This window comes from Schistocerca gregaria, chromosome 6, assembly GCF_023897955.1.
Source record: "Schistocerca gregaria isolate iqSchGreg1 chromosome 6, iqSchGreg1.2, whole genome shotgun sequence".
Lineage (NCBI taxonomy): Eukaryota > Metazoa > Arthropoda > Insecta > Orthoptera > Acrididae > Schistocerca > Schistocerca gregaria.
In genome coordinates this window covers 104,869,147-104,941,235 of record NC_064925.1, presented here as the reverse complement: position 1 = coordinate 104,941,235, position 72,089 = coordinate 104,869,147, and the positions used below count along the sequence as shown (strand labels likewise).

The following is a 72,089-nucleotide window of genomic DNA, read 5'->3' as shown; positions in this document are numbered from 1 at the left end:
GTGCTGGCCAGGGCAGCAGTCGAACATTTTCTGTATCCTGACAGGACCGTACACGACCTGCAACATGCGGCGGTGCATTATCCTGCTGAAATGTAGAGTTTCGCAGGGATCGAATTAAGGGTAGAGCCACGGGACGTAACACATCTGAAATGTACCGTCCACTGTTCAAAGTGCCGTCAATGCGAACAAGAGGTGACCGAGACGTGTAACCAATGGCACCCCATACCATCACGCCGGGTGATACGCCAGTATGGCGATGACGAATACACGCTTCCAATGTGCGTGCGTTCACCGCGATGTCGCCATACACGGATGAGACCATCATGATGCTGTAAAAAGAACGTTTTGCCTTTCGTGCACCCAGGTTCGTTGTTAAGTACACCATCGCAGGCGCTCCTGCCTGTGATGCAGCGTCAAGGGTAACCGCAGTCATGGTGTCCGAGCTGATGCTGCAAACGTCGTCGAACTGATTGTGCAGATGGTTGTTGTCTTGCAAACGTCCCCGGCTGTTGACTCAGGAATCGAGACGTGGCTGCACGATTCGTTACAGCCATGCGAATAAGATGCCTGTCAGCTCGACTGCTAGTGATACGAGGCCGTTGGGATCCAGCACAGCGTTCCATATTACCCTCCTGAACCCACCGATTCCTTATTCTGCTAACAGTCATTGGATCTCGACCAACGCGATCAGCAGTATCGCGATACGATAAACCGCAATCGCGACAGGCTACCTTTATCAAAGTCGAAAACGTGACGGTATGCATTTCTCCTCCCTATACGAGGCATGACAACAACGTTTCACCAGGCAACGCCGGTCAACTGCTGTTTGTATATGAGAAACAGATAGGAAACTTTGCTCATGTCAGCACGTTGTAGGTGTCGCCACCGGCGCCAACCTTGTGTGAATGCTCTGAAAAGCTAATCATTTGCATATCACAGTATCTTCTTCCTGTCGGTTGAATTTCGCGTCTGTAGCACGTCATGTTCGTGGTGTAGCAATTTTAATGTCCAGTAGTGTAATAGAACCGCGCGGTGTAACCGAGCCGTCTAGGTAGCCTATCCACGGTTCGCGCGGCTCTCCCCGTCGGAAGTTCGAGTCCTCCCTTGTGTATACTTTCGTGTGTTGTCCTTAGTGTAAGTTAGGTTAAGCTAGATTACGTGGTGTGTAAGCCTAGGAACAGATGACCTCAGGAGTTTGGTCCTATAGGAACTTACCACGACCACGACACAATAGAAAGTCTGGCTACAGGCACTTATGATAAAGCACGTCAATATGATTTCTAATACTTAAAGTACTCAGATCAAACGCGAGAAAGAAAGAAATTTCACTGCTCTGATTAAGAGAGTAACAGTAAACGCGTAAAGAGCATTCTGTAATTGAATGAGATCACCAGAGTAGACTTAATTAATGAAAATGTACAGAAGGGGTACTAAAAAAAAGTCGTAGAAAACTTCACCGCCTCCATCCTTTGTTTCGCCCCTTCAGTCTTGCTACGACGGCTGTCTTGGAAGACCATGCACAATCGCCCGCATCTCGCGGTCGTGCTGTAGCGTTCTTGTTTCCCGGGCCCGCGTTCCCGGGTTCGATTCGCGGCGGGGTCAGGGATTTTCTCTGCCTCGTGATGGCTGGGTGTTGTGCGTTGTCGTTAGGTTAGTTAGGTTTAAGTAGTTCTAAGTTCTAGGGGACTGATGACCACAGGTGTTAAGTCCCAGAGCGCTCAGAGCCATTTGAACCATGCACAATCCTTATTATTGCGTTCATTGTAATGCTTGATTTCCATCCCCTCCACAGATGTAACGTGGATTGACTTTTCTTTCTCGCTTTATAGGACGATATTATCTTTGTAATCTGTAATCGAAATAACCCTGACCTAGTAGCTAGAATTGTTGCCTGTATGGTCTGTGAGGCATCGCCGTCATCGTCATCGAATTTCAGAAACGCTCCTGTTCCGGTAACAGTCATACATAAAACAGAACGAGTGTCATTATAGGGCTCTTTCTTTAAACATGGACGATTTCCACATCTTCTTCGATAATGTTCTATTCTTATTTGTGGTGTTACACTGCGATATCAAAAGGAAATAAATCCCTTATTAAAGTTTCTGTGTAATCCGTCAGAAATCATCAGCAGATGCCAAGTGTTTATTTTATGTCGTCACTCACGTTTACATGTCAACAATTAGCTATCATTAGAAAAACACAGCAAAATTCATAAATATAAAACTAGAATGAAAACTATCGTGGTGTGTTACAGAAAGGACTGATGTGTTACAGAAAGGAATCTTTACTCACGATGGGGAATTTCACATAGCACACAGAACTGTGGATATAAATATGAACTACTGCTATGGTTGAAATGGCTCTAAGCACTATAGGACTTAACATTTGAGGTCATCAGTCCCCTAGACTTAGAAGTACTTAAACCTAACTAACCTAAGGATATCACACACTTCCATGCCCGAGGTAGGATTCGAACCTGCGACCTTAGCAGTCGCCCGGTTCCCGACTGAAGCGCCTAGAACTGCTCGGCCATCGCGGCCGGCTTATTTCTTTCATTTTATCAACATGATCTCTAAGGGATTGATAACTATGAATTAATAGTATCTGCCCTGTAAAACAAATGTTGAATTTTTCCAAGCAGGTTCTCACGAGATATACGGCATCTTCGAGAATCTTCAATTTAAGGTTCTCGAACATTTCACTTAGACCCTCCCTCCCGTCAAACAAGTATGTGGTCATTCACACGGTCTTCCTTTGCGTAGTCTCGAAGTCCTCTAGTAATCAAATATGATATGGGGCAAATCTGATAAGAGTATAATGTGCACTCCCTAAAAAAAGGAAGAGAAGCATCCACAAAACACAGTCGCAGGTAAGTGTAGCGTTGTGCACGTAAACGATGGTTAGATCTTCCAATTCTCTGTGACAGAAAGGCCAGCAGAATGCATTTGTCTTGACAGAACGACCTTTTATTGTATGACTACGCAATTGCAGAACGCTTACAGTAAACAGTTACCTCCATAAAACATCTAAGATGCGTTTGGAACGATTTGAAGTGGTACGGCTACATAAAATTAATCGCGCTTAAGGCAGCTGCCTCACTGACATTAATTGGAAGAAAAGTAGTCCATCAGAGAACAAGCCAGCTTACAAAACACTCTTTCGACCAATACTTGATTATTGCTTGTCTGTCTGGAATGCGAAGCATCTAGGAACGACAGAATAAACAGAGGATATTGATGTATTACATAACTGTGCTTGTAGATTATATTTTAGACCATTGTTAAATCAATTTCTTCTTTCGTAAATTCTATGTTTAAAATTACAGAAATAGAAATGCATGATAGAAACACTCGTAACAGCCAACAGCATAAATAAAGAACTGATCACTCAAGAATTAGAGGTTGATTTAGCAAGAGCGAAAGCGTCAGGGAGACGCTCAGTTAACCCCAATGTCAGACGTTACACGTTCTCCATGACGGTATGGTTGAAGTTCCGAGAGTGTGGGTTCCCGCAATCAACTAATGCTTCCTTCTACGTATACATCGTGAAAAGACTATCAAGATAACGTTAGAGATATTCGAGTCCACTCGGAGGCTTACGAGCAGTCTTCCAGTGAAACATTCGCGACTGGAACAGGAAAGTGACGACGTGACACTGGTACACAAATTACACTCCCCTTTTCCCAGTATGTATGTACTTGTAGAAGCAGACCGTGTTTTGTGTTGTTACCACGTCTAGTTAGAAACCTAAGAGGCGTGAACAGTGTCAGAGGTTGACTGATCACTGTGAAGAATACGGAGATGCCATGTACTCGTGTTATCTGCTTCTGACAGGGTTTGAAAGAGGCATCATTATGGGTCACCATTTGGCTCGTATATCTGTTGGGCTTCGGATATCGTAGTGTCCCGATGTTGGACTGCATGGGCACTCGAGGACAGACATACACTACGTCAAGGTTCCGGTAGATCATGTCTTAGCGTCACATTGAATGATTACCCAGTTGTGCACCAAACACATCATAACCACTCCACATCTGCGCCTGCCATCCGAGAACATGTAATGCACTCACTGCAACACTCTGTCATCCCGCATCATTTATCGGAGACTAACAGGCAGTCATACTTTGGATTTACCATCCCATGCGTAGGCTACCGTTAAAATCACAACACAAACGGCTGCATTTGGAATGGTGCCGTGACTGGGAAGTAGGGGCTGCTAACGAATGGTGTCGCATTGCGGCTCTGCATTAGCACGAATGGCCATCGCTGACGAGTTTTGCAGCCACCTAGGAAGGGCCGCAGTTCTGCCAAGGTTTTTGACGGACGGCGTTATGCCTAGTGTCGTGCTGTGGTGAGCCATCGGGTACGGTTTCAGGTCATGGCTGGTAGGGATTGAGGGAACTCTGGCGGCAAAAAGGTTCGTCACGGACATCCCGCGTCCTCATATGTTACCTGTCGTACAACAGTACCGTAGTGCCGTTTTTCAACTAGACAATGCTCGTCTACACATGGCATGTGTCCCTATGAACTTTCTGCATGACGCTGAGGTACGCTTGCGGCCACCAAGGTGTCTAGATCTGTCCCCGATAGGATACGTGTGGGACGTCAGCTCCGTTCCACTCCCAGAATCCGCGATAGCAAGGACCATTTACAACAGATATGGGCCACGTTGCCACACATGTAGATGTAATGGCTTAATGGCAACCTTCCAAATGAATCAGTGTATGTATCATTTTCTTAGGCCGTGATTTGAGAAAAATTAAGGTACGTGTCCAAAAATGATTTTGTATGTGATGTCTGTTGTAGATGACTTTCAGTACGTGTCCAACAATGATTTTGCATGTCACCTATCTTTTAGATGACTTTCAGTATGCCAGTACTCTTCCAATAAATCACAACCTTTTTTGCGTAACTAATGCAGAGATTAAGTTTCACTTCATCTCTCTAGATACCCTCGAAAATGTTTTTGTATGGGTTGACTGGCTCTAATATCACTAAATAACTCTAAACACATAAAACCATTGTTTTACATGTAGTAACATTCACGTCAATACTATTACAACCGAAGATACATGCTGAGCGAGAAATATTCCTTCCTTCCTGTCGCCACATCCCTTATAATTGTCGCCATCGGTTTCTGTCTTCCATAGTTTCATCATCTTCTTCTGTTTCTCTCTTTTCCATGGTCTCATTTACCCCATCTAACCAAGCACTCTTCGGTCTCTTCTTTCCTTTATTGCCGGCGGTTGTGGCCGAGCGGTTCTAGCCGCTTCAGCTCGGAACCGCACTACTGCTACGGTCGCAGGTTCGAATCCTGCCTCGGGCAGGGATGTATGTGATGTCCTTAGGTTAGTTAGGTATAAGTAGTTCACAGTTCTAGGGGACTGATGGCCTCAGAAGTCCCATAGTGCTCAGAGCCATCTGAACCTTTTTAGAGGCTTTGCAGGCGATGTCATGCTGTTGGTAAAGGCACTCTCGTCGGTCGTCTGCTGCCATAGCCCATTAACGCCAGATTTCGCCGCGCTGTCCTAGAGGATACATTCGTCCCATAGTCATTTCTGTGGTTATTTCATTCAGTGTTGCTTGTCTATTAGCACTGACTACTCTACGCAAATACCTCTGATCTCGGTCGTTAAGTGAAGGTCGTCGGCCACACCGTTGCCCCTGGTGAGAGGTAACGCCTGAAATTTGGTTTTCTCGGCACGCTGTTGACACTGTGAGTCTCGGAATATTGTATTTCCAAACTATTTCCGAAATGGAATGTCCCATGCGCCTGATTTCTACTACCAGCCCGCGTTCAAAGTCTGTTAATTCCTGTAGTGCTGCCATAATCATGTCGAAACCCGTTTCACATCAGTCACCCGAGTAAAAAAGACAGCTCTGCCAATGCCAATGCCAATTCCAATGCCATCTGTATATGTGCATGTAACTGTCACGACTTTTGTCTACATCTACGTGATTACTCTGCTATTCACAATAAAGTGCCTGGCAGAGGGTTCAATAAACCACATTCATGCTGTCTCTCTACCGTTCCACTTTCGAACAGCACGCGTGAAGAACGAGCACTTAAGTTTTTCTGTGCGAGCCCTGATTTCTCTTATTTTATCGTGATGATCATTTCTCCCTATGTAGGTGGGTGCCAACAAAAATATTTTCGCAATCAGAGGAGAAAACTGGCGATTGAAATTTCGTAGAAGATGCCGTCGCAAATAAAAACACCTTTGTTTTTATGATTGCCACTCCAATTCACGTATCGTGTCTGTGATACTATCTCCTTTATTTCGCGATAATACAAAACGAGCTGCCCTTCTTTGTACTTTTTCGATGACATCCGTCAGTACCATCTGGTGCGGATCCCACACCGCACAGCAGTACTCCAGAATAGGGCGGACAAGATTAGTGTAAGCTTTGCTAGACCTGTTGTACCTTCTAAGTGTTCTGTCAATGAATCGCAGTCTTTGGTTTGCTCTATCCACGATATTATCTACGTGATCGTTCCAATTTAGCTTATTTGTAATTGTAATCCCTAAGTATTTTGTTGAATTTACAGTCCTCAGATTTGTGTGACTTATTGCGTAATCGAAATTTAGCTACTTTCTTTTAGTACTCATGTGAATAACTTCGCGCTTTTCTTATTATGAGTCAATTGCCACTTTTCACACCATACAGATATCTTATCTAAATCATTTAGCAAGTCGTTTTGATCATCTGATGACTTTATAAGACGGTATATGACAGCATCATCTGCAAACAATCTAAGGCGGCTACTCAGATTGTCTCCTATGTCGTTAATATAGATCAGGAACAATAGAGGGCCTATGACACTTCCTTGGGGAACGCCGCATATTACTTCTGGATTACTCGATGAATTTCTGTCTATTACTACGAAATGTGACCTTTCTGACAGGAAATCACCAATCCAGTCGCACAACTGAGGCGATACTCCGTAGGCATGCAGTTTGATTATAAGACGCTTGTGAAGAACGGTCCCGAAAGCCTTCTGGAAACCTAAAACTAATGAATCAGTTTGACATCCCCTGTCGATAGCACTTATTACTTCATGAGTATAAAGAGCTAGTTGTGTTTCAGAAGAAAGATATTTTCTGAATCTGTTTTCTTTGAGGTACTTCATAATGTTAGAATACAGCATGTGTTCTAAAACCCTACTGCAAATCGACGTTAACGATATAGGCCTGTAATTCAGCGGATTACTCCTACTTCCCTTTTTGGGTATTGGTGTGACTTGAGCAATTTTCCAGTCTTTAGGTACGTATTTTTCTGTGACCATGTCGTTGTATATAATTGCTAAATATGGGGCTATTTTATCAGCATACTCTGAGAGGAACCTGACTGGTATACAATCTGGACCGGAGGCCTTGCCTTCATTAAATGATTTAAGCTGCTTTGTTACACCGTGGATATCTACTTCTATGTTTCTCATCTTGGCACTTGTTCTTCACCTCAATATGTGTCCATACGAACTGAGCTGCCACATCTATTTGTGATGATTTCTTGAGTCTGTGGAATTTGCCCAATCACTGTTCACGCCTCGCTCAGATATTCTACATGCTCTTATGAGATAATCCAATTCTGCAATTCTCGATTTGTTTTTATTTTTTCCAGTAAGTTCCAAACACCCGCATCGATAAACTGTTTTTGGCTTTATAATACTTTTATAGAATATCATATGCAATTAATAGTGGCTTATGAGTCATAGACGTGAACAGCAACGGTCGTATTATACTTTCCTGGGGCACATGAGAAATTAGTTCACTATCAGCAGATGACTCCCTATGGAGGATAACGAGAATTTTCGGTGAGATAGTAAGCCTTTTAGATGTCGTACAGGAATGCATTTTCCTTAGCATGTCTAGCTGTGCTATAGAGACAAAGCTTTTCGAGAATGAAAAACTTCGAATCCATGGTGCTGAAGATATAATGTCTGAGGAGCGTGTGCCATGCTTCACGTGACTGACATCTTAGAAAACGATGCTGATTTCCACAGGGAACGTTATTTTCTTCCAGGCAGGTTACAGTATTTGAATTCAAAATCAATGTTAGTGGTATAGGAAAGTAGTTCTGTGGGTAAATTATTCTTCTCTTATTGTAGCTGACTGTGATTCTTGCTCATTTCTAATCACAGCGAAATACCTCTGCTCCAGGGAGTTACAGTAGAGCATGATCGAAAGTAAAGCTTATTTGCTCCAAAAAACTGTACGCACTTATTCAGGCCTTTGGTTATTATAAGAGTTCCATCAGATTAAGGTGGATTTCAGCAGTAGTAGCTCATTTACATCAACATTTACATCTATACTCGTCAAGCTACATTCCGAAATGTTGTAAAGGGTTCTTTGTGTACTACTGTTACGTGTCTTCTTCCTGTTCCAGTCACGAATGGTGCACGGGAAGACTGAGTGTCCGTAAGAACCTGTATGAGCTCGAATTTCTCTGGGCCTTTATCGCTAGATGTACTTGGAAGGAAGCAGCAAGTTGACTGACTCCCCTAGGAAGTTATGTTCTCGGACTTTTAGCTGTAAATCACATTGGTTCCTTAATTTGAGTACATCTTTCATATGAGTATATCCTATCAACCAGATCTGGTATATTATCATTTTGATGACCCATCTTTATCATTCTCTATTCTGACCAATGCTTATGAGAAGTGATGAGTGGGGTAAGTATTTTATTTAATACTGATTTTCTCTCTCTATCAGTAGCCTCTATTTTACGAACACGTCTTGGATGCAATCCATTCTGTTAGTTTGGCTGAGGGCTAAGGCGAATTTTCTTTTCTCTGCAAGCTTAAAAATGGATAGCTGAACAGTTGGCATGCACAGGACAACAGCAGCGTGGGTTGAGGGTAGGGGGAAGACAAGTTTTTTTTTGGTGCACTTATTCCAAATGACATGTTTCGGGCTCTGCCCATCATTAGAATTCCTGGTGTAAACAATATAAGATACAATTAGTTATACATTTTTTTTAAACACTAAATGTTAACAAGAAAGTGCAAAATGGAACTGAGTGTGAGAACCAATACATACCATTTCATAGCAAAAACTAGCTTTGGCTGCTTGTTCCTTACTTATACATTCACGAACCGAAAGTGTGACATATAATTTAAACTTCGAAAATGGGAATGTTGGTCGTTAGAAGAACTACGAAAAACTGCTACTTCAGTGCGCTTGCGCTTGCTAGGTAAAAATCGCAGTGCAAAAGGGCACCACCTTACGGAATTGGAGCTGTGCAAATGCCGCTATGTTTACTAACCATCAAAACAGTAGCCAATAACAACTAAAAGTACATGTTGTATGCCTGCTCATAGGCATCTCAGTAGTACAAAGTACAAAAAGTATTTTGCAAAATAGTAGAAAAAATATTTTGTATTGGAAACACATGATTTGTCGAAGATTTCAAAAGGATTTGATTAGATTTGCAATTACACTTGTTGACTGTTAGTCAAACACAAAATCTTAAGACATTTGTCCCATCCTATGGTTTATTCAGCCAAAATATTTACTGCCCGTTACAAAAGTAAAAAACAACAACAAAAATATTTCTAGTGTGTCTGCACGTAAGAAGTAGTAAAGGGAAAAGTGGTTGCCTGCCCGCAGTTAAGCACAATAAAAGAACCATTACTGTAGTACATACATTTATTTATCTTAAAACGATAACGTATCAAAATTACAAAAAAATCGATTCACTGATCACAATAGTAGATAGGGAAGGGACTGTACATTCCAACGTACAAAATTTTTCTTTTTTTGTATTAAAAAGGTTGAAAAGCGTCAAAGCTTTTCATGTTTTTAATTAAAGGAGATAATTGCTTTTAAAATCAGTCTTTGGTTTATTGCAACGTATGAAGCGTGATGGAGGTTAATTATTGTGTCATTAAGCATCGGTAACGGGCTATGATTCTTATCTTTGCAAACTTGGTACACTTTGTGCATGAGAAGAATTCTTCTGTCGCCTTCTTAGCTGGGAAGCCCGGCGAACAGGTGGATACAGGTGGTGCGCCCACGGGCAAGCGGCGGTCTCGCGCACATGTCGGCACGTTTCACAGAGGGCAGGCCCCCAGAGGATTAGCGACAGGCGAAGGAGGAGGCAGGAAATTTTGAAAGGGACCTCTTCATTGGCAGGAATCTAATGTTCGCTTTGAAAAGCAGTACGAGCTACGTAATTTGCGGAAGGGCGGAGACAAGACGCTGGAGGGGAGCGGCTCTCTCTCTCCAGGTACGAGGAACGCAGTAGTATGAGGCATTCCGAATTTTGCTTCTGAGGAGGCAGGAGTTCACTCTTGACTGCTTCCGATAAGTCGCAACGATTCTCTTATCGCCTGTCATGAGACAGTGCACTTTGCATTCGTCGCCAACAGGGTAGAGTGCAAAGTTTGTTAGATCCAAGTAGGCGAGCTTCACTCACTGCGGACTTCATCAAGAGGTTAACTCAGGAAGGATCATTTTGATTTACTACATGTCCGATGATGGAAGTACTGTTAGAAAAGTTTTGAGCTTTGTTTAATGCAGTTTCACGTAGGTTTGCACTTGCAGATTGACGTATACCGTCGTCCAGTAATGATAACTTCCAGTAGCAGGTTTCGATCACTATTTTCAGCGTAGGGCACGTTAGACGCTATCAACAACATCGCCGGTAGAGTCTTGATGCAGCCGCACGCAATCAGCCGACTCCACCGAAACTCCGACCACGCTTTGAACGTGGTAATACTGAAAACGCCCTGCTTCCTAGCTGCGAGTTCTTCTTTCGCTTTCTTCAATTTCTTTGCAATGTGTTAGATGCTCATACAGGCGCAAGGCACAGTATTCACTGTTTACCCGTTAAGAGAGTCATATGTTAAAAAAATGGTTCAAATGGCTCTGAGCATTATGGGACTTAACCTTCTGAGGTCATCAGTCCCCTAGAACTTAGAACTAATTAAACCTAACTAACCTGAGGACATCACACACATCCATGCCCGAGGCAGGATTCGAACCTGGGACCGTAGCGGTCCCGTGATTCCAGACTGTAGTGCCTAGAACCGCACGGCTACAGCGGCCGGCAGTCATATGTTCAGCTGTTTTTTTATTCCTTCCTCATTTAATACACCAGGTCAACCGGTCTTGCTCGTGCTAGTTCTGCAAGGTTCGCAGGAGAGCTTCTGTAAAGTTTGGAAGGTAGGAGACGAGGTACTGGCAGAAGTAAAGCTGTGAGTACCGGGCGTGAGTCGTGCTTCGGTAGCTCAGATGGTAGAGCACTTGCCCGCGAAAGGCAAAGGTCCCGAGTTCGAGTCTCGGTCGGGCACACAGTTTTAATGTGCCAGGAAGTTTCGTCTTGCTCATTGTAAAAGGCCAATACCAGGGCAGACACCTTATATAATTCACTTGTTGTAAGCTGTTGGTGACAATTCAATTCAATTTGTTGTTTTTTCATTTGATACTTTCTACAGTATCTGGCGACGCTATTTTTTTATTTTTATCGTTATTTGAATAATTTGTGAGTGATGTTTAATGAATTTGATAAAATTTCAATAATTATTGCATTACAGTTTAATGCAGTTTCACTGAATAAACCACTTATTTGTTGAACAACACTCCTTGCATTTCATTTATAGAAACTAAATAAAATTCACATCTCTTTCTCCCTCCAACACGTAGTATCATGCAAGGTAACATGTTATAATTACAATAGATTTGTTTCGATTTGACATTGCACTTGCTAACTGAACGACAAACGTGGAAACCGAAGACGTTTTCGTCCTGAACCATTGATGAACCTAACTAAAGGGGGATTGATTAAACACTGCAGGGCACAATAAATAGAAAAGTGAGGGGTGGTTGTCTATGTGCCCAATTTCAGAAGAGTAGTTACGAAAGCTATAGTTTTTACGTGTCTCTCACAACCAATCGTGAGAGAGACTAAAACCGCATTTCCTACTACTACTGGTTTGGTCGTTGATCAGCATTTCGGAGACACTTGACCGAATGCATGTATTTCCAGTTACTCCAAGATGTCCAGATTGTTTCCTTTCCTCTCTGTGTGCAGAATTGTCATGCTACTTTCGAATTCTTCCAGCATATGGCTTTTTCTCATGATCCGAATTTAATTTTACATACTCCTGTTTTACAAAATTTGTTTTGCTTGGGTTCCAGACTGTGTCTCAACAGGTTTCCCAAATTGTTAACCGTCTGGTATCCTACCTGAACGTTAAAGTTCTTGTACAGGTTTACAATCGTCTGTGAAATGGTCCAGAGAACGTTAATGCGACGTGTTTTACTTCTTCTCTACGTTCCGTACCTTAGCAAAAACTTTTTCACCTGGCCTCCTAATATTAGCTTCATCGTACCCATTTGAGAGACCGATCTGTACAACTGTCCCAGTTTCTTTATTTATCGAATCCTTGTCCAAATCAAACTTTGCTAATCCGTAGAACATAGATACAAGACATGACTTTTTTTTTGGTTTTCAGGGTGGCAAGAATCTATTGGGGTCATAAGATCTGATGCTGTTGGTTTCCGCAATATACCTAGTTTGAGCTTTGAATTTTACCTGGTTATTTCTACATCTGAAAAACTAAGGGTCTCTTCCTTAACTTTCTTGTTAACATTTGGTGTTTAACAAATATGCAATTAATTATGTTTTATATTGTTTACACCAGAAAATCTGATGATTGGCATAGCCCGAAACATGTCATTTGGAGTAAATGCACCAAAAAAAATTTGTATCTGTTCGTTTGCGACTACTCAGATTTTCTGAAATCCAGTCAATTATATCAATAATAATCGTCGCATACCTCTACGGACAGTTTCAGGGCGCCATACGTAAAATAACGTCTAGCTGGGCGAAACAATAGGTGAACAACTGTTATCAGACAAAAAATCCATTATGTAAAATCAAATGAAAATCTTGTCCAACAAGACGTATTTAAATAGTGAAGTGATACCGGTGGATGCAAGAATTAAGTTGCAAAATCGTTTGTGTAGTGCACAAAGTGTAGAAAATAAGGAGGAAAAGTTCTGGGTTAAAAGTGAAGTTAGGGCAGCCTACAAAGCAAAATATTTGGCCAGCCGCAAAGTAGAAAGGTTGCGTCTGCGACTGAGCAGCGATTTTCACGCAATGCTCTTCAAAAAAATTGCTAATCTTGTTCAATACTACTTAAACTGGGAACTAGATATTATACGCCGTAAACAGTGACGTAATTTGGATCGCTTACCCACAGCAGGTACCTTCAACTAACGGCAGCCGGTTCTCAAGTAAGTAAACACAAATTTGCAGATCTGGTGGTCAACTTGACTGACGGAGACTTTTCAGACGAGAAAATGAATATCTTGAGTGATAGGGTTACGAAAAAAGTTATAGCTGAAGGGCAGAATGGCTGTGAACAGGCTAAACTCCCGACAGCAGCATAAGCAAGCATTGCAGTTGGAATTGGTAACATAGTTAGTAGAATTAGCTGTAAGAAAGCACACCGAACAAAAGTGAAAATGAATGTAAAAACCCTTGATGAAAAATTGCATGACAATAAGATCTTAAGTAGTTTTTGCGCTTCCTTGTTAACGTTTGGCGTTTTAAAAAATGTATAACTAATTATGTGTTATATTGTTTATGCCAGGAAATCTGATGACGGGCAGAGCACGAAACATGTCCTTTGGAATAAATGCACCAAAATAAAAAAACTGGTACCTGTTTTTTTGCAACTACTCAGCTTTTCTTAACATCTAGTCAATTATATCTCTCTCTCGTGGCACACGTGACTTGGAGCACATAAGTGGAACGATCTTTCCCTCCGAAGTTGTGGGAGTGTGCCACCATTGGTTGCTGAACTTTTGCAGTTGAAGCTTCGAGATCTTTCGAGGGAGCCTGTCATTTAAAATAGGTAACTGAGGAATCCACAGAAGGGAGCTTTGAAGCGAGCTGATTCTACCGCCATGTTGCACCAGGAAGCTTAGACTGCGACTGGCCTGAAGGTGCGGAAAGAGATGCGTCCTCTTACGAGTGTAGAGGAGCGGCGCGTTGGAGATGCTGCTGACCGGTGGGGACACGATGTGCAGCTGTACCACCAGGCAATAATGGTGAGATGCAACGCACCTGCTTGCTAGCGCACTGTTAGTTAGGTCGCAAGTCTTCGTACCAAAGTCTTTCTGAATTGCTGATCTAAGCCACGTGTATTGTAAGCTAAAGTGATTCCCCCGCACTGTTTCAAGTTGAACAGTGTGTTCCTTCTCTTGCTTCAGTGCCTATAATAACATCAACTTTCCTCTTGTCCCGTGCAAATCTGTTAATGAAATTTGTAAGTAGGCTGTTTAGGTGATAATATTCTTCTCGGGTATGCAGCCGGATCATAACGTCTTCATGACACAATATTTCTGCGGTCCAACTGGCCGCCATCTTCAGGTGAGAGTGCTGGTGCACGATCTCGCCGGAACTGACTTCCCAGCGCAAGCGGCGGCCCCTATATAGGCCGCAGAAGACCCACAACGCGTGCGCGAGAAGGTGCCGTAACCGCCCCCTAGCGCAGTAGACACACCCCGCCGCCAGTGATGGAAAGAGGCGAAATCGAGATATCGCTGTCAAAAATTAAAAAATAAAAATAAATAAAAATTTTATTCCGACGATAGAACCACAGACCGTTGTTTTTTAATGTCAGATAACACTGGGTCCCAAGTCTTACTTAAAAGAAAACCCTTGTCTCTATTAATAAGATTGTCAGATAACCAAAACTCTATGGATTCTTTTAAAATACAGTCCCAATAGCGAGATACAGGGGCAACCATTTGTGTCTCGTCATATAGTATTCTGTGTCCCTCGGTAAGACAGTGTTCCGCCACTGCAGACTTCTCAGGTTGAAGCAGCCTTGTGTGCCGCTGATGCTCAACACATCGCTCCTGAATGGTCCGGATTGTCTGACCAATATAAGTCTTTCCACAGTGGCAAGGGATCTTGTAAACACCGGGCTTCCTCAAACCCAAGTCATCCTTAACAGAGCCAAGGAGCGCTCTAATCTTGGCTGGCGGACGAAAAATACTTTTGATGTGATATCTTTTCAGAATCCTTCCTATCTTCGAGGAAATGCTCCCAGCAAAAGGCAGAAAAGCTACCGATTTGCAGGTATCTTCTGGTGGTTCAGGCGAAGGTCCAAACTGGAAAGCACGACGGATCTGCTTATCTGTATAGCCATTCTGCTTGAACACAATCTTAAGATGGTTCAATTCTTGTGTCAAGCTTTCTCCATCTGAAATGGCATAAGCTCTTCTCGCCAACGCCCGCAGGACCCCCGTACGCTGGAACGATGGATGACAACTAGAAGCATGTAAGTAACGCACCGTGTGCGTAGGCTTTCGATAAACGCTGTGTCCCAGTGTCCCATCATCCTTTCTGTACACCAGAACATCCAGAAACGGAAGCTTTCCATCATTTTCCACCTCCATGGTAAATTTGATGCTAGGATGCAGGGAATTGAAATGATCTAGGAGGCGGTCCAGAGCTTCTCTCCCATGAGGCCACACCATAAACGTATCGTCAACGTACCTCCAAAAACAGGTTGGTTTTAAGGACGCTGTCTTCAGCGCCATGTCCTCAAAATCTTCCATAAAAAGATTGGCGACTATTGGGGACAAAGGGCTCCCCATAGCCACTCCGTCAGTCTGTTCAAAATATTTGTCATTGAATAAAAAGTACGTCGACGTTAACACGTGGCGACAAAGCCTGGTTGTTTCCTCATCCAGTTTCTCACAAATTAATTGCAAGGATTCTTCCAGAGGAACCCGGGTAAAAAGGGACACGACATCAAAGCTCACAAGCAAATCACAGGGACTAAGAGACAAGGACTTCAATCTCTCAATAAACACCATAGAATTGGAAATGTGATGTTCGCATTTACCGACGTGAGGGCCAAGAACAGATGCTAAATACTTGGCTAGATTGTAGGTAGGAGCGCCCAAATTACTCACGATCGGACGAAGCGGGACCCCTTTCTTATGAATGGAGGTGGAAAATGATGGAAAGCTTCCGTTTCTGGATGTTCTGGTGTACAGAAAGGATGATGGGACACTGGGACACAGCGTTTATCGAAAGCCTACGCACACGGACCGTTACTTACATGCTTCTAGTTGTCATCCATCATTCCAGCGTACGGGGGTCCTGCGGACGTTGGCGAGAAGAGCTTATGCCATTTCAGATGGAGAAAGCTTGACACAAGAATTGGACCATCTTAAGATTGTGTTCAAGCAGAATGGCTATACAGATAAACAGATCCGTCGTGCTTTCCAGTTTGGACCTTCGCCTGAACCACCAGAAGATACCTGCAAATCGGTAGCTTTTCTGCCTTTTGCTGGGAGCATTTCCTCGAAGATAGGAAGGATTCTGAAAAGATATCACATCAAAAGTATTTTTCGTCCGCCAGCCAAGATTAGAGCGCTCCTTGGCTCTGTTAAGGATGACTTGGGTTTGAGGAAGCCCGGTGTGTACAAGATCCCTTGCCACTGTGGAAAGACTTATATTGGTCAGACAATCCGGACCATTCAGGAGCGATGTGTTGAGCATCAGCGGCACACAAGGCTGCTTCAACCTGAGAAGTCTGCAGTGGCGGAACACTGTCTCACCAAGGGACACAGAATACTATATGACGAGACACAAATGGTTGCCCCTGCATGTCGCTATTGGGACAGTATTTTAAAAGAATCCATAGAGGTTCGGTTATCTGACAATCTTATTAATAGAAACAAGGGTTTTCTTATAAGTAAGACTTGGGACCCAGTGTTATCTGACATTAAAAAACAACGGTCTGTGGTTCTATCGTCGGAATAAAATTTTTTATATATTTTTATTTTTTAATTTTTGACAGCGATATCTCGATTTCGCCTCTTTCCATAACTGGCGGCGGGGTATGTCTACTGCGCTAGAGGGCGGTTACGGCACCTTCTCGCGCACGCGTTGTGGGTCTTCTGCGGCCTATATAGGGGCCGCCGCTTGCGCTGGGACGTCAGTTCCGGCGAGATCGTGCACCAGCACTCTCACCTGAAGATGGTGGCCAGTTAAACCGCGGAAATATTGTGTCATGAAGACGTTATGATCCGGCTGCATACCCGAGAAGAATATTATCAATTATTACGCCGGGAAAGGCTTCGTAGTCACAGGCTATTTAGGTTTTTATGTTGGTAACGCCACGTAGCGCTCTGTATGAAAATCACTGACTGTGGCTGGTTTGACTCATTGTTGGAATATTCGCTTGTGCAGTGTTGGGCAGTTGGATGTGAACAGTGCGTAGCGTTGGGCAGTTGGTGAGCACCCAGCAGTGGTGGATGTGGAGAGAGAGAGAGAGAGAGAGAGAGAGAGAGAGAGAGAGAGAGAGAGAGATGCCAAAGTTTTGAGAGGTAACTATAAGCGGACGTTCTGGACGTATGTCCACCAGAAAAAGGAAATTTGTTAAGTGGTTGTCATGAATTGATAGATACATATTATGACTTTTGAACGTTATTAAGGTAAATACATTATTTGTTCTCTATCAAAATCTTTCATTTGATAATTATGCCTATCAGTAGTAAGAATCTTTTATTTAGCTCGCAGTATTTGCGCTCGATGTATTCCAGTAGTTCGAGTAATGAAGATTTTTGTGAAGCAAGTGATTCATGAAAGGTATAGGTTATTGTTAGTCAGGGCCATTCTTTTGTAGGAATTGTTGAAAGTCAGACTGCGTTGCGCTAAAAATATTGTGTGTCAGTTTAGTGACGATCGGAATAAGTAAAGAGAAAACTGTTTGAGTAAATTGAGTTTTACTGAGCTGTTTGAAAATCAAATAACGTAGAAGTTTACCAGCACAGTCATTCATAATTATTAAAGGGGATGTTTCAAATTTTAACATTATCAGCATCACAAATTTTTGCGAATGAGTAACTGTGTGTAACACCAGCAACAGTGTTTCTGATGAAACAATAACAGGGGTTAGCAGTTAGACCTATTACCGTCACATTTTTGCCAATTTTTTATCAGAAACACAGACAAAGATCAGTAACTGACCAACAGATTACTCCGCACTACAACTATTAAAAAACACAGGCATCATCTCCAAACGCCTCTCTTTGTAGCGTCTGCCAATAGAGTCGCATGATCATCCCCATGACACTTTCGTGTTTGTGAAACAAACTCGAAACGAAAAAAAGCTGATCATTTGATCTTCCCTGTTTGCTATGCCCATTCGTAACTAATAACGGTCCCAGGCTGAACAGCAGAAAGCTAGATTGATTGAGAGAGAGTTTTGTGACTCATCTCCCCCTTAGGTCGACTACACTTACTGATGATTCGTAAAAGAAGCTCAGTCTGGCAACTGTATTTTTTTTTTTTAGTCATGTGTGATCGTTCCATTTTAAGTCGCTCAGTTCTACCAAGTATTTATTGGATGTACTGCTTCCAGTGATGGTCAAGGATTGATTTGATCAAACAATAACGTGTCTCTTCACCTATTTGCATAAAATACGTTACATTTTTTTCTGTTGATAATTAATTCTCAATTCCTGCGCCAAGCGTCGGTCCTTTGCCGGTATTCGTCAATTTTGATGCTATTTTCTAGCGTTGCGACTTCTTCTTGTACAACATCATCACATGCTAACCACGTCATGGATCTCCTGAGCCCGTTCATTAGATAATTTATGTATATTGAGAACAGTAATGGTCCTTTAGAAGTTATACTGGGATACCGCCGAAAATACTCCTTCTTTAGAACATTTTTCTCCTTTAAGAACAATATCTTGTTCTATTTTGTACGAACTCTTGAGTGCAGTCACGAAATTCATCCAATATTCTGTCCTCTCGTTTTTTGGTCACTAGACGACAGGGAAAAACTGTATTTAATGTAAAACTTCCCGGTAGATTAAAACTGTGTGCCGGACCGAGACTCGAACTCGGGGCCTTTGCCTTTCGCGGGCAAGTGCTCTACCAACTGAGCGACCCAAGCACGACTCACACTCCGTCCTCACTCCTCTACTACTGCTAGTACCTCATCTCCTACCTTCCAAACTTTGCAGAAGTTCTCCTGCGAACCTTGCAGAACTAGCTCTCCAGAAAGAAAGGATATTGCGGAGACATGGTTTAGCCACAACCTGGGGGTTGTTTCCAGAATGAGATTATCACTATGCAGCGGAGTGTGCGCTGATATGAAACTTCCTGGCAGATTAAAACTGTGCCGGACCGAGACTCGAACTCGGGACCTTTGCCTTTCGCGGGCCAGTGCTCTTGGGAGAGCCGTGCTTGGGTAGCTCAGTTGGTAGAGCCCTTGCCCGCAAAAGGCAAACGTCCTGAGTTCGAACTCAGTCCGGTACACAGTTTTAATCAGCCAGGAAGTTTCATATCAGCGCGCACTCCACTGCAGAGTGATAATCTCATTCTGTATTTAACGTGTTCGGAAATTCAAGGAAGACAGCATCAGCACTGGTGCCGGTATCTACTGTCACGAACAGAGTGAGATGGATTTCATGGAATCCGTGTTCATTCCTACAGAGGAAACTTTTAGTCTCCAGAAAGATCATAACACACGATCATGAAACAAAAAATTGAGTACTGTTTCATAATAACTTTCTTCGTATTACCGGTATGCAATGAGATACGTATTTTTCTAGAGTTTGGTAGACTACGCATCTGAACTTGAGCCAGGGTTCGTCTACGTGTTCTTCGCTTGAATCAAACTATTCTGGCTCCTGTCTAAGAAACGAAATCATATTTGCTGAACATGTACGCTTTTCGCTTACATGTTCTGGTCCTTTGTTGCCTGTTGTTGATGAAATGCATCGTTATCATCGATCCACATAGCTGTATCTCTGTGCTCAGACAGTGAGGTCGATAACCTATGGTGTCGCTGCCGAAAAATCCGTGTCCCCTGACGTCATACAGCGCGTAAAAGTGATCGCTCGGCAGCGTGCTATTCTCTACTAACTCTTTTTATCGTACTGTGCTCTGCTCCTATGATCTCGCCGACGCTGCGCTAACGTTATCTGGCAATTTACGTGCCCTTCTCTTTAGACGACCTCACGACCGCTAACACATTGCTGTTGAAGGGCCTGGTGTAATAACAGACGCTCCGGGCAATGCTCTTAGCTTGTTTGCTATAGCGCGGACAGGTTTTTGTGAACTGTCAGTATTATTTGTGTAGCAATTCTAACTATGCAATGAAGTATATCTGTTACACTGCACCAGGCGTAATAGCACCTGTGTTGCTTATGGCAAACTTCTGCTCCAGGGCTTGTTAGCTTGTACTGCTGTCACATGTGCTACATTGAGAACAGATTTTAGTACCAAGTAAAGAGATATACAGAGCGAACATTAACAAAACCGACAAACTGCAGTCTCGGATTTCTGAATGGAAGAAAGGTCCTTCGAAAATGTGTCAGGTAAAGCACCGTTGCCAGGGTAGATGGCGCTGACCAATGACAGTCGTTCTGACTACGTGCTGTGTCTTCTTTAATTGCTGCAGGCTGTGTGATTGACGCAATATACTGTAAGCAGCAGAATGGTCCGGTGTTCATGTCGGGAACAAGACGAGATGGTGTTTTGCACGGCCAGGAAGATGGAAACCGTGACAGGCAGCACGGCTATACCATAACAAGTTCCCCTCGCAGAGGCCAACTACATCACAAAACCTTTCAAGCCCTTTTCTGGGCATGTTTTCTCTCAGACGAACATGCGGGAGGCGGATGACTGTGCATACACCAGACTGGGTTCTACAGAATACTGAGACGAACGGTGGTAAAAGCTCCAGGCAAGTGGCCCACCAACATGGTGTAAGCCAAAGTATGATTATTTTTAACTTGCGTGAAAACCTCTACTATCCCTATCACCTGCCATCTCACAGAGGCCACTTTGAACATCTGTTGTGACTGGATGCGATGCAGCTCTGTATTGCGTTCCGGGACGATTACTTGCCGTTGCTCCTACGGTCGCAGGTTCGAATCCTGCCTCGGGCATGGATGTATGTGAAGTCCATAGGTTAGTCAGGTTTAAGAAGTTGTAAGTTCTAGAGAACAGATGATCTCATATGTTAAGTCCCAGTGTGCTAAGAGCCATTTGAACCATTTTTTGAACTTTTAGTTGTACATATACCGTTTATTTCCGGACAAAATTTCATGGGACCTTATTTCCTCTATTTCCAGTCAGGAATTCATACCCTGCTGCTTGTCGGCTCTATTCATATTCACACTGTACAGTAGTTAAACGCTTTTGTAAACAGTAAGACTACTTGGTACCACTTTTCTAATTAAACGGATGACTATTTTTTGACGTATTTACATTTCACTTTATAACTAATAGAACCTTGGTTCGAGTCCCGCTAAATCAGCTAGCGGTCGCTATGCAACATAAACTTTTGCATAACGCAAAATAGTCCGAGATTTTGTCAGTATGTGGGTGTTATGTTGACGAATTGCGCAACGGATTGATCTGACAAGTACCCTTTGGCTCCTGCAAGAAGCAATTTCCACCCCACACAACTACAGAAGTCAGACAGACGCTCCTAGTTGCTAGTTAGTGTAAGAAAAACATTAAGCGAACGAAAAATATTATTTAATGCAAAAATCTGAGAAAATCAAGTGAACTTATATTTATAAACTGATACACAAATTTCCAGGTTCTTTTAGGAATAGGAAGTTACCTCTTATGGATAGGAACCCTGTTAATGAAATTGAACTTGAATAATTATCCGATTGATTTTTTTCTAAGTACAGTTGAGGCTGTCGCGTGAGAAATGTAATGGAGTGACGTGAATGAAGTATGTTATTTCTAATGGAGGAAAGATGGGGCTCACCTACACTGTAGCGCACAATACCGTGAGCTGCGATGACTGCTGCCTGCGTCGATCGCCGCTGAAAAATAACAAAACTATCTCTTTCTATCTGAACTGACCTTCACCAATCGAACTCTCACTATGCCTTGATGAAGTCAAGGACTCCTATCTGCCCCTAGTCTAACTATTGGTGTGGTACACCGGTCACATAACCAGTCCACTGCGATGCCACTCAATGTTTGCTCGCAGGCGCTAACTAATACTCTGTCGGTGTTCACACCGCACATTAGGTGTCGCGGCCGACACCGTGAACAAACGCTTAATCGCGAGCGACTCAGTATAGAGTATCAATCCGATTCGCTAGCGACAGAGATGCTCTCTCAGTGCAGTGCTGAGTAGAGACTTTGTTCCTTGCTCTCTGCGCACACTTGCTCCCACTACGTGTTCTTGCTTCAAGAGTGTCACCGGAACGACACCTCTCCATGCAAAAAGGGTATATCATCCGCTGTCTTTCCCTCACTCCTCCAGCTCATTGCATCAGAAATAGTCCGCCAATCAGCGTTATTCTTACAAACGGGAGAATGGCGCTCCGTTTAAGCTGACCGATCTGGAAATAAATAGCATCTGCGTTAAGCATTTACTGCCCACCTGTGAGAACTCTGAAACTGCACACTAAGTTCGTCAAAAAAATGCATATGTTGCGGCTCTCCCAAACAATACAGCTGGTTTTGCTTTTAAGGTGAACACACAGGCCATTATCCCATTTCTCCGGCAAAAACTGTTTTGGTCCCTGGGTGGTCGACCGGTGGGTGCAGTAGCGTGCTAACTCACCCTCCTACGGAGTTTCCAGCAGGCTGGTTGACTCCACCGAACAAAACCTCCGGTGGCCATCGTGTCTTGAATGTTTGTGTACGCCAACCTACACTTTTTAATCTCGGTGCGCACTTGCGATTTATTTATTAGATTCTATCCTATCGCGTTTGGGCTCGAATGAAACGTCTTGATACGTAGAATACGATGGTGAAGTCAGAATATGTAAGAAATGAAGGTCAGGAGACTGTGCGACCTTAGTCTTTCCCATTAATACATGATCATGGTCATTCTAAATTCTTTTCATAGCAGTAACATTACCAGAACTGCTTATGTACTAGTAGCTGGTAGAGTTATACGCTGAAGTCACAAAAGTCATGGGATAGCGATGTGCAAATATACAGATGGTGGTAGTATCGCATACACAAGTTATAAAAGAGCAGTGTGTTGGTGGAGCTGTCATATGTACTCAGACGATTCATGTACAAACGCTTCCGATGTGATTATATCGTCCAACAGGAACTAACAGACTTTGAACGTGGAATAGCAGTTGGAGATAGACGCATGGGACATTTGGAAATGGAGAATAAAGTATTACGAGATCCACAGTGTCAAGTATAGGAGGAATACCACATTTCAGTCATTACCTCTTACCACGAATAACAGCTCGCTTAAAAGCCGATAGCAGCGGCGTATGTATAAAATTGTTAGTCCTAGCAGACAAGCACCACTGCATGATATAACCACCTAAATCAGTATGGCTCATATCATGAACGTATCCGTTAGGATAGTGCAGTAAAATGTGGCGTTAACTGGTATGGCAGCAGACGACCGACGCGATGCCTTTGCTAACAGCACGAAGTCACCAGAAACTCCTCTCCTGAGCTCGTGATCGCTTCGGTTGGATCCCAGATGATAGAAAAACGTTGATCTGTTTAGATGAGTGCCGAGTTTCGTAGGGGGGAGCTGATGGAAGGGTTAGAGTGTGGCGCAGCTCCACGAAAATTTGGACCAAATGGCTCAAAAATTGTTCAAATGGCTCTGAGCACTATGGGACTTAACATATGAGGTCATCAATCCACTAGAACTTAGAACTACTTGAACCTAACTAACCTAAGGACATCACACACATCCATGCCCGAGGCGGGATTCGAACTTGCAACCATAGCGGTCGCGCGGTTCCAGACTGTAGCGCCTAGAACCGCTCGGCCACACAGGCTGGCTATAACCTGGACCCAATTTGTCAATAAGACACTGTGCAAGCTGGTGGTGGCTCCATAATCGTATGGGCGGTATTTACAGGGAATGGACTGGATCATCTGGTACAACTGAGCCAATCATTGACTAGAAATGGTTATGTAGTCACTACGATTTATTAAGGCCCCCTGGACATTAGAAACAGGGTGTGTGATCACTATGGACTGTAGTGATGATCTGCTTCCACGTTGGCCACGCGGTTGGTAAGGATTTCTTGTGTTAGGCGTCCTAGTCCTAGACCAGAGCGGTTGGCGACTGCTGTATGGTCGTTGGTGCATGTGGACGTGCGTCAGTACATCTCCCCAACGTACCCGCACGTGCTCGATAGGTTTTAAATGGGGGATTGGGCAGGTCAGTCCATTCACCGAATATCCTCTCGTTCCAATCGTTCCTCAAGTTGCATAGGTCGCGCATTGTCATCTCTAAAAAAGAAGTCAGTGCCAAACGCACCCCTGATTAAGAAGGAACGAATGCAATATCAGAATGACGACGTTCTGTGACCGTACCGTGTTCAGAGATCTGGATATCAGTACTCCGATGACACATTACGCCTCCCCTCACACTAATACCTCTCTTACCGTTACGATCAATTCAGACAATGTTCCTGGGTGCATTACGTATTTCCACGTCTCGCGGTATAAGGGTAACGCTTCGAAATTGTTGGCTTGGACACTAATATATCCTTTCTGTATTCAACTCAAGAAAGCTAATGTGCACTACATAGAGTCACTACACGATGAAGCACAACTACATTGGACATTAGGAACTTTTACACATTAATTATGAAAAACGCTTACACAGAATAAGGCTTAAAATGATTACTATCTGCTTACTTTAGTATCATTTCCTTCTCTGAATTAAGTGTGGTATATATAAAAAACAAGAGATCCCTGAATCTGTTATAACCTGAATAGTTGCAGAAAGTTAACCTTTAAAGAACATAAAAGCTATTAAAATTATTGCCGCACTTTGTAAGTACTTTTACTGTAATAGGGAATGAAAAGCTGACTCGACAATTAGTATGAGAACCCACAATCTATTTTATCTGTTGGAAAAACGTAAGGTTGAACATTTTTGTCAAGACACAACATGAAAACACTTTTAAGCAAAAACTTGAAAATACATACATTATAACAAACCTGTACAGTAATTAATCGTTATCTAGGCCCTTCTGACTTACTGGCCAGTAACTACTCTGAGTGATCACTACTTTTGTTACTGGTTGCAGATTACAACAACAATGGCTTTTAAGTAAAGTAATTAGCTCTTTTGTTTGCATCTACGCTTATGTAAAACTTAAGCTCTTCACTTATACGAATTGCCCGCATCTCGTGGTCGTGCGGTAGCGTTCTCGCTTCCCACGCACGGGTTCCCGGGTTCGATTCCCGGTGGGGTCAGGGATTTTCTCTGCCTCGTGATGGCTGGGTGTTGTGTGATGTCCTTAAGTTAGTTAGGTTTAAGTAGTTCTAAGTTCTACGGGACTGATGATCATAGATGTTAAGTTCCGTAGTGCTCAGAGCCATTTGAACTTATACGAATTTACATGGAGTTTTCAGAAACGAAACTAACTGGACACGTATGGAATTTACTATTCTAGAAAAGTTAATGATCATTCTTAAAGCAATAAATATTTTTTCAGTTCAATTAAAGAGGATACTCATGTGTACTGCATCCCTAGGAAGAGGATGTTGATTAGGTACAATTACGGAAGATTAATACAAGGTTTCCCACACAAAGTTAAACGAAAATGTGTTATTCTTTTCAAATAAAGCGAGTAATTGGTCCAGCAAGACTGCATGGACTTGAGACGAAGGTGGTGGCTGCCGCAACCTTCCGTGGCAACTACAAAGGGGGCAAACGTACTCATGGCTCTCGATGTATAAAAGGCTCTAGAAATTGTCTTATTGCCACTGAATTTTTGTAATTCAGAGTCAGCTAATAAATACCACGAATAAATAACCTGTTATCAGCCGCATCCAAGGCACTATTGCTCAATGTATCTGCTTTCCATGCCTCGTTCAGCACGCTCGATGTGAACCTTTTGCAAGCCAGCTACTGACACTCTGTGCCAGAAAGGCATTTTGTGTTCTGCCGCTAAATCCACTTTCTCTATTCCCGCCATGCGGGTTCCGTAGCGGAGGGACTTCCCTCCAGTTTTTCCTTAATCACAGACATACGGGTCCTACGCCCGAATTAGTTCTACAGCTGTTATTTCAACATTTCAGTACTGTGGCAAAACATTACTTTTGAAATCACATACATACATTAAATACAGTGATTTAAATTGACATGAAATATGAACAGAACATTCACATGTAAAGAACATGGTGACACATATGTCACATTAAGCATAAGCAGACAAAGAGATTACATGATGTGTAGTCCAGGAGTGGGCAATGGTTTTGGATAGGAGGCCACTTTATAAAAGCAGAGATTTGATGAGGGTCGCACCTTTTAAAATGATTGCATTCATTAGTTAACTTTGCATTTCTGGAAGGATAAAAATTAAATAGTAAAAGTCAATAAATATAAATTAAATAAAACTGTGGCATTTAAAAAAAATTATTTATTGTGCCAGTTTCAAATCATCTGTAGCTGCAAGCACATTTAATTTTAGAATCAGTTCAATGAGAAAAACTTTTAGTTACCTCGTCTTCCAAAAATTTAACTGAAACTGTTCCAGACACGTTCTGTTTTGCTAACAAAGAGAAATGACAAAAACTGCCTTCACCTGTCGACCCTGCAAATGGAACTAGTTTTGCTTTGAATACTCTTACTTGCTTCCTGCAGTGTCACATTCAGTTCATTCAGTTTCGCAAATATATTAGGGAGAACATCATCTCATATTTCCACTCTTCACATTCTATTCTTGTAACAAAACCATGAGACCATGAGACCTTAAAAACGGACACGGTCTTGAGCTCAGAAACATTTATTTCGATGGTAGTCGGTGTCGACCAGTTCTTGACCATTCTCAGATCCTCATACCGCGGTGGTACGGAATGGCGGCGAAAGGAGCAGTTGATGTAAGTCCACGAACGTAAACGCTTTAACTTCGTGGGATGTAAATTTTTAAAGTACTTTTTGCCAGACTATTGTTATCCACTAGAAACGTTCTAAAAATGCCGAAAACCATGAGATATCTCCCTCCATTTCCAGATGATTTCATTTTGAAACTCCCAAACTCATTTTAACACTTTGTCGAAGCTAAACCACGTCACACTGTTGTGGTCAATTACGTCTTCATGTCCTGTCTCCATAAGAACAACTTTGTACAATGTATGGTGGAGTGCCCTTACTCTCTCGCATGTTACGAGGGTAGTTCAATAAGTGAAGCCCCACATGTCTTTACGAAGCAATTAATATACTTAGACAAACGTCCATGTTGGAGCTTTACATTTGATGTTTGTTCCGTGCGCCGGTGAAGTTTGGAACCGTTCTGGCAGATGGAAAAGCCGTAGTGCAGCGTCAAAATGGGGTCTACATACGACTCACGTTCCAAGCAGCTTGCTGTTATTGACTTTTTGTGTGCAGAGAAAGAAACCGTGGTGAACATACATAAACGTGTGTGTGCAGTGTATGACGATGCTGTAGTTGATAGGAGTACACTTGGGCGATGGGTAAGGAAAGTTACAGCCTCAGGAAATGCAGAAACATAGCTCCACGATCATCCACGCTCGGGACGTCCTGTCACAGCCGCTGCTCCAGACATGCTGAATCATGCAGATGCCATTATTCATGCCGACCAGCTCCTCACAACTCGACAGTTGTCTCTACAGTTGTCGGTCAGCACTGGAAGTGCGTCTGCAATGATCGAGACTCTCGGATATACAAAGAGGTGCTCAGGAAAAGAGCTTTTACCAGCAGGAATACATGCTCTTCCACAACGTTGGCGTACGTCCATGAAAAGTGATAGAGACTACGTAGAAAAATAGGACATGGACAAGACATGTCGATGTGTATTGTCACCAAATTCTGATTCTTAACAATAAATATATTCTGAGGAAAAAATGTGGTGTATTACTTACTGTACGACCCTCGTATATTCACCACAGCAAATGTAGGATCTACCAGTGCATCTTCACAAAGGCTCTTCTGATGCAAAATGCAATAAAAAAAGATAGTGTATCACAAAGCTCGTAAATGTTTTTTAAAAGTTTCAAATGCCTACTTTGCCCCCACAGAAAGTTCTGGTCCCATCTGTGTAAGGTGTCAGGCAAATCCAACACCTTCCATGAAAACCCTGACATAATAAGCAAATCTAGTAGTATGTCACATAGCTCCGAATAAATCGTGACATTAAGTTAACCAAAGTAATACGAGTAACGAGTGAGCAAATGGAATACCACAGACTAACACAAGAATGCCTAAATGCATGTCGTACCTTCCCACCGTGAGACCGACGCAGTTCCGAGGAGAGAAACGAGAACAGAAGCCGAGAGCAGAACCATGTTAAGCTAGAAGGGCCTACGGTAAGGGACGGACTGGACACCCACGTCGCCAGCCTACGTCTAAGACTACCACCCGCACGTTTTAGCGTGAGACTTTTTCGCGTCTCTGTTACGTCAAGGACCACCCCCAGCCCATGTTAAAAGCTAGAGCCCTCCAGAAGAACAGTATAGATCTTACGATAACGCTAAAAGGACCACACCAGCTGCAGGTTTTAGCGTGAGACTTTTTAGCGTCTCTGTTACGTTGCAAACTTTAAAAACATTGCTCCACCACGAAAAGTATAACGTTTCTCATTGGATGGACAGAATGTTTGTAGGCGGAGCTTAAGGTTAACATTGAGACCCTGATTGGTCAGATGAAAACACAGCCAGATAGTTTTTTTTAAACCAACTTCGGTAAATTGTAATAAGGAGAAGTTAGGAAAGAGTTGCTTCCGAGATGGCGAGGTGAGCGGAGCTGTGCTGCCCGCCGCTGCCCTGACGCTGCCTAAACACCGACAAGGTAATGAACACAGGCGATGCCGCATTTTTGAGCGCATAAGGCTTCACTCAGAACTGCAGAAGTCTCATCTGTTACACCTCCATTTTGCGTAATAGTAGTGTCGATCGTTAATTAAAACTCATGGTGTTCACATTTGACATTTGAAGTAAAAATCAGAAACGCGATGATTTTTCAGTTATATAGTTATTGAGAAGCCACATCAGCCACTGTAATTTACGACAAGTTAGGTAAGTTATTAAATATAATTGAGGGTCACTGTAGACCATTTTGATAGTTTTCTCTTTTGTGTAAATTTAAACCTAGATTATAGATGTGGTATGGCATAGGTCATCCTTCGATTCATTGAAGAACTTGGAAACCCATTCAGGGAATATTGGTTCACATTTTTGTTGAACGCAGTTGGTTTTTACCATCCTGTATTAAAACATCTCCTTTTATCAATAGTGCAATTTGTAAACAATGTTTTGTGAGTAGAATAAATTTCCAATGGTAAACTTAACTGCTTTTTCCACGTAATTTTGGCAGCTAACTAAAAATAGGAAAGCCTTGAACCCTTTCCACTAAATTTAGTTAGTATTAAGATTCTTTTACAGGGAGTGCAGTGGAGCTGACGCTGAGATCATTTAGCATTTGGTTATATCATCGCTAGTCTCACTGAACTCTTCTGAATTCTACATGTCATGTGTGGTCTGGCGTCTCCTTACCAGCAACAGGTCCCAGGTTCAAACTAGTCAATTCCCTAAAAAAACACGCTCAGAGCGTCGTTGGGCGAAAGTGGTAGGGAGACACGATATAGAACAAACAGACACCACTATGAATGTTGTAATGCATGCTATTTTGTTCCAGAACAAGCTACATTTTTTCCACACAAATCACAGCACATTCGACCAAGACCAGACCGGCGGTTCTATCCGCCACTGATTCTAGGCCAAGTAATTCCTGTGTGATGAAGAAATTCTCCGCTGATAAAGATGAGTGACTTTGCAGTGTATTCGTGGTCTGTGTCCTCCTCTATTACCAAAGGAAACCAAACGAAATTTTTATTGCGGACTTCAGCTGTTGTGTGAGTTCGTCAGTACGTCACTGCGTCAATGCGCATCAGTATAGTCCTTCTTAACAATGAAATGCTTCAAATTTACTTCTAACATCAGGGTACAACATGCTTGCACCATACAATGCTTAATAAACTATGCGCGGTGTGCTAAGCAAGTTTATGGACTACAATAGAACTTGCTTCTGTAGCGCTATTCTGAGGTATTTATTGTTTTGTAAATAATGTTTGTTGCTTCTTCCGAGCTTTTTCACACATTCCGCGGCTTTAATTTTGCCTTCATCCAGGAAAAGTCTGCGCCTAAATTTGCTATGTTTTGTTTCGTAATTAAACTTTTTAAATACGGCTGCAGTTCAAATGATTCAAATGGCTCTGAGCACTATGGGACTTCACATGTGAGGTCATCGTCCCTAGACTTAGAACTACTTAAACCTAACTAAACTAAGGACATCACACTCATCCATGTCCGAGGCAGGATTCGAACCTGCGACCGTAGCAACAGCGCGGTTCCGCACTGAAGCGCCTAGGACCGCTCGGTGACAACGGCTTGCGGCTGCGGTTCCTGACACAATGAACACACTGCTTTATCTTCGGTAGTAATATAGAAATAGGTCTGAAACGTCCCCTTTGGAAAATTATGCATTACTGCGCTGGTAAACTTCTACGTTATTTGATACAGCGACGGTTGAGTAAAACTGAAGGTACTCAGACAGTTCTCTCTTTACTTATTCTGATCATCACTAAACTGACACACAGTATTTTTTAGCGCAACGCACTTTCAATAATCCCTACACAAGGATGTCCCAGACTAACAATAACCTATACCTTTCATACCTCACAAAAATCTTCGTTACTCGAACTACTGCAATACAGCGAGCGCCAATACTGTTAACTAAATAAGAGATTCAAATTACTGAAGGGACTAACTACTGACAGGCATAGTTATCAAATGAAAAATTTTGATGGAGAACAAACAATGTATTTACCTTAATATTCAAAAGTGATTATATATACACTCCTGGAAATGGAAAAAAGAACACATTGATACCGGTTTGTCAGACCCACCATACTTGCTCCGGACACTGCGAGAGGGCTGTACAAGCAATGATCACACGCACGGCACAGCGGACACACCAGGAACCGCGGTGTTGGCCGTCGAATGGCGCTAGCTGCGCAGCATTTGTGCACCGCCGCCGTCAGTGTCAGCCAGTTTGCCGTGGCATACGGAGCTCCATCGCAGTCTTTAACACTGGTAGCATGCCGCGACAGCGTGGACGTGAACCGTATGTGCAGTTGACGGACTTTGAGCGAGGGCGTATAGTGGGCATGCGGGAGGCCGGGTGGACGTACAGCCGAATTGCTCAACACGTGGAGCGTGAGGTCTCCACAGTACATCGATGTTGTCGCCAGTGGTCGGCGGAAGGTGCACGTGCCCGTCGACCTGGGACCGGACCGCAGCGACGCACGGATGCACGCCAAGACCGTAGGATCCTACGTAGTGCCGTAGGGGACCGCACCGCCACTTCCCAGTAAATTAGGGACACTGTTGCTCCTGGGGTATCGGCGAGGACCATTCGCAACCGTCTCCATGAAGCTGGGCTACGGTCCCGCACACCGTTAGGCTGTCTTCCGCCCACGCCCCAACATCGTGCAGCCCGCCTCCAGTGGTGTCGCGACAGGCGTGAATGGAGGGGCGAATGGAGACGTGTCGTCTTCAGCGATGAGAGTCGCTTCTGCCTTGGTGCGAATGATGGTCGTATGCGTGTTTGGCGCCGTGCAGGTGAGCGCCACAATTAGGACTGCATACGACCGAGGCACACAGGGCCAACACCCGGCATCATGGTGTGGGGAGCCATCTCCTACACTGGCCGTACACCTCTGGTGATCGTCGAGGGGACACTGAATAGTGCACGGTACATCCAAACCGTCATCGAACCCATCGTTCTACCATTCCTAGACCGGCAAGGGAACTTGCTGTTCCAACAGGACAATGCACGTCCGCAATTATCCCGTGCCACTCAACGTGCTCTAGAAGGTGTAAGTCAACTACCCTGGCCAGCAAGATCTCCGGATCTGTCCCCTATTGAGCATGTTTGGGACTGGATGAAGCGTCGTCTCACGCGGTCTGCACATCGAGCACGAACGCTGGTCCAACTGAGGCGCCAGGTGGAAATGGCATGGCAAGCCGTTCCACAGGACTACATCCAGCATCTCTACGATCGTCTCCATGGGAGAATAGCAGCCTGCATTGCTGTGAAAGGTGGATATACACTGTACTAGTGCCGACATTGTGCATGCTCTGTTGCCTGTGTCTATGTGCCTGTGGTTCTGTCAGTGTGATCATGTGATGTATCTGACCCCAGGAATGTGTCAATAAAGTTTCCCCTTCCTGGGACAATGAATTCACGGTGTTCTTATTTCAATTTCCAGGAGTGTATATATATCAATTCATGACCTCCATCATTCATTTCGTGAAACTTTCTCAAATTTTTGGGATTTCGCTATATTAAAGGAAATACAACACAAGAAATTAATATATTTTAGCTTATTTATCTAAAATCTCCATTGTCCCATACTAGTAATTACATTATCAGTATTGATACACTCAGGCAATAATTTTCTTTGAGCTTTACTTTGGTCAACAAGTAGTAAGTTGTATTATTGTACAAATGGTTCAAATGGCTCTGAGCACTATGGGACTTAACATCGATGGTCATCAGTCCCCTAGAACCTAGAACTACTTAAACCTAACTAACCTAAGGACATCACACAACTCCCAGCCATCACGAGGCAGAGAAAATGCCTGACCCCGCCGGGAATCGAACCCGGGAACCCGGGCGTGGGAAGCGAGAACGCTACCGCACGACCCCGAGATGCGGGCTGCATTATTGTAACAGAGCTATGAAACCGCCCGGTCGTCGCTCCACTTACTCGCACACTCATTGTCAGAACAGTGTAGTGTTTGATGTTTTGTCAGACAAACTGCAGTAGTTTTTTCTCATATTAATGGTATTATTGCTGCAGTACTGTGAAACGCAATGCCGAAACGTGCCTGCAAGTTCAGTGACTGTTATTCCAAGGAATGGAATTTCATTAAGAAAGGTCGTTTTGATTACGAAGCAGTGTGTTCCGCATGTAACTGTTTTATTAGTATAAGTCATGGTGGACGATCCGACATAGTTGATCACATCAGGTCAAAGAAACACATTAACAGATACAGTGCACCGAGCTGCAGTAAAACTCTACAAAATTATTTTGTGAAACATTAGTCAAGTGAAGAGCAGCCGAGCTTACACTAGCCTACCACACAGTGAAACATCACCAAACTTATAGATCTAGTGAAAATTCCTGGCAGATTAAAACTGTGTACCCGACCGAGACGCGAACTCGGGACCTTTGCCTTTCGCGGGCAAGTGCTCTACCACCTGAGCTACCAAAGCACAACTCACGCCCGGTGCCCACAGCTTTACTTCTGCCAGTATCTCGTCTCCTACCTTCCAAACTTTACAGAAGCTCTCCTGCGAACCTTGCAGAACTAGCACTCCTGAAAGAAAGGATACTGCAGAGACATGGCTTAGCATGGTAGAGCATTTGCCCGCGAAAGGCATAGGTCGCGAGTTCGAGTCTCGGTCGGGCACACAGTTTTAATCTGCCAGGAAGTTTCATATCAGCGCACACTCCGCCGCAGTGAAAATCTCATTATAGATCTAGTGATTGTACTAATAAGCTTAACAGCATTATGTTTGATGATTCTTCCACTGCAAAAAAAAGTTTAGTTCAGCAAGAACTAAAGTGTCAGCCTCAGTGAAAGGAGTTATTGCTCCCCACAGTGTAAAGAAAAGCCTTGAATACATCAAAAAGCCTTCTTTCTACGGGATATCCACTGATGCCAGCAATCATAAGGCCACTAAAATATTTCCGTTTGTTGTTCAGTTTTTCGATATTAATCAGGGAATTCAGACCAAACTTTCGTCACTCATCTACCTAATGAAACATCTGACGAAATTTGAAGATTTTGTGTGAATACTACCGAAATGTTTGATCTTGAGAAAAATAAATGTGTGGCATTTTGTGGAGGCAACACCACCACAAACTTTGGTGGTTTAAAAAGACAAGGCAAATGCAACGTATTTACCAAATTAAAGGCAACATTGCATGAAAACATTGAAGGCATAGGGTGCCCTGCACATGATTTACACAATAGTGTGCAGTCATCTGCTGACAGTTTAAGCTGTGATGTTGAAACTATCGTCATGAAGATATACTCACACTTTTACATATATACTGTTAGAACAGAGAGGCTTAAGGAGTTCTGTGATTATGTGGGGACTGAATATATGAATGTAATGTGTCACTCGAAAACTCGCTGGTTATCACTGTTTCTAGCAGTTGAAAGAGTAATCCGCCTGTTTGAACCGTTAAAAGATTTTTTTCCTAAATGAAGACAAAGCCCCCAAATATTGGTTCAGTTTTTCAGTAACCCTTTAAGTGAAGCCTAATTATGGTTCATTCACAGTCAGCTTAGCACTTTGCAGCATGAGATAAAGGAAATTGGGGGAAGCACGAAAAGTGTAATAGAGGTAAATGATGTTTTGAAAAATACTCTGGAAACTGTTACTAAGAGGAGAGAACAGCAGTTCATTTCTTTTAATGTAAAAATCTGTCCCTAAAAGAGCAGAAGTATCAGAAGCAGCGGAAAGGAGTTTTAGAGAAGAAGTTAACAAATTTTATGACACTTGTGTAGAATATCTCAGCAAGTGGAACGCCTCATATTTACCCTCATCGCCGGTGTTTGACTGGATGTTACTCAAGAGAGTGCCAAAATGGGAAAGTGTTGAAGAGACAGTTTCTTATTTGAAGAGTAAAGAGATTGAAATCGATGATTCCATTCTCTTTGATCAGTTCAGCATACTGACAAATTTTGTTGAAGAAAGTCTTCACAAGTGGAATGATGAAGAAAAAACACCATTGGAATGTCATGAGAAGTGGGCGAGTTTTTTTAAAAGCTGTGACTGACTTCAGCCTTACTCTGAGTTGGTATAATTGCAAGGTATTTATTTGCAATCCCAGCCCATAATGCCAATGTGGAAAGAATATTTTCGTTCATGAATATCTAGTGGACTGATGAAAGAAACAGAATGGAGGTGGACTCTCTTGAAGCAATCCTGCAGATCCTGTACAACTACAAAATGGTTTTTGCCGAGTTTTATCACTGTGTCTCAAAGACGTGATCAGGAAGGCTGGAGGCAGTGAAAACTACCCTTTTCTCCAAGGACAGTCAATTCCATCTACAAGTGCTCAGTAATGTTAAGCTCATGTTAATGTTGTTGTTGTTGTCTTCAGTCCTGAGACTGGTTTGATGCAGCTCTCCATGCTACTCTATCCTGTGCAAGCTGCTTCATCTCCCAGTACCTACTGCAACCTACATCCTTCTGAATCTGCTTAGTGTACTCATCTCTCGGTCTCCCTCTACGATTTTTACCCTCCACGCTGCCCTCCAATGCTAAATTTGTGATCCCTTGATGCCTCAAAACATGTCCTACCAACCGATCCCTTCTTCTAGTCAAGTTGTGCCACAAACTTCTCTTCTCCCCAATCCTATTCAATACCTCCTCATTAGTTACGTGATCTATCCACCTTATCTTCAGTATTCTTCTGTAGCACCAAATTTCGAAAGCTTCTATTCTCTTCTTGTCCAAACTAGTTATCGTCCATGTTTCACTTCCATACATGGCTACACTCCAAACAAATACTTTCAGAAACGACTTCCTGATACATAAATCTATATTCGATGTTAACAAATTTCTCTTCTTCAGAAACGCTTTCCTTGCCATTGCCAGTCTACATTTTATATCCTCTCTACTTCGACCATCATCAGTTATTTTACTTCCTAAATAGCAAAACTCCTTTACTACTTTAAGTGTCTCATTTCCTAATCTAATTCCCTCAGCATCACCCGATTTAATTTGACTACATTCCATTATCCTCGTTTTGCTTTTGTTAATGTTCATCTTATATCCTCCTTTCAAGACACTGTCCATTCCGTTCAACTGCTCTTCCAAGTCCTTTGCCGTCTCTGACAGAATTACAATGTCATCGGCGAACCTCAAAGTTTTTACTTCGTCTCCATGAATTTAAATACCTACTCCAAATTTTTCTTTTGTTTCCTTTACTGCTTGCTCAATATACAGATTGAATAACATCGGGGAGAGGCTACAACCCTGTCTCACTCCTTTCCCAACCACTGCTTCCCTTTCATGCCCCTCGACTCTTATTACTGCCATCTGGTTTCTGTACAAATTATAAATAGCCTTTCGCTCCCTGTATTTTACCCCTGCCACCTTTAGAATTTGAAAAAGAGTATTCCAGTCAACATTGTCAAAAGCTTTCTCTAAGTCTACAAATGCTAGAAACGTAGGTTTGCCTTTTCTTAATCTTTCTTCTAAGATAAGTCGTAAGGTCAGTTTTGCCTCACGTGTTCCAACATTTCGACGGAATCCAAACTGATCTTCCCCGAGGACTGCATCTACCAGTTTTTCCATTCGTCTGTAAAGAATTCGCGTTAGTATTTTGCAGCCGTGGCTTATTAAACTGATAGTTCGGTAATTTTCACATCTGTCAGCACCTGCTTTCTTTGGGATTGGAATTATTACATTCTTCTTGAAGTCTGAGGGTATTTCGCCTGTCTCATACATCTTGCTCACCAGCTGGTAGAGTTTTGTCATGACTGGCTCTCCTAAGGCCGTCAGTAGTTCTAATGGAATGTTGTCTACTCCGGGGGCCTTGTTTCGACTCAGGTCTTTCAGTGCTCTGTCAAACTCTTCACGCAGTATCGTATCTCCCATTTCGTCTTCATCTACATCCTCTTCTATTTCCATAATATTGTCCTCAAGTACATCGCCCTTGTATAAACCTTCTATATACTCCTCCCACCTTTCTGCCTTCCCTTCTGTGCTTAGAACTGGGCTGCCATCTGAGCTCTTGATATTCATACACGTGGTTCTCTTCTCTCCAAAGGTCTCTTTAATTTTCCTGTAGGCAGTATCTATCTTACCCCTAGTGAGATAAGATTCTACATCCTTACATTTGTCCTCTAGCCATCCCTGTTTAGCCATTTTGCACTTCCTGTCGATCTCATTTTTGAGACCTTTGTATTCCTTTTTGCCTGCTCCATTTACTGCATTTTTATATTTTCTCCTTTCATCAATTAAATTCAATATTTCTTCTGTTACCCAAGGATTTCTAGCAGCCCTCGTCTTTGTACCTACTTTATCCTCTGCTGCCTTCACTACTACATCCCTCAGGGCTACCCATTCTTCTTCTACTGTATTTCTTTCCCCTATTCCTGTCAATTGTTCCCTTATGCTCTCTCTGAAACTCTGTACAACCCCTGGTTCTTTCAGTTTATCCAGGTCCCATCTCCTTAATTTCCCACATTTTTGCAGTTTCTTCAGTTTTAATCTACAGGTCATAACAAATAGATTGTGGTCAGAGTCCACATCTGCCCTGGAAATGTCTTACACCTTAAAACCTGGTTCCTAAATCTCTGTCTTACCATTATATAATCTATCTTATACCTTTTAGTATCTCCAGGGTTCTTCCACGTATACAACCTTCTTTCATGATTCTTAAACCAAGTGTTAGCTATGATTAAGTTGTGCTCTGTGCAAAATTCTACTAGGCGGCTTCCTCTTTCATTTCTTAGCCCCAATCCATATTCACCTACTATGTTTCCTTCTCTCCCTTTTCCTACACTCGAATTCCAGTCACCCATTACTATTAAATTTTCGTCTCCCTTCACTATCTGAATAATTTCTTTTATTTCATCGTACATTTCTTCAATTTCTTCATCATCTGCAGAGCTAGTTGGGATATAAACTTGTACTACTGTAGTAGGTGTGGGCTTCGTATCTATCTTGGCCACAATAATGCGTTCACTATGCTGTTTGTAGTAGCTTACCCGCATTCCTATTTTCCTATTCATTATTAAACCTACTCCTGCATTACCCCTATTTGATTTTGTGTTTATAACCCTGTATTCACCTGACCAGAAGTCTTGTTCCTCCTGCCACCGAACTTCACTAATTCCCACTATATCTAACTTTAACCTATCTATTTCCCTTTTTAAATTTTCTAACCTACCTGCCCGATTAAGGGATCTGACATTCCACGCTCCGATCCGTAGAACGCCAGTTTTCTTTCTCCTGATAACGACATCCTCCTGAGTAGTCCCCGCCCGGAGATCCGAATGGGGGACTATTTTACCTCCGGAATATTTTACCCAAGAGGATGCCATCATCATTTAATCATACAGTAAAGCTGCATGTCCTCGGGAAAAATTACGGCTGTAGTTTCCCCTTGCTTTCAGCCGTTCGCAGTACCAGCACAGCAAGGCCGTTTTGGTTAATGTTGCAAGGCCAGATCAGTCAATCATCCAGACTGTTGCCCCTGCAACTACTGAAAAGGCTGCTGCCCCTCTTCAGGAACCACACGTTTGTCTGGCCTCTCAACAGATACCCCTCCGTTACATTTCTTTATTATTGTATACGTTTATTAAATGTCATTAATTATACAGATAATCTAGATTATATCAATCTTTTGTATCCTCTTATTAGTTATAATAATCGGGCTAACAAAATGCATCAACAAAACATTAATATGTAAAATTAAGAAACGTGGGTACATGTGGAATGAGGTGTCCACTAGCATCCGGGTGAATGTGTCCCGGTTTTCACCGAAAATAATTTGGGCACCCTATCCTAGTGGAAATCTTCAGTCGCGTGTGGGGAGGAACTCTCGGTTCAAAGTTGATTTTTATGTCTTGGCGGCCAACAGCACAAATCCTTAGCGAATGGCACGGACCATTATTTGCCCTCCACAGGTACTGTAGACACTGTATAAAAATGTCGCAACTGACACTCCACCCGAAAATTGCTTTCGTTCTTATGTTTTGCACACAAGCGTACTTATACGAATCCGTTGCTCGATTCCTTGAATAAAGGGAAGACAGGAAAAAACACGTAATGAAGAATGAAATCTTACCGAGTCTAATGGCAATGACTTAAGTTGTCGAGGTTGATATTTTGCTCTTTCTGTAGCACCACTTTAGGAAATTCCTTAGAACAGAAACGCCTTGAGCTGGCAAATAAATAGTGATTGATGCCTTCTGTTGTGGTGCCAGTCCGATCCTGATTGATTAGGCCTATACAGCTCGATGGCACAATGCAGCCGCAACCGAACATGCCCGCGAATCCAAAGTAATAACAACAGAACGGCGCCTGCCTCAACACTTCGCGCTGCTCTCAACAGCCGAATCGGTTTTTCCCCTCCTCCTCCTCCTCCTCCCTCGACTTCCTCTCTCACGCCGTTCGATGAAAGGTTATTCTTCTTGAATAGCAATCGCTTCCGGAAAGTTCCCGTGCGGCTGTGAGAGGGATGAAGGGGGTGGATGGCGCGACGATGGCGGGGTGGCCGGGATGGGGTTGGACAGGCAGGAGGAAAAGTAAATCCCGCGAGCTGTCAGCGCGCCAGATCGATGTCAAGGCTGCCACAGCCACCGCCACCCCGCCGGGCGCGGGCGTTCCGTTTTCTTGCCCTCAAAAGATGCATACATTATGGAGAGAGGCGTTCGGAAAGGAACGCCGGCGCGGGGGCGATCGGTAAAAACCAGAGCCGGTGCGGCGCTGTGTGAGACGGCCTGGCTGGGGACGACGGCTGTGGCAGCCGCAGCCGCCTCTGCTGCTGGCACTGCTACCCCTCAGGGATGGGCGGTCCACGGTGACACTCTGGTGATTGATGCTCTCGCCACGGACAGACTCGAGTGGTTAGACGAGGAGAGCAGTGGGGGGAGGTGCTGTGCCCGCTTCACGACTCTGTGCGGCACTGCTGCACACTCCGGAAAACATTGTCAAAGGTGTGTGCTGAGATTCGATCAGGATAGAGCCAGTGAAAAATGTCGATAGTTCCCAACCGCAAGGTTGGACGGGTAGTACAGCTTCGAGTAGTAAGATCTTTGACAGCTAACAGAGCTAGGTGCACGCGGTAAAAGTTTGAGTAGTGGTGAGGAGATGCGCACAGACAGCAGACGTGTTTCGAGTCGGAGCTAGATGCCTGCAGGAGGCAGCCGGGTCGTGACAGCATCGAAGTAAGAATTGGCGCTACACACATAATAAGCTACATATTGAGCGAAACTCGGCACATACCTGGGGAAACTAGAAAGAATAATTAATAAAATAAGTTTTCTTTGGTTAAATGGGCAACGGCCTTGCCGCAGTGGATACACCGGTTCCCGTGAGATCACCGAAGTTAAGCGCTGTTGGGCGTGGTCGGCATTTGGATGGGTGACCATCCAGCCGCCATGCGCTGTTGCCATTTTTCGGGGTGCACTCAGCCTCTTGATGCCAATTGAGGAGCTACTCGACCGAATAGTAGTGGCTCCGGTCAAAGGAAACCATCATAACGACTGGGAGAGCGGTGTGCTGACCACACGCCCCTCCTATCCGCATCCTCCACTGAGGATGATACGGCGGTCGGATGGTCCCGATGGGCCACTTGTGGCCTGAAGACGGAGTGCTGTGCTCTTTGGTTAAATAATGTCTAAAAGTTAGATAGAAATCCCATTGTTGATGCAATAAGCGTTTTGTGAAACTTTCTCGTAAATCCATGCTATAGAAGTTTTTTTTAGTTTTTCACATGTGCCTTAAAAGCTTGAACAATAAATATTTTTAGATAAAATTAGAGTTTCATCTCACACCTTATGTCGTTCTCCGCATCCTGTGCTTGCATTGAACCAAAAGGTACATTAAAGTAAAGTTCCCATGAGTAAAGCTAATAATTTCATTTATCAGAGTAAAATAATGTATATGTCATTGCACAGTTGGCAAATTATTCAGATCAGGACAGAATTTTTATTAAGTAACAAACAGGGCCAAAATGAGTAAAGTTATCTAGAATGACAATTTTATGCCATTGCATTACGGCTGAGTTGAATATATGTTTTATTATCGGCTAAACGGGAAGGAGTCCACGAGCTAAGTCCACAGACGCAGTCAGATGCAGGTTGATGACGTTCATTTATTTTTACCACTAAACTTTCATGCAGTCAGATGTGTATTTTGAGTATTCATTTTCGATCAATTTATTCAGTTCAGTTAAATACGCAGTAAGATGCAAGTTTTATTAAAGACTAAAGCAATCACATGCAGTTCAGTCTAGTATAAATATAGAATTTTTATTAACAACACTTTCAATTGCTCCACTGAAGTTGCCCGTAAGACTCATTTCACTTCTGACGACTGCACTGACGGAAGTTGGAAAACCAGAAGCAATGCGAGCAATTGTGCTGCCTATAAAATATGTTATTAAATCTTTTTTCCCGTGGTCACCTCCCACTTGGCAAGAACAATATAGAGAAGAATGAAACAGTAAATTGAGGATATGTTAGCTGACGATCAGTTTGGCTTTAGGAAAGCACCGCAGGCCACCCCGTTCCTAACAACGTTACTGAACGATGCCTTACGGCTGGGCAGGGTACCTACAATATGGAAAACCTCCAAAGCAGTCATTATTAAGAAATCAACGGACAGGGACCCTCAAATCCAAAGACTTACAGGCCAATATGCCTAGCAAAGATTCAGGAGAAGCTATTGTGTAAGCACCTGCAAACACACAGAGCTCTCAGGGGTATGAGCCAACACCAGTTCGGCTTCAGATCTGGCAGATCAATAGATGATGCCATCAACCAGGCCCTGCACACAGTTAACACTACAAAACAGAAATACGCCATGGAAATAATGATTGACACTGCCGGAGCATTTGATAATCTTTTGTGGCGAGCAGTGTTTCAGAGGCTAAGACATCTGGAGGTACCGCAACCACTGTACAACAGTTTTCTAGACTACTATAAAGACCGAGTAGTCGAATGGCAGATGGACAGCCGGAAAGTAATTAAAAGAATTACCAAAGGCTGTCCTCAGGGGTCGATCTGCGGCCCCATCTTCTGGGACATAACAATCGAACCCCTCCTACAACTTCTGGATGGGGATGACAGGCCAGACGGAATTGTCGCCTACGCAGATGACCTATTAGTTGTAGTCACTGCAAACAACAGAGCCCAGTTAGAAAAGAAAGCCAGTGGAATTACTCAGTGGTGCCGGCCGGGGTGGCCGAGCGGTTCTAGGCACTACAGTATGGAAACGCGCGACCGCTACAGTCGCAGGTTCGAATCCTGCCTCGGGCATGGGTGTGTGTGATGTCCTTAGGTTACTTAGGTTTAAGAAGTTCCAAGTTCTAGGGGACTGATGACCTCAGAAAGTAAGTCCCATACTGCTCAGAGCCATCTGTACCAACTCAGGATAACCGAAAACAAAACAACATCCACTTTACTGAAAGGATCATTCCAACTGAATCCTTCGGTTAAAATTCGGGACACAAACATCAAACGAGATCGCATTACGAGCTATCTTGGGGTACACATAAATGAATTTTGAATTTCCGCGAACACATAAGGCTAACAACAGACAAAGCAGAAAAAATACTCCACAAACTGGTGAGGCTAAATTCAAAACAGTACAGACTACCTCTACCAGTCATACATACCACTGTGCGCTCTTCGAATCAGTACTCAGCTTCGCAGCTAGCACGTGGGAACATAGACTGAACGTGGTCACCAACAAAGCATCCGCCAGACGAATTCAGAGAAGTGTCCTACGTAGGCTATCTGGAGCCTTCGGTACCACCTCAGCGGATGCACTGTGTGTGGTGCTCTGACTACGCCCCATAGATATCACGATCAAACACAGAGCTGCAAGGCACTGGTTAAAGATGGGGAGACTAGATAAGGCACACACAATAACCGGTGTGCCCATAGACACGATACGTCACCTTAAAAGTTGGCCTTTGAATACGTGGCAAGGTGAGTGGGATGTACGTCATAAGGGACGTAGGCTGCACGACTTCCTCCCTGACATAAGGGAGCGGTTGAGAATGAGACATATCGATCCCAGCCGCGGTCTGGTACATTTCTTAACTGAACACGGACCTTATCCCACGCACTTCAACAGCGTGAGTCTGAGGCAAACACCTACATGCACATGCGGGGAAGAAGGTTCCCCAGAACACACTGTCTTTTTCTGCGGGCAATACGCGAACAATAGACATACACTACACTTATATTACACAGATACAGACATAGATATATACACAGAAGTAGGACCCGAAGAACAATGGGCACAATTAAACGCACTGACCAACATTATTTCAAAAACAACACATGAAGAGTATATGCGGACACGACATCACAGACATGCCTATGTGCAGCGTAACAGCAATCTCCAGAGGATGGACAGAGATACCCACAGTGACAGCGAAAATAGTGACAATGAGGAGGAAGAGGAGGAGGAAGCTGAGATGTGACAGAAAATAATCAAAAGTGCTGGCAATCTACCCAAGAAAACACCAAATGCTGTACGTGGATGGGCACCTAAAGTAGTTAATACATAGAATTAGTAATAAATAGCATAAGCAACAGTATTTCTCTACTAATAACCATGTGTGTGTGTGTGTGTGCGTGTGCGTGTGTGTGTGTGTGTGTGTGTGTGTGCGTGAGTGTGACTGGCGGTCAACGGCTCGAAGAAACCATTCCGAGGTATTCACCGTCAGTCACATTCGGTGATGGTACTAACAAATCTCTCATCTCTCCTATCTTCTTTTTATATTCTTCTTAAAAAACAACAACATTTTATTTATATTTCATCCTTAATTATTGTTATTTTAAAAAGTATCAGTATTTCTACATGTCGTAGATAAAACAAAAGGAAAGACAACTGCAAAAAGACGAGAAACGAAAATTGTAAGATGTACGACCAGTGTTAAACATCAGGTAACAGTTCAATAATTTGGCAATAAATAAATAAATAAAAGGTAAAGGTGCCAGGGAGACAATTTTGACGTTGCGGTTGATAATGGAAGAAATACTAAAGAAAAATCAAGACACGTTCATAGGATTTGTCGATCCTGGAAAAGCGTTCGATATTGTAAAACGGTATAACATGTCCGAAATTCTGAGAAACACAGGGATAAGCTATATGTACAAGAGCCAAGAGGAAATAAAAATAGTGGACGACCAAGAACGAAGTGCTCGCATAAAAAGGAGCGTAAGGCAGGGGTGCAGTCTTTCGCCCCTACTGTTCAACCTGTGTGTCCAAGAAGCAATGATGGAAGTAAAAGAAAGCTTCAGCAGTGGGATTAAAATTCAATGTGAAAGGATATCAATGATACGATTATCGATAACATTGCTATCCTGAGAGAGTGTGAAGAAGAATAACATGACCCTGCTGAATGAATTGACGGTATAATGAGTACAAAATATGGATTGAGAGTAAATCGAAGAAAAACGAAAGTAATGAAAAGTAGCAGAAATGAGAAAAATGGCAAACTTAACAACAGGCTCGATGGCCACGAAGTAGATGGAGTCAAGGAATTCTGCTACCTGGGCAGGAGAATAACCAATAACGGTCGAAGCAAGGACATCAAAAGCAGAGTAGCACTGAAACAAGGGCATTCCTCGTCAAGAGAAGTCTACTAGTATCGAACACAAGCCTTAATTCGAAAAAGAAATTTCTGAGATTGTAGGTTTGGAGCACAGCTTTGTACGATAGTGACACATGGACTGTGGTAAAACCGGAACAGTAGAGAATCGAAACATTTAAGATGTGGTGCAAAGACGAATGTTGAAAATTAGGTGGACCGATAAGGTACGGAATGAGGAGGTTCTGAGCCGAATCGGAGAGGAAAGGAATATGTGGAAAACACTGACAAGTAGAAGGAACAGCATTATAGGAAATCTGTTAAGACATGAGGGAATTACTTCCTTGGTACTAGATGAAGATATAGAGGGCCAAAACTGTAGAGAAAGACAAAGATTGGAATACATAAAGTAAATAATTGAGGACGTAGGTTGCAAGTCCTACTCTGAGATGAAGAGGTTGCCACAGGAGAGGAAGACGTGGCAGGCCGCATCAAACCAGTCAGAAGATTGATGAGACCGCACTGAGCGGAAATGATCTGCAGCAGATCGGTGCGGCACGACGTGGATCTGTTTATTATACCGCCTTTGAATTGCAGCGGCGAGAGGGTACGTAGCCTCCGTGCAAAATGGGTGAAAATGACATGGATTTGATAGTAATTTCCTTGTTATGTTTGAGGGGAAAAAACCCGTCCGAAGTGGCCTCGAAGGCTCAGTGGTTCCGACTGGCCGCCGTGTCATCCTCAGGCTTTAGGCGTCATCGGATGCGGACGGGCAAGTGGTGAGCACATCGCTCTTCCCGCCGTTGTCAGTTTTCGAGACCGGTACTCTTCAGTTGGCCTCACGAGGGCTGAGGCACACACGGACGGTGACCTATCCAAGTGCTAGCCAAGCATAACAGCGCTTAACTTCGGTGCTCTCACAGGAACCGCTGTTCCCACAGCAGCAAAGCCGTTGGCATGTTGTGAGGAAGAAGTCTATAAGTTTATATGGCTGATCACTAGGTGACTTAAAATCTGACGTCATCAGTCCCCTAGGACTTAGAACTACTTAAAGCTAACTAACCTAAGGATATCGCACACATCAATGCCCGAGGCAGGATTCGTACCTGTGACCGTAGCAGTCGCGCGGTTCCAGACTGAAGCGCCTAAAACCGCTGGGCCACACCGACCGGCCTATTTAAGTTTATATATGTTAACGCAGTTGACCTTAGAAAGAATTACATTGCGGGGATCTTTTCACGGTCAGATTTAGCAAAGGAACTGGAAACAAATACCTCGAATACACCAGGCCCAACAGAATTACCAAATAGGAGAATTCGACTGCTTCACGTCATTGTTGGAGACGGAGCTTTTGCATTAAAAACGTAATTCATGATGTACACAATTAGATGAACAATCGGAAATAGTATACCGTTACAGACATAACGGAGCCTGAGGAGATAAAAAAGCTTTTGGAATATTGCGTCCAAATTTAGGGTTTAGTATCGCAAGACCTGTCTCAGTCCGGAACTTGCAGAGAATGTGATTCTGCCCACTCGTGTCTTGCACAGATTTCTCAGATATAATACGATGTCGTTTGACAGTGAAGAGACTGAAGAGATAAGAGTAAGAGACGTTCCTCGTGTTGGAGGTAATTTCGTAAGTAATGATATCCAGGTTCAGGATAGATTCAAAGTTTTGTGTTATCAGAAGAGCCAACACCGTGTTAAGAGTGGAGGCCGAAATGCACGCGTTTTAGCTCACGCAGGCTGGCGTGAGGAGGGAAGAACTATACTGACGTGAGGTTTGGAACATGACAAGGAATGAGAATTCACAAAGCGGACGTAATTAGCTTGATACTTAACTTTAATCCATTAATGATGAACGTCGCTCTTGAGGGTACATGATTCACAATATTATCTGTTCAGAATACATTCTTGAAGATAGTAATTATAGTGACTGAATATGGAGCCTTGCTAGGTCGTAGGAAATGACGTAGCTGAAGGCCATGGTAAATTGTCGTCTCTGCAAATGAGAGCGTATGTATACAGTGAACCATCGCTAGCAAAGTCGACTGTACAACTGGGGAGAGTGATAGGGAGTCTCTCTAGACTAGACCTGCCGTGTGGCGGCGCTCGGTCTGCAATCACTGATAGTGGCGACACGCGGGTCGGACGTATACTAACGGACCGCGGCCGATTTAAAGGCTACCACCTAGCAAGTGTGGTGCCTGGCGGTGACACCATACAAAGATTATTTCAGATCAAGATAGTTTGATATGGAAAAACGAGGTGGTAAACAGGGAACATTTGAAGAGGCGTGTTGCAGTCCGAAGGTTCCGGGAAGAGTCAGAGACGGGCCAGCTGGCTCTAAGGGACTAGCTGTTGGTGACTTAAACCCATGAACCGCGAACAGATCACAAAGTACATTTCATTTATTGAGAAGTCTCTCAATATTTGCCATTAGCATTACAGTTTCCCCTAGCAAGTGTGTTTGTAAAAGGCAGACCTTAGCTAAATTTGGTTTTGCAGTGCGGTGACCACAGCCGTTACGAAACATATCTGATGAATTCGCGATTGCAAATAATGACTACAATCAGCAGTGGAATGGAATGACGACAATGAAAATTTGTGTCAGGTCGGGACTCAAACCCGAATTTCCCGCTCATCGCGAGCAGTCGCTTTACTATTTCGCTATCCGTTCATGACTCACGACCACACCCAAACTTCCTTATGTCCTCAACCATGCGTCTACGATGTATACTCGCACATCCGTTATGTGTATTCCCGTACAGATCAGACGTTTTACTCCAGACTCGCATGCCGGGTAGGTAAAATTTTCTGTTTTGAAGAGCGCGCCGCAGCGCGTAGTGTGAAGCAGTCGCCCTCCGTTTCTGGCGGTAACGCCGCTGCGGCAATGGCAGCTTTGGTGTCTCCTCTGGTGGAAAGGAGGAAAGTTTGCCGGTTCACGTGCATTTAAGGGGCGCTGAAAGCTCACGAGTGGTAGTTGGTCAGTCGGAGAGAGTCTGGTCAGTTGGTCAGCCGGGTCAGTGTGAGGCAGTCAGTGTCTGTCTGTCGTCCGGTGTGCTAGTATGTGTTAGGCCGCCAGTGTGCTCGGGTTTGCTCAGGCAATGGGCATTGGCGGTTGCATCGATCGGTTGGTCGGTCGCGCACTGGGACACGAGATGACCTGTCCGCCTTGAGCGTCGGCGCATGTGAGGTCCCCACGTCAGTCCAGAGGGCCGCGCCGTATGGCGAGGGGCAGTGGCTTCGCGGCCGACACGAGAACGACAGGAGTCAACCCACGACATCGGTCTGGTCAGTGCGAGCTGCGACGCCGTGAGACGGGAGATCGGCGAGCCTTCCTGTGTCCGTTGAAGCAGCTGGCAGCGGACGGTTTGGGAGAGCGTTTTGGGGGTGCTGCGCCAGGTCTTCTCCAGAAATCGCAGTTTATTAGAAGTTAAGTGATTAGTGATATGTTGTTTGATTTACTCTTGTTAAATTCTACTTGTTTTCTTGGTCAGTCTCTCATTCCCAGCTTGTTCGTCTGTCTCTCGTCCACATTTGTTAGGCAATTAGTGTCTGTCTGTCTGTCTGCCGATCTGCCATACGTTAGTAGCTGCCTCTGTCATGTTTGTCGGGTTCGGTGTTAACAAATTCATTGCTTAAGGTGTAAAGGCCGAATTCCTGAAATATGTTTTTATCTTGCCTATCATCTTGAGGGTCAGTATATGTGCAGTATATAGAGATGGTTGTACATTTTATGTAAGACTGCATTTCATGGGTTTTTATTTATATGGTCATTTTAGCATATAAAGTTGCCACCCTACCACCATAAGTGTTTTCTTTTAAAAACAAGTTGCACTTTCGGTGGCAAGTATTTTTTTTTTTAATGTGAGTGTTTTGTACCATTTCCATCAATCCTACGGGGTGCACAGTTTATGTGTTAAATTTTTTAGTTTAAAGCAATCTGGTGTGTTGCAGATTTGCACCAGTGTAGTCTTTCAGAGGTTGTTGTGAGCGGTCGTGGCTTCGGCAGTGTTAAAAGTGAGCGTCAAGGTTCTCAGCCAGAAAGCACATACTGTCAAAAAAAAAAAAAAAAAAAAAAGAAGCTGTTTCTGCCTGTGAATAAATTGTAACTTGATATTTAAAGGGTGCTTTCTGACAATAATTTTTAAATATATTTTTAAATAAAGAAAGTGTTTTTAGGAATAAAATTTCCATTTGTAGAAAGAAATTTGTTTTCATGAGTTACCCACTGGCAACTACTTCCACGCTCACATAGTGTTATGACATGTATTAATGTTCTTGATGAATCGTTAGTAAATAAGAGAAGATTTTGGAAGTAGATCCACGTTTCAGGTATATAAATATGATATTGCAGTGGCTTTGTTATTCTGATGACGATGCACTGCGGCGACCACAGCCATTACGAAACATATCCCATGAATTCCATATGGATGTTTGGCTCTGACCGTCAGTCGGGCACGGATGCCAAATGGTAGTCTGCTTTCTGCAGCGCTGCTGCGAGGACGTCCTGTTTACGTCCCGTCTACACGATCGCCATTGTCCGTAGTTGTTTACTACTCTGTCGCCACTACTTTAGAGTCCATCACTGCCGACATTATATGACACATTCATACAGACAAACCACCATCAAAATCAGTTTTCAACCCGATCACGCAGGCGCGCGAGCTTTTGAATTGGAACGTTTTCTACGTGACGACGTTAAAATTGATCCGTAGAACATAATTGCTATCCATCTCTGTATCACGAGCAGTATTGTCTGCGTCGAGTTAGTAAGTGACGAGGTGTGCAACAGAATAGCGCGCGCACAAGCGACGATCTTAAATTCAAACACTCTGATTGCCATATTGGGGCGGTCTCTATCGATCACGCGGGGCTTGGCCTCCGCAGGATTCGAGTCTTCAAACTTCCGTTCGAAGTACCACCGGACGTAGTCACCTCCGCTTTCCAACCTTACGGCAGAGATGTCAGCCACATGACCGAAAAATGGACCACATTTACAATGCACCAGGTTCTTAACGGGATACGTTAGATCAAAATTGAACTGACAAAACATGTACCATCCTATTTTGTCATCGACTGATGTAGGGCGATTATTATGTATGAAGGACAGCCACGCATTTGCTCCGATTGTGGTCAAGACGGACACGTCTGTTCTGATTCTCTCCGACGACGGCTTGCTCAAATCCCGACAGGCGAATCTATGACTCCTTCTACGGTGACGACCCTTCCTCTCAATTACTCCGGGGTTGCACTCGCAGCCACCCTTGCCGATGTCGACGCCCCCGATAGCGAAGCCACGACGCATTCTACAGTACCGAATCCAGCAACTACAAAGGCGCTCATTCCTGAGGACAGTCAGCTACCGCCCTTGCAAGAAAGCACGGATGCCAGGATGAACATTGGCCCCCGAATTGTGCTGACAGCCGCCTTTCTTCCAGACAGCAAAACGTCTGAAGAGATCCACCCACATTCTGATACCGAAACACACGTCCTCTAACCAGCGTTCCAAGCGGAAAAACAAGATACGGCAGCGTGCTCCATCGTAAGAGTGCTTGCAGCGAACGTCTGACATGGACTGTACACAATCCGACCGGCGGTACAGAGGCGAGCAGTAACGTCCCATCCATGGTGACGGCTTCAGTCCCTCCGACCCCACAGAACAGCAGGGTCAAATGCAGAGAACCGCTGCCGATTACCAGCCAGTAGCCCGGAAGGCGTCTACGCCGAGTGCCGCAGCAGTAATGAACAGCCGATGGTATTTACGGCGACTGGGCGGACGACGGTGAGGAAAACTCCTTTCCCATCGTGTCAGACGACAAGCGAGGGTATTCTGTCCACCAGTGCTGATCCTTTTCCACCATCAGAGACAGCGATGAAACGGACTGACGTCACATGCACACACCCTTTACAAGGGTGTTGATGGCCAACGTGGGTGCTATGGATGGACCTCAAACTTATCGTGTTGCGACTATAAACATCAACACTATTCGGGCACGCACTATGTTATCCCTACTTCAGGATATGTTGTATTCTGCACCATCGATGTACGTCGACGACTTTCCAGGCATGTAAGGTTATGACGTATCTACAGCTTCCCCCAAAGGCAGCGGCGTCGCTGTACTTTTTGGGGAAGGATCGTGGCGGACGATATCCTCTTTCTGCCTGGGGCAAGAGAAATGGCACTCACAGTACTGGGTGTCTGCCTTCTCAATATCTATGCACCTTCCGGGAAGGACAAACGTCACGAACGTTCACGATTCTTTGCTGAAGACGTCGCCCAGCACTTCCAAGACCGGCACGACCATCTGTTGTTTTGGGGTGACTACAATTGCGAGCTGGCACCTACAGACCAGCTCCCGCGACATAATCCTTGTCCGGAACTCGAGACGCTATCCGAGACCTTCAGATGGTGGACGCTTGGGGACATCTTCACGGCCACCGGCAGGGATTCACACACTTCACGAGTCTCACGTTCCTTTGCCGCTAGGATAGAGGATGCGAAACAGTGGCCTGCAGCTTTGTCGGGCCACTCAGCTTACACCTGTGCCATCACAGCGTTCTACTATCATCATGCCTAGCTCTATTCAGCTCAGACCCCTGATCCGACAGCACTGGAGGACATCTCTCAGACGACTTACGGCACCGTCATCCCGGCAATGGAAGCGACTTTGATGGAAGAAATTACGAAAAAGGACATTTGATCGATGTCATTAGAAGAGGAGCTGTAAAAAAGTCTCTGGGTCTTGAAGGCCTCCCCTTGAAATTTTACCAGACTTTTCAATATTTGTTATCCACACAATGGACGGACATCTGTCGCGAACTACTATCCTTAGAAGTGCCGCTCCCCGCGGCCGTTGTAGAAGGGATGATTATTCCTATTCAAAAACCGTCTTGTGGTTCACGGATGCAGGACTACCGCCCACTGACGCTGTTGAATTTGGCGTCGTGGATACACCAGACCTTACAACACATCAACTCACCCGATCAAACGTTGTTAGGAGGTGACAATAATATTCAGAAAGCACTCTGTGAATATCGTGACTTGGTCTCACTGGCGAGGACATGTCATCTGAAGGGTGCGCTGGCGGCAATCTATTTCTATCAAGCTTTCGACCACGTGAACCACGACTATTTGGAAGCCGTCCTCCAGCATATGTGATACCCACATCCACTTGTCACTGTCGTCATGCGACTAGTCCGTGTAGCGACATCCAAGGTGATCGACAATGGCCGACCTACGCAGCCCCTTACCATTTCTCGATCGATACGCCAAGGCTGCCTTCTGTCCACTTTACTTTATCCTGTGGTCATTGAACCACTCCTATGCGGCCTGCACCAATGACTAACGGGTATGACGTAACGAGGCCACACTTTCAGATTTAAAGCCTACACTGACGACCTGGTAACTGTCATCCACAATGGCAACCATACCGCCAGCCACTGAATTGGATAGCTACGTACAGCATGGCCACTGGTAGTCGTACCAACGTCGCAAAATCAGTGGCTATGAACATCAGTGTCGGACTGCCCTGAGGACAGCGTCACCTTCTTACAACTCAGAGATACTTTGAAATACCCCATCATTGATACCACAGACGACAGAAGACATATCAGTGCTCACAACTTTCGACGACTTTAACGAAACCTTCGGACTGGGATAGCCAACAACTACCTACTAGCAGTGGACTTCATACAACGGAACCAGTATCTCAACACACATTTAGCGTCACGCGTTTCACACGTCGCCCAGATATTACCAATACCGGTGATGTTAGCTCGCCGTATACTGGCGGCTTTTGGGTCCTTCGTGATTTCAGGAATGCTTTTCAAGATAAAATATTGGACTCTCGCCCTTCCCCCGGATCGTGGAGGGCTTGGCCTTTAACACGTTCGTGACAGAGCTGTCGCCCTGTTTGTGAGCACGTTGGTCAAACTATGGCACCACCGTCTGGGCAGGCTGACGAGTTTGTAACTAGAAGAACTAGCGCTGCCCTCCCTCTCGCCACCTGTGCCGATACACCACGTCCCCTCGTCAGTATTCTTCATCGGTGTCTTTTACCTCGAACTCAGCTACGTTCTATTTGCCTTACCAGCGATTCGACTGGCGACGGCAAGGACGGTTTAACGTGACCACCAGTGTGGACGACCCAATGACATCGTGGAGATGAAACATCCGAACGTCAAGTGGCTAGTAGTGTGGAGGACGATTCGCCTGGTAACACTGGACACTGCCGTCACGGCGATGTGGTATGTCACTGTCAACGGTAAGCAGGTGACCAGATCAAGGCTACATGCGACCCATATGGTGGACTCACCCATGTGCACCAGCTGTGGCGTTCAAGACAACGATGACCACCGTTGGCGAGTCTACGGCAGTGTGGCACTTAGTGAATCAAATGTAAGTGTACTTTCTTCGGGTGAAGCCGAATCATATCGAACCCGAGACTGTCTTATTCCCGGATGAGAAATATTACCCACGCACGAATACTAAAGCCATGACGTGGCTTCGTAGACATGCGGTGCATTATTTGTTTCAAGACGGAATTAAGGAGACTTTAGACTTTCAGAACTATTTGCAGGAACGAAATTACAAGATCCCCCGAAACCCAAAGTATCCACAATATTTTTCCAATTATTTGTGGAGTGCGTTCCACGACCCTCCACGCAGCTGGATCATCACGGGTAAGAGAAGCTAAAATTACAAGACGATGGTAGAACACTACACGGCACAACGTGGGATCTACCTTGGTCATTGCGACAAGTCATACATGGATGATAACACAGGTGGAGAGTTTCGTGACCCCTCGCACTCTGTAGCAGTATTTGCCCCCTTTCCTCTTTTTCTCCCCAGTCCAAAAGGTTCTTCGCAGTTTTTGTTTCTCATCCGGTGCAAGGCGTACTACTGGTTAATGGTGGTACGGATTCCACCATTAGGCTTTATTTAATGGCTTGCTTTGTCTCACACTTCGCTCTCTCTCTATCTATCTTTTTCCTTCTCTCTCTCTCTCTCTCTCTTTTTTTTTTTTTTTTTTTTTTTTTTTTTTTTTTTTTTTTTTTTTTTTTTTTAAGCCCCTTGCTGCAACTGTAAGTATGTTGTCAGTTATGTGCGTCCCCAATTCAACGCAACGAGTGTACTTATTAGTTTTCAGTTACTTACTGCTTAAAAAAATAATTAATTAAATAAAATAAAAAACATGTAGCCAAAGTTAAATGGAAGTAAAAAACAAAAAAAATAAACATTCAAAACAATAAAAAAAGGGAAATGAAAAAATGTTTTAAAAAGTCGGTAGAAAAGAATGGTAAGGTTACCGCTCGCGATAAGCGGGAAATCCTTGTTCGTGACCCGGTCTAGCATAAATTTTCACTGTCGACATTCAATTCTACAGCTGATGGTAGTCATTATTCGCAAATGCGAATTTATCTGATACGTTAGCTAAATTTGGTTTGTTGCCAATCTGTCGGCTTCTGACGCGTTAGGGTAGTGTGATCTAGCTATAATGGTGTCTAACATGAATGAGATTTTCACTCTGCAGCGGAGTGTGCGCTGATATGAAACTTCCTGGCAGATTAAAACTGTGTGCCCGACCAAGTCTCGGACTCGGGACCATTGCCTTTCGCGGGCAGGTGCTCTACCATCTGAGCTACCGAAGCACGACTCACGCCCCGTACTCACAGCTTTACTTCTGCCAGTATCTCGTCTCCTACCTTCCAAACTTTACTGAAGCTCCCTTGCTAAACTTGCAGAACTAGCACTCCTGAAAGAAAGGATATTGCGGAGACATGGTTTACCCACAGCCTGGGGGATGTTTCCAGAATGAGAGTTTCACTCTGCAGCGGAGTGTACGCTGATATGAAACTTCTTGGCAGATTAAAACTGTGTGCCCGACCGAGACTCGAACTCGGGACCATTGCCTTTCGCGGGCACGTGCTCTACCATCTGAGCTACCGAAGCACGACTCACGCCCGGTACTCACGGCTTTACTTCTGCCTTTACAGAAGCTCTCTTGCTAAACGTGCAGAACTAGCACTCCTGAAAGAAAGGATGTTGCGGAGACATGGCCTACCCACAGCCTGCGGGATGTTTCCAGAATGGTCCCGAGTTCGAGTCTCGGTGGAGCACACAGTTTTAATCTGCCAGGAAGTTTCGTATCAGCGCACACTCCGCTGCAGAGTGAAAATCTCATTCTGGAAACATCCCCCGGGCTGTGGCTAAGCCATGTTTTCAAAAGAGACAAAAAATTTGCTTAAATATTTCTAGGTATAATCCTTTCGTTAGCAGCTCGAGCTTTTCTGCATTTCAAGTATTGCTATAAAACAAAAGCTTGTTGAGATATGGGCCGTTTCACTTTTGCCAAGAACGGTAAACACTCACTGCTCTACGTTGTCTTCCTGTTGACGTTCATTACTCGTTGTATTCGTACCCGTACTTAGTCTTCCGATTATGATGTTATTACCCAGAACTCAATGTCTCCTACATCAGCCATTACATAAGTTTCGACGTGAGCTTTTTATTGAGTCAGAACTAGATTAATAACTATATGAAGTGAATAATGAAAATATAATTTAATCATGTATTAGTCTATGCCACAAGCAAATTATTTCATTAATTTTCTGACGTGTTTCGACCAATTTCCGCCTTCAAAAGGACATAAAATAGACTTACATAATGCATCTCGCCAATATACTCGGTGCAAATCAATGGTCTCAACTTTATCCTGAGTTTGCATTTTAATTTGTACCGACAGTATAAGTTGTATCACTATGTGACGTTTCTTGAAGATACAGATGCGCCAGGAAATCAATAAAATATTCGTGGTGAGACCATCAGGAAGATGATAACCGAACTAAGGAGCACAGTAGGAAACGAATTCTCTTGTCTATATCCTGATGTAAACTACTTGTTATTTGGCGTTCGGTGATCATACGATGTTGCGAGATTAACAGCGACACAGTTACAATAAGTCCTTCCAAAAGTGCTGTTATATTTGTTTTTTTTTCGGAGGACTTTCGCAGCATTCGTCATGTGGTGTAATATAAAAGCACGGCCGTAAGCCCAGGTCATGTCCTAACACAACTGCAGTCACGCGATGTGTAATTACTGCATGTCGCGGTCAGCGATCTGAGGCAGCTACAGCATTACTGTTGATGATCCCGGTCGCTGCGTGGTCGTAAAGTTAAGCCAATCAAGGACAGAACCGCATATGTCCTTTCTGTTAGAGAACACCTAAACGATGACTCTTCCAGGCAGATTAACACTCTCCTATCCTTAGAGCAGCGCAGTCATTTCCTCGCGTTCGTCTTGCGGTAAGTATGATATTGTGTCCAAAGTGCGACTTTACCACATATTTTTTGTTATCCTTTGTCCTTTTACTTTTGCAGTAGCTGACTTTCTAAAAACATGTCACGTAGAAATTAACTTTTTACTTCACATTCTTAGTGTGGGAACTGCATCCTAAAGGGCCATTATCCGCCTTAGATGATCTATAGTTGTCTGCCTGTGGCTCCAAATCTCGCACACTCTTTTCAACTCCTCTTTGACTGTAAAAACAGGTAATGAGCATTCCGCGACTAATTCAGCTTTCATTTATCCCAAATTATCCACTATGAGAGGTTTACATTATGCCCATCATGTTTTTTAGAATCAAGCACTGCATCGGTCCGGAAATCAGCTCCCCCTACCTTTTTTATCTTTCTTCTTCTTTCCGGAATCCCGCCACGCAAGTGGAGCTTGTGGAACCATGATGGCGGTTCAGTGGTGGTGTTAAGGCTTTTAACATTATCTCACTTCAATTTGGCATCTTCACGAATGGAAACCTATCGTACTCTACAATATGCTCTTTTAGTCAACTACCCGCGAAGCGAAGCCAGGAAATGTAGGCCCAGGATACTGTCGTTGGCACTGCCTATGCAGGGTGTTTGGAAATACTCACTAAAGACATCTGGGATTTGTAGAGGGGAGTAAGTACATAATATTTTTAACGGGAACCCATGCCCGGAAATGTAACGTGTCCGTTCTATGACGATTTCAGTTAAGATATTTAACTCATCCACTTCTGCTTGAGGAATTTAATTAGGCTTGACGCAGTACAATTGTTAATTAACAATCCGAAAGGAAACATAACGAAACATCCACCTATCACTTAGCCACATTTGTTTGTATTAAGAGTTAAACATTAAGTGGTGACATTATTCCAAAACGAAAAAGAACCCAGCATGCTGTGCTCGCAGGACAGTACTCATGCATTAACAACGGCGACTCGATGTGACGACCACCAACGTTCTTACATTGTAGCTACGAAGCATGTTCGGGTGCACACTCTCTATCCCACCAGGCGTTTCTTCAGTTTCTAGTGAAGCTGCCAGAATTCGTGCCAGCAGATCGTCCTCCTACAGGAAGCAGTCCATAAGAGTTAAATATGGCGATCGCGGCGACCACGCTGTTGGAGCATCTCGGCCTATCCATCTTTCACGTCCCCATACTTAGTATTCCGATTATGATGTTGCTACCCATAACACAATGTCAAGGCTCGGGCGTTTATGAGCTTTCAGGCATGGACTGTGCTATGAAATGGATAGGCCAGACAGATAGAATACTCGATAAACGATTTAAATACACTCCTACCCAAGTGATGAAACTCCTTTAGGCGCACATTTTACAGAAGAGAATCATATAATTGCGTACTGTGAACCTTCCCCTTAGAAGAATTATACACGACTGTGCTTAAACTGACACACAATAGTTTTTAGCGCAACGCAATCTGACTTTCAATAATCCCTACAAGAGAATGGCCCTGACTAACATTAACCTATATGTTTCACAAATCACTTACCTCACCAAAATCTTCGTTACTCGAACTACTGCAATACAGCAAGCGCCACTACTGCCTGCTAACTAAAAGATTCAAAGTACGGAAGTCACTAACTACTGATAGGTATAGTTAGCAAATGAAAGATTTTAATAGAGAACAAACAATGTATTTACCTTAGTAGTCATAATATATATATCAGTTCATGACACCAATTCTTGCAAATTTCAAAACTCCGCCATTTCTCTCCCCACGTCCAACACTGCTGGCGGCTCACCTCCAACTGCGCAACGCTACGCGCTGTTAACATCCAGCTGCCCAACGCTACAATGGCGAGTATTACAACAATGCCACCAGCCACAGACTGCACACAGCACAGCCAGTGATTTTCATACAGAGCGCTACGTGGCGTTACCAATAAGAAAAACTAAACAGCCTACTTACAACTGTTCCAGACGAGTTATTGACATCTAGACACATAGATAATTTAGAGAAAACGGGGATGTATGTTTCTACTAACAAACATAAAACCCTCATTGTAAGTGGTACAGATGTTAATTACTGCTCACGCAGAAAGTGACACACGATATAGTGACTAATACTGATTGAATGTGAAATCTTTTACTATATTGTCTGCTGAGACATCTTCGAAACGCACTTGAGAGGCCAGGTGGTGCATCATCATGCTAAAACTACATTTATTGACGGACATCCAGTGGCACATCTTCCAAGAAAGGGTCCAATGTGTTTTGCAGGAAGATCAAGTATGGAAGACAGTTAGCCTGAGTAGAAGGAGACATGGCCGAATCACATGACCGCCCAGAGTAACTGCCCACTCGTTAATACCAAACAGTTACCGGAATCCCTAAACAAGCGCTGCACGAGCGTTTTCGTCTGCCCAGACATGCCTGTGAAACAGCGGTATGTCGATGCAGCGCTGTAGTAAACACGTGCAGTAGGCAGGCGTTATGGAAAATTGACTGGACCCATAGTGAGTACCTTTTGTAAGTGGTGTAGATTGTTGCTCACGCAGAAAGTGACATACGATATTGTGACTAATATTCGTTGCACATGCAACAGTTCGAGTACTCGTTGACGGGTTCTCTTCGACGCGGTGCAGTTAGGACTTGCGGCGTGGCGGTGGAGCACCATAGCCCTACCCCCACACTCGGAGCCACCGCTTACCTTGAGCAAAAAGTTTTACGACAGCATGCTACGTTGCGGCAAACGTTCGCGATACAGCTGCCTAGCAGCTCTTCCGTTACCTCGAGGTTCGCCATACACAAGGAGCATCTGTGTGTATTCTGAAAACGTGTACTGAATCACGTTTACTGTACAGGAGACGCACAGACACTCCACAGGTCTCGCAGCAAGGCAGACTTTAAATGACATCAGTTGACCAGCTGACGTATTACACGTAGTCCTATGCACGTTACTGCATACCAGGACAAGTAACTCTGAGACGTTTCTCTTTTCCTAAGCAGACGTGGACGCGTGACACATCTTAATTGAAATCGTCTTAGAACCAAACGGTACAGACATGAGTCCCTTTCCGAAATATTATTTACTCACTCCCTTCTGCAAGTCCTATAAGTTTTCTAAACTTCATGTGTAAGGCAATACTTCAAATAAAAACTGGTATGATGAGGAAATAGTCAACTGTATACACCCCAAGAAATTTACGAAAAATAATCTCACTTTACGAACTCCGGATCCACAGAAAACAGCAAAGTTTACCGGTGTGACATATTTACGTCTGATAAAATAGAACACATGTTTTGTTTTCAGAAAAACAATTAACATGGAAACCCAAGTATGGCACCAATTTGCTTAGAAAGAGAACAAGTATGAACGCTCGGGAGTTTATGAGGTTTCAGGCACGGAGTGTGCTATGAAATGGATAGGCCAGACAGGTAGAGTACTCGATAAACGTTTTAAAAAAAACACTCTTACCCAAGCAATGAAACCGCTTTGGGCGCACATTTTACGGAAGAGAATCATAGCATTTCGTACTGTTTCAGACCAGTTAATGACATCTAGACAGACAATTTAGAAAAAATGGGGATCTACGTTTCTACTAACAAACACAAATGCAGCTAAATTTTTTCTCGTCTTTTACGTTGCTTTAGTATTGCATTGTGTATTTGAACCGGGTACCTAGAAACGACGGAGAGGCTTCGTCCCGTCGTAGGTTCACAACCCCACAACAGGCCACAGCAGTCCACTCATCCCGCCGCCGCCCCACAACGAAGCCAGGGTTATTGTTCGGCCCCAGTGGACCATTGGACACCCCCCCCCCCCCCTCCCACTCCCCGGGAACGTCTCATACCAGACGAGTGCACCCCAAATATGTGAGTGGTAGAGTAATTATGGGGTACGCGTAAGTGGAGACACTGTTTCCGTAGCAATCGCCGACATAATGTAACTGAGGCGGAATAAAGGGAACCAGCCCGCATTCGCCAAGGCAGATGAAAAACCGCCTACACACCTTCCACAGGAAGGCCGGCTCACCGGACCTCGACACTAATCCGCCTAGCAGATTCGTTCCGCGGACCGGCACACCTTCCCGCTCGGGAAGGAGCGTATTAGATAGCGCGGCTAGCTGTATCCAGGATATCCCAGACAAAGGTCGAGGGGTCGTATGGTGTGTCTTGGGGAAGAAATTGAGGATAGGAACCTTTGTCTGGAAAAACGCTACAGTGTCGAAGTTGCAGGCACTGTCACCTGTCACTACAGCACCCCTTCCGCACCAACGGACCACATGCGGAACGATTGGAAATGTTATTCGTTATTGAGTGATCGCGACTGATTGGCACTATCACGGTGGAGAAGATGGAGCTAGCTGCTGCGTAGCAGCTTGTCTCCTATGAATGCGATGCTCTGTTGCCTTGGTATACCGAAAAACTATAGAGATTTTAGAGGGTTCCAGGAGAAAAATAGATTACAGATGGAAACTGTTTTCCGACACTGTCATCCACCGAGGCAGCAGAGCGTTTCTAGGCAGCAACTAGCTCCATCCTCTTCACTGCCGTTCGTCGCAATCAATCGCGATCACTGAATAACAAACACTGAGACCCTTTCCGCCTATGGTCCGTTAGCGTACAAAATCGCGTTTGCTCCCGAAGTGGTAGCCTAGTGGCAGGCACTCTGTAGTGTCACTGAATAACGTTTCCAGATACGGGTTCCTATCCTTGAGCTGTTTCTCAAGACACCCTCTACAACCCTTCTAAACTTATAGCAACAATCTTGGGACATCCTGTATGGCATCAGCGCAATAAAATAGTTGGACGTGGAGAGATTACAGAATGGCGAAAAGCAGCTCTCGTGTGAGGATTTGCCCAAAACCTCATCGTGAGAGAAGGTGCCCGACTTTTAGGTGTATCAGTGCTGATCATACAACATGGCTTCCAGGAGTGGTGTAACACTCACAGCCGTTTAGCATAGCCTGAGAACAGTGGTCATACAAAGATCCTAACCGACAGGCGCCGGAGTCTGACGCCTTTTCGACGACAGTCGCTTTCATACCAAACAGGAATTATTACACATGGCTGTCTGTCAGCAACCGTATGTAAGTCGAAACCGGTTGGGTGTGTGATACCTATGCTCAAACAGGAATTGGAGACTTCAGACCGTAAGAGTCCATTTCCACCACATACTGAGCGAACATTGCAACGGAAACTGAGGCACATAAGGCTTCACGTCTTCAATAGTCAAAACAACACAGAAACTAGGACGCAAATGACGGGAGGCCTTTTAGTGTTGTCCAACAAGTAGTGTTGTTACCTCTTTTCAAAGGACGCTAGGCCGCTGTCACTACTCCCTGAAGTTTGTTGAAAAATCAGTTCTCACTCTCCTCAACATCTCAGGAGATACACTCCTGGAAATGGAAAAAAGAACACATTGACACCGGTGTGTCAGACCCACCATACTTGCTCCGGACACGGCGAGAGGGCTGTACAAGCAATGATCACACGCACAGCACAGCGGACACACCAGGAACCGCGGTGTTGGCCGTCGAATGGCGCTAGCTGCGCAGCATTTGTGCACCGCCGCCGTCAGTGTCAGCCAGTTTGCCGTGGCATACGGAGCTCCATCGCAGTCTTTAACACTGGTAGCATGTCGCGACAGCGTGGACGTGAACCGTATGTGCAGTTCACGGACTTTGAGAGAGGGCGTATAGTGGGCATGCGGGAGGCTGGGTGGACGTACCGCCGAATTGCTCAACACGTGGGGCGTGAGGTCTCCACAGTACATCGATGTTGTCGCCAGTGGTCGGCGGAAGGTGCACGTGTCCGTCGACCTGGGACCGGACCGCAGCGACGCACGGATGCACGCCAAGACTGTAGGATCCTACGCAGTGCCGTAGGGGACCGCACCGCCACTTCCCAGCAAATTAGGGACACTGTTGCTCCTGGGGTATCGGCGAGGACCATTCGCAACCGTCTCCATGAAGCTGGGCTACGGTCCCGCACACCGTTAGGCCGTCTTCCGCTCACACCCCAACATCGTGCAGCCCGCCTCCAGTGGTGTCGCGACAGGCGTGAATGGAGGGACGAATGGAGACGTGTCGTTTTCAGCGATGAGAGTCGCTTCTGCCTTGGTGCCAATGATGGTCGTATGCGTGTTTGGCGTCGTGCAGGTGAGCGCCACAATCAGGACTGCATACGACCGAGGCACACAGGGCCAACACCCGGCATCATGGTGTGGGGAGCGATCTCCTACACTGGCCGTACACCTCTGGTGATCGTCGAGGGGACACTGAATAGTGCACGGTACATCCAAACCGTCATCGAACCCATCGTTCTACCATTCCTAGAGCGGCAAGGGAACTTGCTGTTGCAACAGGACAATGCACGTCCGCATGTATCCCGTGCCATCCAACGTGCTCTAGAAGGTGTAAGTCAACTACCCTGGCCAGCAAGATCTCCGGATCTGTCCCCCATTGAGCATGTTTGGGACTGGATGAAGCGTGGTCTAACGCGGTCTGCACGTCCAGCACGAACGGTGGTCCAACTGAGGCGCCAGGTGGAAATGGCATGGCAAGCCGTTCCACAGGACTATGTCCAGCATCTCTACGATCGTCTCCATGGGAGAATAGCAGCCTGCATTGCTGCGAAAGGTGGATATACACTGTACTAGTGCCGACATTGTGCATGCTCTGTTGCCTGTGTCTATGTGCTTGTGGTTCTGTCAGTGTGATCATGTGATGTATCTGACCCCAGGAATGTGTCAATAAAGTTTCCCCTTCCTGGGGCAATGAATTCACGGTGTTCTTATTTCAATTTCCAGGAGTGTAGTTTACGTAGAAATGCGCCCAGTGTGCGCTGTTCGGCATCTGGGACCTCTGTCAGGACTTGTGTATTTTTATTGACTTTTCGAAGAGGATCAACGAATTCTTCGAACATTTGCTCACGCTTTATTGAGATTTTATTAAGTTTCGGTGGTCCCTAGCGATACCTGGTAGCGCTCATGCCGTCTACCTTCCAAATACAAAAAAGTTTTCAAACGCCTTAGATTCACGTGCCGCATTACAAAAAGCAGCACGTCACCTATCAGAAGTGTCTACAAGACTCATTACGGCTGTTGCAGGAAGCACAGCGGCATCAAGTGGGAGAAGCTGTCCCAGCGACACCAGTAGCCCACGTCATTCATAAATTAATGAAACCACTTATCCAAGGCTGATGCAGCCTTAAGTAAACTTTGATCTCCGCCCCCTTCAACCCACCCCAAAAAATGTTACCAAAGTGGAAATTATGAAATCGAGTGTTGGGGAAACAGACAGCATGGATAAGGTGTTCCACATTCAAACTTTGGCTATCTGCGCGAAGCAGCAAACAACATTTAATAGATTTTTCACTGATTCTTGTGTGGTAACTTACTCGACATCTTGTGACAGTCGGATATTAAGGATGGAGACAGAAGTCCTCAGACAGGCTACACGTGCCGCTAACATTCGCTCCATTAATTCCTGAATGACATGAGCTACTGGTGTCGATTGGACAGCTTCTCCCACTGGTTGCTGCTGTGCTTCCTGCAACAGCTGTAATGAGTCGTTTAGACAGTGCTGTCAGGACAGTCAGCCTGGCATGGATCCAATGAACTGCAATGTGAGAAGCTCCAGCTGTGAGCCTTCACGGCTGCACGACAACAGCCACCTTCCGCTAGCTCAGATAGGTTAGTCCAGCAAATTACCAAGACAATGGCGATTTCAGTACTTTCTGCACCTGTGACAAGACTGGCTGAAGAGATTTGCATTACTTCTTATGTGGTGTGTAGCAAGACATTTAAAGGCTAAATTCTTCTGTCCTACGCCATTCCACATGATTCCACAGCAAATGGACGCCATCTGCTTCCTTTGGGCAGCAGCCACGAGCCAGGAACAGATGTGAGATGCTCAGAGTCTCTCACAAACGGCGTAAAAGATAGAGCTGGTTCCTTTGCTAGCGAACGAACGAGTCCAGAGGAATGACTCACTAAACTGAATGGAGAGACTAAAGAACGACTTCTAATCATTGGTCGTTCATCGTTTCCTTTAGTTGGTCTCTTTCCTCGTTCAAGTTATGCCGCCCGTTGTTCCTGCCTCGGTCTCTTTCGGCCAGTCTCGTTCCACTTCGAGTCCCCCATTCCCCATCCTCGCCTCCATCTCGTTCAGTCAGTCTCGTTCTTCCTTTAGCTTCGCCGTTCCTCGTCCCCACCTCGCTCTAGTTCAGTCAGTTCCATTCTACTTCTGCCGTTCGTCGTTCCCGCCTTGGTACTGTTCGGTCAGCCTTGTTATTTTTCGGGTGGTCAGTCGTTCATCGCCCCATCTCCATCGGTCATTATTGAGTCGTAATATCTTTTTTTCATTATGTTCGTCTCTTCTTGTCCAGTTTCAAACCATTCTCAAAATCTGTCTCTAGTTCTTTGTGAATGCCATTCAGCATCCACACTTTGCTAAATCTGTCTATTCAATTCAACAGAAAGAGGTTCAATATAAGCAATATTCATCTAACAATAGGACTGCACAGTACACAAAAAATTCGGTAATCGACTTTAAATTTGGTGGGTTTCCAAGCGCTGTTAAGTACAAAACATTTAAAAGCTATCAACATAGTCAGCGGTAGTTCAAAAAAAATGTAAAGCAGATGTTTAAGCGTAAAGTCGCTGGATGAAATCTCATTAGTAGCAACTGTATTTTACTTTTATTTAAATTACGTATTTATTAACAAACGGGAACGTTAACTAAAAGAGCGTTTTTTAATAATTTTTAATAATAATAAGGCCTGCATATTTCGAACTACTTGTTGCATGAAAATACACAAAAATTTGATACAGCTGCACAGTATTACTTCCATACAAACCATAAGATGGCTCTGAGCACTATGGGACTTAACATCTGAGGTCATCAGTCCCCTATAACTTAGAACTACTTAAACCTAACTAACTTAAGGACATCACACACATACATGCCCGAGGCAGGATTCGAACCTGCGACAGTAGCGGTCGCGCGGTTCCAGACTGAAGCCCCTAGAACCGCTCGGCCACAACGGCCGGCAAACCATAAGAGCGCACGTGTGTGTTTGTACGTACGTATGTTCCACATCTCCGCCTAAACCACTGCATCTATTTCAGCCGAACTTTTTACACTTTGAACAGAACCTGTAACGGCACCACTGGCCACCTTCAAAAGGCAATCGATGCTAACGTTATACCTTTGCGAGGAATTTTTGAAATGTGACCGTGAGATAACCTAATGGAAACGGAACAATCGAACTGGGATTCGTTTCCGAAATACTCCACCAGAGTATAACTAACAGTAAACAGGTGGGTCAGGAACAGACGTTGTCCCAGCAGGAAAGCAAGTTGGAACAATACATATTAGATTCGGTGGGCAGCCTAATTTGGAATTCTTGTGTCAAGCAAAATGATAAAGCAGAAGACAGAGCTACGGTAAACCTAATCTTTCTTGACGCACGCACTAGACTTTTCCTTATATATGTTCACACAATAATCTAACCTTGCAGATAAATGTACTACTAACCATCAAGTCATATAAACAAATGGTCAATGAGATAGTAGACAGCAGAATATGCCTCTCAACAACACGTACCTTAAATGAACTAGGTGCAATAGTTTATAAAAACAATTGCCAACATACATGAAACTGGTAGCAATACTGAACAGGAAAAAGCTTGAAATGATACCATAACCAACTTGCATTAGAATAGACAACACAATAAATAGCTCTTTCTTAAACTAGGTTTGAAGCAACTAAACAGACTTAAAATCTAACTACACTGGCTCTGAAGGAGCCTTTCCATTGCTTAATTACCTAACTAGCTTATTACACGACGACCCTTAAAAATGGTTCAAATGGCTCTGGGCACTATGGGACTTGTTCTGAGGTCATCAGTCCCCTAGAACTTAGAACTACTTAAACCTAAGGACATCACACACATCCATGCCCGAGGCAGGTTTCTAACCTGCGATCGTAGCGGTCACGCTGTTCTAGACTGAAGCGCCTAGAACCGCTCGGCCTCCGTGGCCGGCTACGAGGAGCCTTAAACTTTCATGGTTTGAAGAACCATGCTTATTAACTAAACTACACCAGTATGTAAGATAAATGGTAAGTACTGTTATCATTAATTATTAATTAAGTAAAGCACTCAACTCTTTAAATAACAAATGTGGTTTCATAAGCAGTCTTTTGACTTAATCAAAGGTATAATAGGTTGTGCAACTGACAACACAACATTACATTCAAGTTCAACCACTTTCTTATAATAAATTAGGACACTCTGAATTAAATTCACTAGGATAGGATTCCTGTCCAGGTTTGTTGGTTGGCTGATCTGGTGGAAGAGACCAAACAACGAGGTCATCGGTCTCATTGGATTAGGGAAGGATGGGGAAGGAAGTCGGCCGTGCCCTTTCAAAGTAACCATCCAGGAATTTGGTTGAAGCGATTTAGGGACATCACGGAAAACCTAAATGAGAATGGTCAGACGTGGGTTTGAACCGGCGTCCTCCCGAATGCGAGTTGCGAGTCCAGTGTGCTAACGACTGCGCCACCTCGCTCGGTCCTGTGCAGGTTTGTGATGTGGGGTAATCACTGGTGTAAGAGAGAGTTTTTATTAACACAACGATTATTATTAAAAGCAATCAAATTTCACAAATACGTGTTCCATTTACAGAGTGTCAAATCTAAACAATAAACAGGGCTGGTGGCACTGGTGGCGCAATTTGCAGTGGCTGTTAACATGGAAGCGATGCAGTCGTAGCAATACTGTTGGTCTCGCTCTGTTACATATCTTCTTGAATTGAAATTACACTTTTACAGGGCCAAAAACCATGCCATGATAATGGCATCACCAAATGCAGCATCCGAGGCCCATAAATACTGCCCTTAAGCACTTCTGGCCTCAAAACTCGAGGAACGTGAGCCACAATTGTCCGCTACTGCTAACGAGATGTTAACAACAGCACTGTTCAGGCCAGATTCCTCACCCGTCAGAACGAACGAGTTGCCACTTGCGTGCCAACTACACCTTTCCCACTTCGCCAGGCTATTTCCGTAGCTGCGGGGCTTCCCCACATCTTTTACATTCAACTCTATGTTATTAACTGTGGAGCAAATCATTTACAGTGCATTACATAACAATCATTTCAGTAATTATTTAAATTCACAAGCATAATTCAAACAAGATCACTCAAAAATTCGCATAACTGAAACATGTATACATAGTAAAAGAATTTCCATGGCAGATACAACATTATACATAAGCAATACTACAAATTGACATAGAAATATACAGATACAAAATAGGTAAAAAACAGGTGGGGATTAAAACCACTTACATCTCAAAGCGCTGGGGGTGTGGGTGAAAAGAAACGTAGCTCACGACTTGCAAATAGCCAGACTTTATTCATGCCGTATCTGAGAATGAGAGCACTTAGTGATTTTCAGCAAACTTTACACATAATTTCATACCTTTACGAGACTTTATCTCGGTCATCACTTATCGCTTACTGCATTTTCGCTGTTCATGCAGTAAAACTGCCGCATTAGATATGACCTTTTAATTTATTACTTTTTTACTAACAACTCTATTCGCAACAAATTTTTCAGAAATTATTCACATATACCAGTGGATGTACGTGCAAAGATATATCATTGTACGACACATAATTCAAGAGACATGATGTCATAAACATTGAGCTGCTTTGGAACGAAATTGCAGGTCGAAATTCACTAGAGGTACAGGTGATATATTTTACAAATATGTGTCAAAAGTGTTAAATATACATGAAATCTATGTGACATGTACGTGTGGAGACATAACTGTGAGCATTCAGATCCTCCAAATCCCTTTTCAGACTCGGTACTTTCGACCAGACTCGGTACACATATTTCTTACTATCCGTAAATACTTTGCGGGTAAGAGCCAGCAACCCCGTATTTGGATGTGCGTGGTAACGTGGAAAGAGAAGGCGGTAGGAGAAGATGAACAGACAGAAATGAAGGAAGGAGGAGATGGGCAGAAATGTGGGGGAGAGGGGGAAGGGCATGAACAGAAAAAGGGGGATGCGGAAATGGACAGAGAAGAGTAGGAGGAGAATGGGCAGAGAGAGGAGGGAAGAGGAGATGGACACAGAAAAGGGAGAGGAGGAAATGGACAGAGAGAGGAGAGGAAAAGATGGAATAATAGAAGTGGAATAAATACATATCCCGATAATAAATACTGAACGGTGAAAGCGCAGAAACGAACGGGCTCTATAAAAGACCGGTTACCAGCGACCTGCTATCCAAAGAAAGAATAGTCTCACCATTTCTAGCTCAGGATTCAGGTCTGTTGTGTCAGCGATGTCCCCACGGTCAGCCTCAGGAGCGGCAAGTCGTAACATACACTATTTGATCAAAAGTATCCGGACACCTGGCTGAAAATTACTTACAAATTCGTGGCGCCCTCCATAGGTAATGCTGGAATTCTCTATAGTGTTGGCCCACCCTCAGCCTTGATGACATCTTCCACTCTAGCAGACATACGTTCAATCAGGGATCTGGAAGGTTTCTTGGGGAATGGCAGCCCATTCTTCACAGAGTGCTGCACTGAGGAGAGGTATCGATGTCGGTCGGTGAGTCCTGGCATGTTGTCGGCGCTCCAAAACATCCCAAAGGTGTTCTATAGGATTCAGGTCAGGACTCTGTGCAGGACAGTCCATTACAGGGATGGTATTGTCGTATAACCACTCCGCCACACGTCGTGCATTATGAACAGGTGCTCGATCGTGTTGAAAGAAGCAGTCGCCATCCCCGAATTGCTCTTCAACAGTATGAAGCAAGAAGGTGCTTAAAACATCAGTGTAGGTGTGTGCTGTGATAGTGCCATGCAAAACAACAAGGGGTGTAATCCCCTTCCATGAAAAACAAGACCACACCATAACACAACCGCCTCCAAATTTTACACTGGCAGAACACGTTCACCGGTCATTCCTACACCCTGTCATCGTATCTGCACATTGTGTACCGTGATTCGTCACTCCACACAACGTTTTTCCACTGTTCAGTCGTCCAATGCTTACGCTCCTTACAGCAAGCGAGGCGTCGTTTGGCATTTACCGACGTGAAGTGTGGCTTATGCGCTGCCGCTCGACCATGAAATCCAAGTTTTCTCACCTCCCGCCTAACTGCCATAGTACTTTCAATGGAACCCGAAGCAGTTTGGAATTCCTCTGTGATGGTCTGGATAGATATCTGCCTATTACACATCACTACTCTCTTCAACTGTCGTCGGTCTCTGCAGTCAACAAACGAGGTCGACCTGTACTCTTTTGTGCTGTAGGTGTTCCTTCGCGTTTCCACTTCACTATCACATCGGAAACAGTGGTCCTAGGGATGTTTAGGAGTGTGGAAATCTCGCGTACAGACGTGTGATACAAATGACACCCAATCACTTGACCACGTTCGAAGTCCGTGAGTTCCGTGGAGCGCCCCATTCTGCTCTCTCACGATGTCTAATGACTACTGAGGTCGCTGATACGGAGTACCTGTCAGTAGGTAGGAGCACAATGCACCTGATACGAAAAACGTATGTTTTGGGGGGTGTCCGGATACTTTTGATCACATAGTGTAGTACTGAAACAGCAAAGAAGCAAGTGACAGACTGCCCAGTGCCGTAGGCGAACCTTAAACATCCAGTAGCTAGATAAAATTTGAGATTTTTAGCTACCGGAAAGAACAGGCTGGCAAAGAAGTCCGTAGAAAACTCGTAGGAGGAGAAGGGATGTTTATTAGTGAGACCACCTGCTACAATATCTAGTAATAGGTGACTCTGATACAGATGGCACGGAAGAGTAGGATGATATTCTAGGGCAGATACAGTTTTGAATATGCGTAACAGATTGTCATGGTTATTGGGCGAAGCATATCTATAGACATAAAAAGACAAAATTGGACAAGACAGACGATATCGAACAAGTTTTTACCTCCTCGAAGATTACTGATAACTTAAAAAAGGTTAATAATAATGTAGCCGTCACCACTCACTGTATCAAGTAAAAACATAGATGATAATCTAGAGTCAAGATAGAGTGCATGGTTACCCATGAATCTTGAAATATGACATAGTTAACTTGTGTTTTTACGCTGCAACATCGTACAGACCTGAAATTTACAGCACTCCAAAGTGCAATCTGTTAACTTAAAACTCATAAACTGCAAATAGCGAACGTGTCTCGTTTTAAGCTCAAACGTTCTTGGGTCATTATTTGCCGCATTCAGCTGTTGCGCCGGTATTAAATATCTGCGCATTTATTTCCAAACACCATGAATTATTCATCATAATGTCTGCCGCAGCGGAAACAAATTGTACCGCGTTACGTCGCGGAAGCAGTTTGGTTCGTGTTTCGTGTCTGGATGTGTATGCAAATCGAGCCGTTCCTTCGGCTGTTACTTCTTAACTGCTGAGAAAATGCGAAGTGTGGTGTGTTCTATTTGAAAGGCTTACTCCCGTATGTACAGCAGAAAAATTATGTCTAGGAAGCATCAGACGAACTTAACGCTTAGGAATATTAACTTTTTAGTGTATGGCTGGAAATTATGGAATATGAGTAATAACATTATGAAACCTAAATGAGAAGTAAATATGGACGGGTCTTTCCGTTGCTAAATTTCCCCGTTTTCGTCTTCGATTTCTGATTATATAAATCTCTCCCTCCCTCACTGTCTCTCTTTCTGCCTCGCTATGCTAGCCTTCAAATTATGCTGCCCGGTGGCTTATAAAAGACATTTCATTGATTGAATTATACACAGTGTACGCTACAAAATCGCCGTAATACAAAAATGGAGTTTTGTTTCTTGAGCAAAATACAAAGAGCGAAATCTAAGCTACATCCCACATTCAGCATGGTTTTCTTCAGTTAATAGTTACTGCTCAAGTACTTTGGAAATTCTATAATAAGACCTTCCCTTTCATCACTCTGGTTTTCTCCATGAGGCCAAAGTATAGCAATTCCCATTATTTTTGAAGATCGGTGAAGACGGAGCAACATAAGAGCCACCACGTCATCAAAACAGTAACTTTTTTCTAAGATGACAAGCTCGTAAATGTATAACTCTAATTATCTGTTTTAGAATCTTGGGATATTTTCACAGCATTAACGTCCTGAGACTGTTCCATAGTGTATAGTGGAGCTAAGTCTGGATTAACGTCCTGGGACTCTTACATACGATATAATGGAGCTAAATTTGGATTATTAATGTGCAGAATGACAACTCCAAACATTCGTTTATTAAACAGATACAGTTAGTCAGTAAAAGTTTTGTTAAGAAACAAAGATTATGAGCCATGGAATATAGCATAACAATTTACAAAAATACAATAATACAATGAGTAGCACTGGTAGATACTTCGACGGAGGCTGCATCCACAGGATACAAGACGTTAACACTTACGTTCCACACTGGGTATTCAGTAATAGTTTTCATGAGAAAATGACTCTGGGCATCTGAAAAACAAACAATATTAGCACTGGCCAAGCCAGAAGCATCGGTGGCCATTAACATTCTTCCAGCTTGGCCCCAGATGCGGATATTATAACCCAGCCCCAACTCGAAATACATTAAAAATCCACAGACCATACGCCTTAAAATACTTATTATTCAGGGTGATATTTTTTATCTTGAGACGACAAAATATCTCAAAAACTACGCATCGGATTAAAAAACGGATAAATACGGGTTCAGTATTTGTAAAAATGTTATCCAGCGATACTAATTCTGACCCCCATTCCCCCCCCCCCCCCCCACCCCCTTCGCACGGGTATTACCTCGAGAAAAAGGCATTGCATCAAACAAAGGAAACTAGATGTGTTCATGAAACGTCCCCTTTGAAAAATTAGGAAATACGAAAGGTCGCCTTTGAAAAATTATAAATGACTATCATAGCAAAACTCCTACGTTATTTTCTACAGAAACAGCTGAGTAATACACAACATACTCAGACAGCTCTCTCTTTACTTATTCACATCATCACTAAACTGACACGCAATATTTTTTAGCGCAACGCAATCTGACTTTCAATAATCCCTACAAAAGAATGGCCCTGACTAACAACAACCTATGCCTTTCATGAATCACTTACCTCACAAAAATCTTCGTTACTCGAACTACTGCAATACAACGAGCGCCAATACTACCAGCTAATTAAAAGATTCTAATTACTGAAGGCACTATCATGACATCCAGTCTTACAAATTTCCTTTTTCTGACGGACACCCGTCCAGATCGTCCACTCTCAAAACTCTGGCATCTCTCTCCCCACATCCACCACTGCTGGCGGCTCACCTCCAACTGCCCAATGCTACCCGCTGTTCACATCCAACTGTCCAACACTACAATAGAGAATATTCCAACAATGAGTCCAACCAGCCGCGGACTGCACA

The 72,089-nt window shown here is 44.0% G+C and overlaps 1 pseudogene; it reads left to right on the top strand.

The window, feature by feature from the left end:
• Positions 1 to 40,081: 40,081 nt before the first annotated feature.
• LOC126279164 (5S ribosomal RNA) lies at positions 40,082 to 40,198 on the top strand (annotated as a pseudogene).
• The last annotated feature ends 31,891 nt before the right edge of the window (positions 40,199 to 72,089 follow it).